This window comes from Notolepis coatsorum (assembly GCF_963971535.1).
Source record: "Notolepis coatsorum genome assembly, chromosome: 12".
NCBI classification, from domain to species: Eukaryota; Metazoa; Chordata; class Actinopteri; order Aulopiformes; family Paralepididae; genus Notolepis; species Notolepis coatsorum.
In genome coordinates, this window is record NC_140176.1 from 78,259,624 (window position 1) to 78,331,712 (window position 72,089).

General features: G+C 44.7%; 1 protein-coding gene across 1 annotated transcript; it reads right to left on the reverse strand.

Annotated features, from left to right (window-relative positions):
* Nucleotides 1-13,778: 13,778 nt before the first annotated feature.
* Nucleotides 13,779-35,721, reverse strand: pomp (proteasome maturation protein). The gene is made up of 6 exons (XM_084326572.1): nt 35,646-35,721; nt 35,245-35,345; nt 28,129-28,189; nt 19,089-19,190; nt 16,013-16,106; nt 13,779-14,441 (listed from the first exon to the last, which is right to left on the reverse strand). The coding sequence occupies exons 1-6, from the start codon at nt 35,649-35,651 to the stop codon at nt 14,374-14,376; spliced, it is 432 nt and encodes a 143-aa protein (XP_084182698.1). The 5' UTR covers nt 35,652-35,721; the 3' UTR covers nt 13,779-14,373.
* Between the last annotated feature and the right edge of the window lie 36,368 nt (nt 35,722-72,089).

Here is a 72,089-nt window from a genome sequence, read left to right on the forward strand (position 1 = left end):
CTGCAGACCCAGAGGATGTCCTGTTCCAACCTGCAGACCCAGAGGCCAGGATGTCCTGTTCCAACCTGCAGACCCAGAGGATGTCCTGTTCCAACCTGCAGACTCAGAGGATGTCCTGTTCCAACCTGCAGACCCAGAGGATGTCCTGTTCCAACCTGCAGACCCAGAGGATGTCCTGTTCCAACCTGCAGACCCAGAGGCCGGGACGTCCTGTTCCAACCTGCAGACCCAGAGGCCGGGACGTCCTGTTCCAACCTGCAGACCCAGAGGCCGGGACGTCCTGTTCCAACCTGCAGACCCAGAGGCCGGGACGTCCTGTTCCAACCTGCAGACCCAGAGGCCGGGACGTCCTGTTCCAACCTGCAGACCCAGAGGCCGGAATGTCCTGTTCCAACCTGCAGACCCAGAGGATGTCCTGTTCCAACCTGCAGACCCAGAGGTCGGAATGTCCTGTTCCAACCTGCAGACCCAGAGGATGCCCTGTTCCAACCTGCAGACTCAGAGGATGTCCTGTTCCAACCTGCAGACCCAGAGGATGTCCTGTTCCAACGTGCAGACCCAGAGGATGTCCTGTTCCAACCTGCAGACCCAGAGGCCGGGACGTCTGTTCCAAACTGTGGTTCAGCAGAGCATCTGGTCAACAGGAGTCCCTCCTGGTGAAGCACAGCCCTTTAGCTTCAGAGACCAGGACCAATATCCGGTTATGGTAAGGGTCAGTGACGAATAACTGTTTAATGTAAGGGTCAGTGACGAATAACTGCTTAAGGTAAGGGCCAATGACCAATAACCGGTTAATGTAAGGGTCAGTGACGAATAACTGCTTAAGGTAAGGGTCAGTGACGAATAACTGGTTATGGTAAGTCACAGTGACGAATAACTGCTTATGGTAAGGTAAGGTAAGTGACGAATAACTGGTTATGGTAAAAGCAGTGACGAATAACTGGTTATGGTAAGTGCAATTAAGATTAAGATTAAGTTCTGCATGTTTTTCCATTGGGTTTAACTCTTTTTCTGGAGGGGAAACCCTTGCGAGCACGGGGAGAACATGCAAACTCCACACAGAAAGGCCTGGGAGATACCCCACAAGGGTAACTGGCAATGCGGCAACCTGGTCCCCAAGCGGGAATCGAACCCTGGACGTTCTAGCTGTGAGGCGACAGTGTTAACCACTAACCCACTGTGCTGCCGCAATGACAAATAACTGGTTATGGTAAGGGTCAATGAACAATAACCAGTTAAGATAAGGGTCAGTGACCAAACTGGTTATGGTAAGGGTCAATGACCAATAACTGATTACTGTAAAGGTCAATGACCTTTGGTCACAGTCATTCAGAGAGAGAACCAAATTAGTTGTGTTAGTAATGGCCTAATTTCTACACTTGAGAGAACATGTAAATATCTGCACTCTCCAAACTTCTCAGTAGGTGAAAAAAGGGGTAAACACAAATACTAGGTAAACATACTAATTCTTGTACTGGACACTTTCATTTGCCAGCGATGCCAAAATGTTTGCAGAAAAAAGGAGTGCATGGAAATATTTGGGGAACACAAAACCGCCAAACGCAACAAAAGTCTGGATTATGGAAACCACGGCTCCCAAGGGGAGGCGATATTATTGATAAGTTACTGCAAAGGGAAGCCTTCTGGATTCATACTCTCAATGCAGCCGCTTCTGGGGGACTAAATGATCAACTGAGCCTCACTTGCTTCCTCTAATTATCCATAGTCGCTCTTTCTTATTTTTTGTTTAGGTACTGTGGTTGCCAATATCTAGAACATGTACATTTGGTAAATAACGATATGGATGAATCATGCAATATTCCCAAGGATACTTTGTAGATGGGATGTAAGGGTCACAATTTAACTAGGTAATTGGTATAGACCCAACTCCTGTAGGAATACTTAGGCCACCCACCCGGCCTATAGGGAAATATTATCTATAGTATGTTGATTGATATTATGAGATTGATATCTCTACAATATTTACTAATTGTGATAAGTGGCATTATTTATTTGAGATTTTTCTTTCTCTAGGCTGTCTAATTATTATGTATTACTATCTAATTATGTGAGGTTATATATACCTATATATATATATACCCCCTTTTATTTGTTCCGCTGTTGACCCTGAGGAAGACTCTTGTCGGAATGTCGTCTGGTAATCGGAAGGTTTCCCGCTCCTTCCGTGCAGTGTGTCAAAGTGTCCTAGAGCAACACACTTAACCCCTAACTGCTCCCGATTAGCAGGTTGGCACCTTGCATGGTTGCCTCCGCCATCGGTGTGTGAATGTGTGATGAATGGGTGAATGTGAGGAACAAAGTTGTAAAGCGCTTTGGATAAAAGCGCTATATAAATGCACCATTTACCATTTACTCTGGGTAGTCTATTTTGAAGTGCTCTGGTGAAAGGGTAGCGTGCATGGAAATATGTTTGTGCTTAGCCCAGACTGAATCATGTCCAGCTGCTCTCTGGTTGTATGGTAAATCTAAGCTTACGCCCGCAGGCCGCAGCTGACATTTGGTCACGTGTTTCAAGTTTCAAGTTTATCGACCTTTGCACTATAAATATTACATTGGACCTGTTTCTTCCCTTGTATTGAACTGTTTTTTGTGGGTGTATTGCACAACAGATTTTACATTAATTTCCCGCCCTGCCTGGCTACCCTACACCCAAAAAGAAAAGAAAAAAAGGAAAATACTTTTACAAACTGGAACTGGCAGTGTTCCTTTCTCCACAAAGCACAGCTAATTGATTAATCAAAGTTAAAATAGCTTGTCCCTATGTCTTGGTTTCATTATCACAAATGGCAATTATTCCGAACACCTTGATTAAAGGCTTGTTGATCTGATGACATCAAACCTTGGCCAAACAACAATGAGTATCTGTGTCATTTCCCCCCAGCACCTAAATACCATTTCAGATTGCCAAAGCCAAACATAGGCAAAACCCCAGGGCACTGGCTAGCTAAAGCTAGCAGGTCCATGAAGCCTAAAGTTAATGGAGCTGCTAATTTAATGCTAAACAAACTCTGTGATACACCATACATAAATGCTGTATGTATTTAGACAGTAACCTATAGAGCAGCCCAAACTTTAGGGGGAAAAGTCTTACTTTCTTGCCCCTTTTTGTGCATTTTGATTGATTGATTGATCTGTTACACATAACCATCTGGGAAGTCGTCCTTTAAAACTGTTTGTAACGTTCATAACTTGCCGCCATCACACTTAAACAACACCCGTAGCTGCCAGTAGTTCCTTTAAAAACGCCAATTGGAAGCGCATAACCTGAAGACTGACCAGATGGATTATTGTGTGATCTTGCAATGCCAGCTTCTGTGCAAGGTTAGTGAACATCCTTAAATATGGGGAGATGTACTTGTTTTACTTCTGCCTCAATTTTCCTTGTTGGAATATTTGTAAATATTTGGCTCACCCTATGTTCTTGCCGTGCCCCGGGACAGTGCAGACAGCACACGTCACTCTCTCCTGAAGCTAAAGATTAGAGAGAACACTTGGTGATGTCACTGGCATGTAAACTCTGGGGCTGCTCCATAGACAATGAATGGGTCTCTGACTTTATGAGGCGATAAAATGTTTGCGAGAGCCCAAATGAGGTTTATGAACAGTCTGAACGAGAATTAAAACATCTCTCTCTCTCTCACACACACACACCATGAAAGCCGTGGAGCAATAAAAGCTGAAGACATAATCCCACATGTACTGTATGATGTTGTCTAACAAGTTGTTTAGCCTATAAAACTGGCTGATTGTTAAACCAGTCAAGAGGGGTTTCCATGTAGACTGGATGTGCAGCTCCCCCGTTTGGCGCCTGGCGGTATTACACAGACACAAAAGCACTTGATAGGCACTGCAGCATTCAATGTTAAACAAAAATATCCTTGCATAAAATATGCCTTTGACATTTAATTTTTTTTGTACATGAAATTGTTACAGTCCAACAGTACATATAGTTCACTTAATATGCTCCACTAATTAATATTAATATAACATTAATATTCTATTTGTGGGACACTTTTTCTTTTTACTTTCCTCACAATGAAAATGGCAAAGTGATTCTTCGAAAAAGAACCAGAGACAATGACAGAACTTCCCTGGTGTGCAATATCTCCCAGCGTGCATTGCGGTGAGAAAAAAGTAAGTGCAGCAGTAGACTTACGTTTCTGATTGATTGGTTGATTGAAAACTTTATTAACAGATTGCAGAATGGGTTTTTGATTGAATTGATTGATTGAAAACTTTATTAACAGATTGCAGAATGGGTACAATACAGTACAACTCAATACACACAATTGTTAAGGGGATGCAGACCAGAGAAAGACTTTCGTCTTGTTTACATCAGGGTCCCCCATTTTCAATTCATCAGGACATATATGACATACAGATAGACAGTACTGCTACATCTATACATTTATGACATACCAGATTTGCAAATACAGTACTGTTTGTGATACAAAAAGAGTCAAGAAAAGGGAGTATATACATTTGACGTAGAAACTGTACATTGTTTAAATCAGGGTCGCCCATTTTCAATTCATCATGACATACACAAAAGAGATTCAATGGACTTTTCATTGTAATAACAATACAGGGACATGTACATGAGTTATAATGGCGTATGTCTTGTTTTTCTTTGTAACCCTTACCCATTGACCATTTTTGGGAGAGGAAAAACATTCTAAAATATTCTGAAAATACAATATAAAAATTGCCGGTACGCTCACTAGATATATGTACTTTAGATATGGTACAATATGGTACAATATATATTCTGACAAAGTTTTGGGAATAAACATACAACATTTCTAAATTATTTCCAACCTGACTTTCAACCAATTCGGTAGAATGGCCCATATGTGTAAATGGAAACCTATATATATCCTGAGTATGGGACTCAATTAAAAAATATATCAAATTCATTCGAGACTTTATAGTTAATCTAAATTAATCACGTTTATTTTTTTATTTATTTCACACCATTTCAGCAAAACAGTAAAAACATGACCATGACAGAAAGTGTATAAAGGTGCTGAGTAGAGGCAAAAGACCCAGATGGGCCTTTACGGGGCCACAACTCACTAAATCATTGGATTAAAAAAAACAATCATATCAATATTTGATGCGAAAAGCAAAAAATGTCAATTCAAATGAATTTTGGTATACGAGTGAATCAATGAATATACATTATACATACGTTTAAAGGTCAACCTCCACGTTGTATTTTTGTTCAATAAACAATGTGGACTAGGCCAACAGTGACTTTCATGAAGAATTGGAAAAAAAAGTATTGAAATTGACCCAGTTTTAGCGTTTTTATCAAAACATTTTGTCTGCCCAACACAATCAACATGCACATGCATATTTTAATCAATGGTTTATAACGTGCACGTGTAATGTCGTCACAACAGGTATTGGTCACCAGGGGGCGCTGAGAGTCACACAGCTAGTGGCAGGCAGAGAGCCTTGCTACCATAGATATATGCTTGCTACTACTAGCCGAATGGAAATGTATCTGTTTCACCTCACTATTGCTCCGTGATTATAGCCATCCATCCATCTCTAAAGCTAACCACTATTTGTAAAAGCCACAACCACGTTACCATATTTGTAATAATGTAAATCATTGTGTCGTCGTTGTACACATATTGTGTTTATAACGTTAGTAGATAACATAGCTTAGCTTGGTAGCTATTGTGCTAACAACATATCCCGACATCCGGCTCGCTGGCCGGCATGAACGGCCGACCCAAAATGGTTCTCTCCTCTCTGTACACCCCGACCCGTCCCCACGGGTGCCCTGCCGGGGGGCCCATGGACGCGACGGCGGCGGCAGGGCGCCCGAGCCCGCAAAGGCTAGTGTTACACGATAGCTATGAGCTAACTAGCGCTGCGGGCTCGCTGTTGTCGAGTCCACAAGCTTCACTCGGTGCATCAGTCACGAAAGGGGCTATGATGAGCTTGGCAAGCCAGAGTAAAACACAGTTTTCATTCAATCAATCAATAACAACATTAACCAGACTCTCGTTGTGTCTATTATGCTAACGCTAACGTTACCTCATTGTGTCTATTCTACACAGATAGCCTCTCGTGTCTATCTGCTAACGTTAGCATTAGGCTAACTAACGTTACGTCCCTAACCCCCAACAACAAGCGTAACTAATCAGCGATCTTTTTGTCAGACTAAACTCTCCGCTCGGTGGCAAATTGTGTTGATGTCGGTTTTGTTTCATCAATAAATGAGGCAGAATACACAGTGACTGTATCCTTTTTTATTGCACTTGTTTCTTGCTGCAAACATACAAAAGACATCCTACGCGAGACATTAAAGATGGCGGCGTTCTGTTTTCGTTCAGACTCTCCAAACAGTGACGTCACGCGTCTCTCTTCTGACCAATCAGTGGTCTGCAGTTTTTCACGTGTCATTTCTGGAGCTCTCATGCTGATCATCAGCAGCCCTGCCTCCCCACACGGAGACAAACTGAGTACTTTATTTTAGTGGAAAAGCAACATTAGATTCGGCTCATTAATATGCAAGCCACACCTGTTGTGACGTCGGCGTTTGATAAGCTTTTTTGATTCGCGCGTGCATGTTATTCGTGCGTGGACCTTTTTAACTCTTTCAGAGTGGCATTTCCGGTGTCAAATGGAAAAAAATAAATAATTAAATTATATACCAATGATGTAAACTACCCATAATTGATCAGTAGGGTTTAACCTAGAGGTTGGGCTTTAAGCAGCAAAATCCTGTTTTAGCTATACTACACAGACCAACAGATCAATGCAATTTTTAACAAAGTGCAGCAATTTTAAGAATAATATATCTATAGCGTAAAGGACCTTTTGTAAACTCAAGCACTTTCGAGGTAAAAGTAAAATGCAGTACTTTCAAGTACATTCCAGAACAGTTGACCATTGAAAAAAAAACTCTTGATTGATCTCAATTTCTCTTATTTAAATTTTTTTTATGAACAAACCAGACTAAGAAAAAAGTTATTTGTGATTTATTATACTTTATACTAGCACATGCATGAGTCTGGTCTCCTTTGAAAGGTAACATTCTTAGACAATAAAGAAAAATCATCATGCGATTAAATGCATACATATTTTTTTTACTTTTAATTCTTTCTGTAGTTAATTCATCGAAATTAATGCGATAAAGTCCCAGCCCTAATCCTGAGCCTTCCTTTTGCTGCTGGCTAGTCAGAAAGCGGTGAGACTCAAATTGATTGCTTTGCCAGTTATTGAACAGACTTCTCGTCTCTTCTCTCCTCCCTCACTGCTGGCCATGACTAGCTTTTGTTTCTTGCCGAGGAATAACATGTATTGATAAAAAATACCATCACTACACTGAAGTTTGACATATTAGGATTTAATTAATTATCCTCCCATAAGAGTTTGTAAAATTAGCAATTGCTAAACTGGTCCTGGACTATTGGAGAACAAGAACACTTCACTTTAACTGGTCTCTTGCTAAATTAATTTAAATAATGATGTATTTGCAAGCTAACAGCTATTAAGTTTAAATGAGTTAATCAGCCACACTAGTTTGTAAGATTAGCAATTCTATGTTAAACTGGTCCTGGATTTGGAGAACTAATGGAACGCACACACATACAGAAAACATAATGTCATCTCAGCATCATTCACATATCTTGCGCAATCATTTCCACAGATTTGTTTCAGACCAATGTAACAAGTGTCAATTGAACATTGTTTATTATTACTATTAAGGTTTGAAATGTCACCAAATCCTGTTTACAAATGTCTACAAGTGGTTACTATTGTTTATTATTTTATTAACACTTTGGTTGCCTAAGGTTAAATTAATGATATACCATAGATTGCCAGCGCTATTTGTCTATGGAGAAAGTCCCCTTCTTTGCAGGGCTATAACTTTTTAAATTCTATTGCTACATTGCCATTATTAGGGCCCATTCAAAGTCCTATATGTATTGTTCATTGTGTAGCAACGTTAAACTTTTTCATTCACATATTCATAGTAAAGTATGGTCTAATGTATAAGTATGTTTTCATCTCTTTCTGCAGCTTTCTCCAGAACGTGATATATAGCCCCAAATGCATTATATTGATGATGAAATACAGTTTGATGGCAATCGGGGCGATATAAAAAATTCCAACTAGACGTACTTCTAGAAGTTACTACACGTCATCTGATGTTGACCGGATGGGCGAGGGGGCGTTTATAATTCCGTGGGCAGCGTTATACCAATCATCTAATGTGGGTCAAATGTTCATCATAGCAGTTAGTGTCGAACACGGTAATATTACACGCTAAAACTCACCCCAGTCTCCGCGGGCCGTTGGGCGATCAGCGTGGGGTAGACAGTTTTCCATTATGGGATGTTGAAATAGTCGGTCCATTTCCAGGTTGTATAATAATATATACGTCCAAATCATGTTGTTTTTTCGAGTTATTTGCAGCGATCGATGTTCACTGTGTGAAGACGGAGTCTCTCTAACATTAGCGAGTGCCCGGACCCCATATGGAGTGAGTCCTACCGGGTTAAAGGTTGACATCCGGTTTCGATCTGCCGATCGGCCACCAGATGGCGGTCTTGAACCGCTAGAGGATTGAGAGGAGATCACACTTGTGTCTCAGGCCAGCGGAGGGACATTATGGATCAGATCGCAGATTTTTGAAATATTGATATAAAGACGACGTAAAGCGTCCCCCGGCAACTTTAGCATCGCCAGCAAAGACGTCTAAAGACGCCCCCTGGCAGTCAAAGTGTTAAGGATTGAAATGTTATCAAATCCTGTTTACAATTGTTTACAAGTGGTTATTATTATTTATTATTTCTTTATACCAAAGGCACTTTTATCTGAACGTAACTTGGAAAGTTCACGTTCAAGAGTTTAGCACTTCCGGGTCAAATATTTGCACGTGTTAGAAGCAACCTTCCGGTTTGAGTTCAGTTTGCAACGAGAACTCAACGTGAGAGACTTGACGAGTGAACATTGTGTGACGCTGTTTCTTTGTGGCAATTCCACCACTCGTTCCATGCAGGTGGCCTCTATTGCAGACCATTCAATAAATGATTGAACAGTGTCCACGTGTGCCGACTCGTCCCTAAGCATCACACCAGAACACAACGCAGCAGGATTCACGGGCAGCACGTCCGTTACATTGGTGCCGTGACCCGGATAAAGATCAAAGAAAGGAGAACGTTATCAAATCGTTCACCGGGGAGCTGCAGTCTCCACAGTCAACCAACACAGCCTCGTCAGTGGTGAGACGCTGCCATCTAGTGGCCGGTGAAAAGAACTTTTCACCCTACGTGGTTCCAGTACAGTGCAAGGTATGTCACAATAGACAGTGAATGGCCCTGGAGAGGTGGACAGGCCACTGTTTTGTAAATTGTGAATAAAGACAATTAAAGAGGACAATGAACTTGTGAAGAAGAAAAAAGACATGAAGATGATGCCAGTGAATGTGTAGAAGACATTTAGGTATTAATTTAATTGGTTAATCTCTTATGTAATTTCATTCCTATTCATTTTTTTTTCTACTACAGTAATTAGAAGCTGAACAGGTTATTTCATTTTTTTCTGTTAAGCCAAAGCACCTAAGGGTGAAAGTAGGACAATGGCAGAAGGTGGGAATACAGATGTGGTAGTAGAGATGGCCTTGGATGCGGGGGGGGATTTTACAACCGGCTCTCAGACGGAAGCAACAGGACCAGATCCAGTAACATTTGACACTCCACAGCTTACCTTCACAAAGTATGTGGACCGTGCCAGGCCAGGTCTACCACCAGTTAGTGGGCGGCTAACAGGTGAACAGTTGGGGTTAAGTGCACTCATCACACAGCTGGCAGAGGTGATTGGTGAGTCCATCACGGCTAAGCTACAGTCTAGCAGGAGCACAGACCGTATTAGGTCTCTTGAGGGTTAGGAGCATGGCAGAGGGGACATTGGTGACGGTGACATTGCAGGTTAATTTATAATGATGGATTCAATTTGTACAGCATTATACATTCGTGATACATTTTTTTGAGCCAGTGGGTGTTGGTAATGGGTTTCTAGTTCTTCTCGTTATACTCGGATGCTAAAGATCTCCTGTACAGGAGTGATAGCTCAGAGACGAGTGAGGGATTGAGCTAGAGACCGGGCCTAGAGACCCAGTATATAATTTTTTTTTTGGAGCCAATGGGTGTTAGTGGGGGATTTCTGTTTTTTTCTCGATACACTCAGCTGCTAGAGACCTTCTATTACGGGAGTGATAGCTCAGGAACGAGTGTGAGGGATGGAGCTAGAGCCTGGAGCACTAGGGACCCGGTTAGATTTTTTTCTTAGTAGATGTCTATCGTTTCTTTAATAAGTGCCAAGAATGGTGTGGCGTATCAGGCGTCGTGCTGGTCTAAGGGAATTCTGAGACTTGATCAATCTTTTTTATTCTCTGAACCTCTTATGGGGGGTGACTTTTGAGTCGACTGGGGGACTAGGTCCTTGTCTCTTGTGCCAGTTTAGGTTGGTGGTAGACTGTCTACTTTTATTTTTTTTCTCTTCTTTATTTCTCTCTTGCTCTGCTGACACAGGATGTTGGTGAAATTTCAGGAGGGGTGAATGTAACAAGTGTCAATTGAACATTGTTTATTATTACTATTAAGGTTTGAAATGTCACCAAATCCTGTTTACAATTGTTTACAAGTGGTTATTATTATTTATTATTTCTTTATACCAAAGGCACTTTTATCTGAACGTAACTTGGCAAAGTTCACGTTCAAGAGTTTAGCACTTCCGGGTCAAATATTTGCGCGTGTTAGAAGCAACCTTCCGGTTTGAGTTCAGTTTGCAACGAGAACTCAACGTGAGAGACTTGACGAGTGAACATTGTGTGACGCTGTTTCTTTGTGGCAATTCCACCACTCGTTCCATGCAGGTGGCCTCCATTGCAGACCATTCAATAAATGATTGAACAGTGTCCACGTGTGCCGACTCGTCCCTAAGCATCACACCAGAACACAACGCAGCAGGATTCACGGGCAGCATGTCCGTTACACCAAGACAAAACTAAATCTCTACTATATCAATTCCTGGTTGTTTTACCTGTCTCGAACCATCTGGACACGGAAATCAATGGCGGGAACAAAATGACGTCACACTAGCCACCCCTATTAAAGGTCCCATACATTATAAATGGCCTTTTCAAGTGTTTAGCATTGTTTTCCCACAATTCGCTCAACAGAGCAGTGGATTACTTCCTCAAACGGGTTGCACGGGTGCCGAGAGGGACACGGAGCAACGGGAGCATTTTCAACTGTGTGTGTGTGTGTTTTCGGGACGCATCTCTCCTCTCTCTCTCTTACGTCTCATGCTGTGTGGGTGACTGTCACTCAAAGCTAGGGATGGGTACCGAATTGGGTACTTTTGAGGTACCGAACCGAAACACGTCGGTACTACCGAGTATCGATTCAAGTGAGATACAGAGAGAGAAAAAAAATTACTTTTTTTTTTACCTTTTTTTCTTTTCATGTCAACGTTCACACGCACAATATATGCTTACCTAGGATTTGACTTGATTCAACAACAAAGCAGTCGGAGCAATGGCAAGCCGAAAACTGTCAAAATTGTAGTTATTTGAAGTTTGGATTATTTTTTCACGACTGAGGTAGGTAAATTAAATTTCTTGAGACTAAAGTACAGAAAAAAGGTACCGTTGGGTACCGGTATCGATTCACAGGTACCGGTACCGTATCGGTTCAAATGTGAAAGGTACCCATCCCTACTCAAAGCGCTTATGGGCGGAGCCCAGCCAAATCAGCCTGAAATCTTGAGGTCGAAAAATGATGCTTTGGAGTACTTGATTAAAAATATAAAACTATGCATTTTTTGAAAAAAACTTTACAGGTGTTCCATAGAATCACAGGAATTGTGTAAAGTTGCCCAAATAGTGAAAGGAATAGCAATGCATGTCCAGAAACGTTTGAAACCCATGACTTCAAAGCATGTAGTTCACACTTATCACACATGCATCCATTAGTACAGGTATTTTTAGAATGAGGGTAGTTTCAATTCCACCATTAAAACTTGAATTATCTTTACCAAAGATTATAGTAATAGTATTCTCATGAAATATCATGCATTTCCACACCACAACAATGACCTACTGTTTGCCTAAAAAGATGTCCGACTCTGTGGTGGTGATGTAATCAAATACTATTAACTCATTCCCGGCCATTGGAATTCCCCGGCCTGTTTAGCCACGGCCAGCTTGCCAGCCACGGCCAGCATTACACACTTTCACTGTGCGTCACTTTGTTTGTAGAGCTAAATCTATATTTTATATTATAGCTATGGATACAATATCATGGTCATTTGACAGCAAGAACCTTCCGTTCAAGATGCAAAAAAGAAATAATAGTTCCATCCATATGTTCCCGTTTTATACTGTGGTGAATATGAGTGTTATTTCAGAATTATCAGGGCTCATTCCTGGGAGGCTGTTTATAAGCCGCAACGTGTATTATACCAAATCCATTGGCGTTTAATCCCTACAGACGCTACAATTAAAAAATCAAATGCATATGATAGGTATTATGTTTGATCATGAATGCATGAAGGGGGGGGGGGGGGTCTTTTAAGATTAATTGATTGCAAATAACGGCATTCGTTATTATCACAACATACGCTGATCAGGGGGATGGCTATGAACCTTGCACGAAGCTGAAATTAACATCAAATTGTTCTTACCTGTGGGATTCCAAAAAGAATATTCAAATTATTTGATCGCTATCTGGTAGATCGTATGTCCATTTGGTCGATGACATAACTAGGGATGTCCGATATTATCGGCCGACCGATATTATCGGCCGATATCGGCAGTAAAATGTGATATCGGAAAATATCGGTATCGGAAAGAAATTTTTTTTTTTTTTTACATTTATTTAACCTTTATTTACCCAGGCAAGCAAGTAAGAACCAATTCTTATTTTATTTGTCAAAAGTATGCATGTTGGTTTAATTCAACAACAAGAGATATGTAATGTTAATTTTTACTTTTTTAATTATCATATTTTGCACAGATAATGCTTACATTTAGAAAGCCTTTTGAATGCATCCAGTGAAATTATTAATTACCTGAAATTATTCAGTTTTTTTGGGGGGAAACCCTGCATATATCGGTATCGGTTGATATCGGTATCGGAATTAAGAGTTGGACAATATCGGAATATTGGTATCGGTAAAAAAGCCAATATCGAGCATCCCTAGACATAACCCATCACAGCATAATGAATCGGGGGTCCCGAAAACTATTCAATGCGATCGGGTGAAGCCCTAGGTTCAGGTTAGTAGAAATGAGCGCCCGGAGCGTTTTCAGTGTGGCACCCGGTCTGGAACAGGGGTTACTGCATTCTCGATACAGCGCTGTACTAGCAGGATCTGGCCGGTACTGCATCTTCCGAGTCCCAGTATGGCTGCCTTTTACAGGCAAAATACAGCTCCCTGACATTGAATAGGGTATTACAATAGAATAAAAGGGAAAACAATCTAAAACGTATATATATATTTTTTTGGCCGTTAACCGTTGGCGCCCAATAGCGTATATATACATGGTTGGCCCTGAAAGTGTTAATACTAATAATTGTTTCAATGCCTTTCTGGTGATTACATTTAATAATCATTCATGAGATTTGTATTGCTGAGAAATTACCAGTATACTGAACAATGCCAGAATACCGGCAAAACAACAATAATCAATACCATCATCACCTTTTATGTCAAATGAATGCACGCCGTTATGATTGTGTAAGGAAGTTTATTAGAAATACTAAGGGGAATCCAGCCATATAAAAAGTAGTGACTGCCTTCTGTCACATAGGAGTTGCTGAAATTTCAAATGACTGCAGATCATCCATGCCAAAATAACTGACAAGCCAGTAACTGAGATCCTTGGGAGCCAAGATGGGGCGAGGCCTATGCAAGATTACCACCACATACAATTACAAAGTCCAAAGACAACTAAATAGTGAATTCTTGATTTTCCATTTATTCCCAATTAACAGCCTGGTTGTACGTCAAAGGCTAATGTCTAAAATTAGCCCATAAGACTGCTGAGACCGACAGCCGGTGTCAAATATGACATCATGAAGTTGGATACGTTCAAGTCTACCACAAGTGCCTATGTTCTTTTGGGGGCCAGGCTTTGTCTAGGTCTATAGAAACATCCAGGCTTTGTCTAGGTTTATAGTATAAACGATCAAGCATGTTAGAATTCTCAAAGACCTGGGGTTACAGACTCTTTTGTTTTAACTAATCATATATCAGAGCAGATAAACAACCTGAATGTGTGTATGTAGGTGTGTGTAGATGTATGCGTGTGTGTGTTCGCATTCACAGCAGCCCAAGCTTGTATTCCATCATCATATGGGGCTCGCCCATCATCTCGCTCAGGGCTGGATCTACAAAAGTGAATAAAACAAACAATTGCACAACATGGGTGAGTCAGTTTCAGGACAGGGTGAAACTAGCCAGTGTTCTGTCTTCTACTCAAAGACCTCTTGTATCATCAACACCACAATTGAAGAAACATGACTGCAGTGTCAATGCCAGGAGAACAGGAAGGAAATTCCCACATGGAGACATGACATGGCAGGTAATACTCATTTATATACCTGTATAGAACACATATAGCTCTGTAGGATAGCATGTCCAATAATGTTGCACTGTGTGTGTATATATATTAAGGCTGTCAAAGTTAACGCGGTATTAACGCACGATTCTATTAACGCCACTTTTTTACTAGACTTCACTCAGGTGTATTATTGATACTATGTTTGTTTCTGACTCAGTGTGTGTGTGAGAGTGAGTGAGTGAGTGAGTGAGTGAGTGAGTGAGTGAGTGAGTGAGTGAGTGAGTGAGTGAGTGAGTGAGTGAGTGAGTGAGTGAGTGAGTGAGTGAGTGAGTGAGAGAGAGAGAGAGAGAGAGAGATGAGGAAGGGGCAAGAGAGAAAGAGAGCTGGGAGAGTGTGTGTGTGTGTGAGTGAGAGGGGGGGGTGGTGAGTACTCAGCCCTTGTGGGTGAATGTAACAAGTTCCTAACGTTTTCTTTCCCCTATTATTTCATGCACACTTTATTCATTGTTTTAAATTATTATTTCCTTTTAAGTTATTTTGTGCATCACTCTGTTTAGAATTTGATGCAAATTTGCAATGCATGTGTTGGATGCCTTTTATGTTAAATGGCTGCATAAAGCAAGCATTTGTTGACTCTCATGTTGATAAAAGTATTAAAACTTGAAAAATATCCGTTTAAGGTAGATAAAAGAAAAAAAAAGAAAATGTGATTAATTTGCGATTAATCGTGAGTTAACTATGGACAATCATGCAATTAATCAGATTAAATATTTTAATCGATTGACAGCACTAATATATATTTATCCACATCTGTCAAATACCTGCATATAATCCTTTTTACATACCTGTAGTAATACTATATCTATACATAGCCCTTACCTACTCTTAATAGTTATACCACTGGTCAGTAGGGTCTTTATACCTGTATCATTGTACATAATAATACTAAAACACTGTACATACATCTGATTATTAACATTATTACTCTGTAGTACTAATTTATATATACTCTAGTTTAATCACCTGTACATTGTATATTGCACTTTAATGTTACATTTGAACTGTAGTTAGATGCCAAACTTCTTTCCGTTGCACTGTACAAATAAATATGAACCTAAATCTACAGTCGGAGTACATGAGATCACATGTTGGGAAGCACTGATATATACTGCCAGTCGATCGATATCGGCCCATATGGCCTTTAAAAAGCACAAGTGGTATTGTCCCGGTATTATTTTTACAGCCGCACCAAATGTGCCATTTCATTTCCAAACGTATCGCACCAAAGAAGTAAGACACACTCTGGAATGCCTTTTCATTGGACCCTTAAGTCACATTATTGGCCTAATAAACAAGAGTCAAGCAACAGTCTTGTTATCGCGCGACCAGTCGCCTCACCGTTGAGGATGTCCTCGAAGCCGATGACCTCGTCGTTGCCTTGGAGCGTGTCCAGGGCCACGTTGGAGCTCTGCAGGCACGGCAGCCGCTGGATCTGGGAGAGGGGGAGAGGTGATGAGGAGGCATGAGGGAAAATAAAAGAACATATGATTTAAGGAGGAAAAGGAGGGGGGGGGGGGGAAAGAGAAAGGACTCGGGCGTCTTGGTGACAAAAGGTGAATTTCACCGTATGACGACATGAACAATAGGACCTCACACATGACGCACAATAGACCCGTTTGCTGTTTACAAACATACTGTGTCCGACTGTCCGAGCCAATCAGCAATACCAACTGTGTCACGTGACTAAGTTACCCGTAACCCCGGACCTGCGCAAGCTGGTGTGCTAAAAGAATACGACGGGGCTCTATGGAGAAAGCATGGCACTCCCCTGACTAAAAGTTGTTTCACACGAAAACGGCTGGAAGTAATTTAGCCAAATCAGCATGGCTGAGAGTGTCTTTCACCTTTTACATATCTAGCTTTGGCATAGATTGATTGTTTAGATCGCTAGCATGGCTAACAAATGCAAATATATTGTAGTCTGCCCTGTTGTTCTGACCAGGATTACGTTCCTTTCTGCCCCGGTGATGTGCGCACACAGAGTCTGACGTATACGGCGAACAGGTCTATAGACTAGCGATAGATAGAAGGCGATTTGTGTATACGGCGAACAGGTCTAAAGACTAACGATAGATAGAAGGCGATTTGTGTCATTCTCCATATGTTCAGCTCTATGGGTACATCTTGTCTCACCACTATACAGTCGGAGTAAGAACAGGAGCGGATTCGAGAAAACAAGAACATTTTTGGACGGGCAGTCGGGGATGTGGAGCAAGGTGCAGGTGGTTGAGGAAATTCACAGGAAAATAAACTGAATATGTAAATATATTATGTAAATCCTATCAAAAAAGGAGGTTGACCCTTTCAGCTCCCCTGAACCCTGTACTGGGGTCAATAGTGCAAGTACTGCAGCGCAGAACCGGCAGCTCCCCTGAACCCTGTACTGGGGTCAATAGTGCAAGTACTGCAGCGCAGAACCGGCAGCTCCTCTGAACCCTGTACTGGGGTCAATAGTGCAAGTACTGCAGCGCAGAACCGGCTTTGCCAACATCTACAGAGATCCCAAGGTTTGTGATGGTGTCAAATACGCTGTGCCGGCGAACAGGGACATGTCAATAAGTGACTCATGACATTCCTCGTAATATAACGACACTTGCCGGACAAGATTGTCATCTCAGACAATAGACAGTCTCCTCCCCACCGCATGTATATATTCCCTCCCTGCCGTATGTATATTTCCCTCCCACCCACCCACCCCCTCCTAATGTACAGTCCCCCCTCCCCATCATATGTATATACTCTGTCAGGATCTAGGGGTAACAGTACTGTATATTTGAATACCGCTTATGTCACAAATGTATCAGTACTAAATACCTATATGTCCCTATGCCATAAATGTCATGTATGTTGTGTATGTCATAAATGTCTATATGAATTGAAAATGGGGGACCCTGATGGAAACAAGACAAACGTCTTTCTCAGGTCTGCATCCCCTTAACAATTGTATGTATTGAGCCGTACTGTATTGTACCCATTCTGCAATCTGTTAAATAAAGTTTTCATTCATTCATTCAGGTATGCCGCCCATTACAGGCCAAATTAAGTGATTGAATCACGGCACTGACATCAGAAAATATTTTGCTCACCTTTAAATCTGCTTAAATGGACAAATAAATGTTTTACTACTTTTCTTTGGATTAGCTTGGGTTTTATCTCTCATCATTTAGTTGTGCGTGTGTATTCTTATTTACCTCTTTCTGCATATCGGTCCCATCATTGCTGTGTGGCGCTGGCGACAACAATACAACCCCCCTCCCCCATCCTAGTTCTCATCTTATTGTATCCCATCCTAAAACATTAAGTTAAAGACCTCCTTCAGATGCATGTAAACCCTTCAAAAATGTCTATTGAATAACAATTTGTATAAATAAATATGGCTTCCCCCCCAAATTGTTCAATAAACTACTGAAAATGGCTCAGCAGCCTCTCTACCCTCATTGAGAATGCAAGGATCTATGAATATGCAAATTAATAACAAGCACCCATCGATATTTACCAGGAAGATTATCTTCTTTCAGGACATGTCAACACATACTCACTCAGCATGCCGTGTATATGGACACTAAAGGGTGTTAAGTTACCACATATTAGACCATGATAGGCGACATCTATTAGTTACATCACACACGCAACTCAGATTTCAAGGAGGTACAGAGAGTCTCTCCCTCTCCAGGGAAAGAATGTGAAAAAAGGTGCCTGGTGACACATTCGGCACCAATAACAATCTGTATAGTCAAAACCATGCCCCCAAGAGGAGTTAACCATACAAAAAACATGTTTTTTTTTTAGTAGAGGGGATCTTTAAGCGGGAGTTTAAAAGGGGTTCCAGTTTAGATTATTTATTGTCCTTCAAGGAGGTTTTTTGCCAGTCTGTACAGAGCCTTATATAAATACTAGGGGTGTAACGATGCATCGATTAATTTAAATGCATCGATTTCAATATGTTAGAATAGATTATAATCAAAATTATGTGTATATTGTTTTTATTGACCTATAGTCCATTCATGCTGAGTGAATCAGTTCCCCCAGCCACATTTGTATATTCAACATTTTTGGGGGAATTAACTGATAGAAAATGTATCGAATCGTGGTCAAATGAAGAGATTTCATGATGCATTGAATCGTTGCCTGAATAATCGTAATCGAAATTAATCGGTGTGAGGTTGCATCGTTACACCCCTAATAAATACAGTATACATAGACAACATATCAACATGAAGGACATCAATACAGGATACAGACATTTATACACACGTACATATATCAATACATCCGCATTTATGCACATACCCATTAGCAATACATCCGCATTTATACACACATACCTATATAAACACAGCACATATACACATGACAGGTACCAGGGTATTTTGTTTAGCAATGCTATGGTAGAGGGGACACTTGCGAGTGTTACCTGTCTGGCTGCTCTGAACTCAATCTGCAGTTTGAGGGGAGCGTGGAGACCCTGGATGTTTCGAAGAGTGGAGAAGTTCATCCTGTCCTGGTTCAGCTGGAACTGCAGATCAAACAAAAAAACAAGACATATTTTGTAAGAATTCCATTGTCATTGCCATATGCCATTGTCATACGTTACATTTTAAGTTTCAATGAGATTCATGATCATTCTGCCAGGAATTGACAGGCCCAGACACATGAAAAGCAGACATTAAAAATAGTGAATGTAGTAGAAGCAGTGTAGAAGGATTATAGCGAAAGTATACAATGGATTACAGAACTTTAAGAGGTTAAACCGACAGACTCAGTATATATTATATAACAAGGAGAAATGGGAATGGGAAGTGAATTTGTCCCGCCCCCCCGTGCAGCGTGTCGATGTGTCCTTGCGAAAGACACTTAACCCCTAATTGCTCCTGATGAGCAGGTTGGCACCTTGCATGGTTGCCTCCGCCGTCGGTGTGTGAATGTGTGAGTGAATGGGTAAAATGTGAGGAACAAATGGTAAAGCGCTTTGGATAAAAGCGCTATATAAAAATGCAGCCATTTAAACAACAATGGAAAACAACAAGATATCATCCACCAAGGGGCGCCCAAGTGGCAAACCATGTAACGCGCTGCGTCGTGGCACGGCCGACCCGGGTTCGATTCCCGGACCCGGCGTCATTTGCCAAATGTCTTCCCCCCTGCTCTGTCTCCCGTTCTTCCTCTCTCTCTACTGGACTGCCCAGTAGTAAAAAGCGATAAACGCTAAAAAATAAATCTTTAAAAAAAAATATATCATCCACAATCATATTTTCTTTAGATTGTTCATCCATTCTCCCTCTAATTACACAAGTACATGGGAAAATACTAAAAGTAGAAATACCATTAAAATTCAAAGTGATGTATTTGGGGAAAATAGATTTTGATATAAGGGACAATGACGATAAGTATATATTTTTCAACATTAAGGGTGGCAACCAAAAAGACTCTTACAAGGAAGTGGATGAGTCAGGTGTTGCAGACGGAGGGAGAATGGATGGACGTGATCCATGAGATCTATGTGATGGAAAGGTTGACATATGTATTGAGACTACTGTAGGAAAGGTTTGAGGAGAGGTGGGGGAAATGGTGCGAGTTGCACATGACCGCAGCAGACTGCAGAAAGTGGCTTGATCAGCCGAACGCACAATTTTACACCAGGTGTTGCAGAGCCACGGCTAAGAGAATAGTCAAAGACTCTAGCCACCCAAACAACTGCGGCCAGGCAAGTGCTACAGGAGTCTCATGGCCAGCATAGAGACTCAAAAGGAGCTTCCATCCCCAGGCCATCAGGATGCTCAATGTGGACTCCATACAACACTAATAGGCGAGTCAATATATGGTTTAACCCCAAAAAAATTGATACAAAAGGTTTTTCAATGGATTCTGGTAGTATTGGGCGTGCTAAATAACATACTAAAAGTCGACCAAAATCGACCCCTCCGAAAGCCGTCATTTCCAAGATGGCGTCCCAGATGGCGCCGGGGCGATTAAAATGGCTATATCTCAAATTAAGAAAATGGTGCAAAGGATTTCTCAACTGATTCTGGTACCTCTGGGCATGCTCACTAACATACTAAAAGTCTAGGAAAATACACCTTCCAGAAAGGCTTCATTTCCAAGATGGCGTCCAAAATTGCGGCTGGCCAAGCTTAAAATGGCTATATATATGTCAATATAAAAATTATATAAATGATTTTGTCATTTGATTCTGGTACCCCAAGTACCCCTAGACATACTCAGGAACATACTAAAGTTTTAGGGAAATACACCTTCCGAAGAGGCTTAATTTTCAAAATGGTGTCCAAAATGACGACTGGGAGCTTAGAATGCCTGTATCTCAAATGGGAAAACATTTCTAAAGGATTTATAAACTGATTCTGGCACCTCTATACATTAATAACGAGCAAAATATCTAGCTAAATATATCTGCTAGGAATGCATCATCAAAATGGCTGCCTGTAGCTTATTTTGGCTAAAATTAAAATTGGTTATATTCAACCTAGAAAGCTGGCTTTGGTGTTGAACACAAAATAAATGACCCACTTATTGTGGTCTTTAGGCCTACTCATCATCAGGATCCTCTGGGAGAAACTTGTTATGTGGATTGTCACATTCATGAAGTTGACATGGTCCACAGACAGTAGTACAAGGTAGTCCATATTTTCTGCATGAGCAGCGAAGTGTCTTGCAGGCAGTGGTACAGTTACTGTTACAAAGGATCAGATTAAACCGAATATATATATTTATTGATTGATATATATTGCATAATATTTGTATATCGTTTGATATCCCTTGTATATTCCTTGTACATATACACGGAATATGCCTTTAGCCTAGTACAGACCATAATATTTCATTCTCCTATTGGACAGCGGTCCACAGGCGCCAAGGCCATGCCTCCAAAGTCAGGTTCAAAGTCACCGCCGGGGACATGCCTGGACATGAATGGTATTGCGCAAGGATATGAGACAGGAATAAAGCTGGTACTAGTTTATTCATCTAAGCGTATAAATACGGCGCAGGTGAATACAGAAGTATGTTACCCAATAAGTTGAAGCCTCACCCACGATACTACGTGCGGTGAAGTATGGCCTGTTTGGCCCCAAATAGAGCATTGAGACCGTGTGCGAATTAATAACTGAAGTGTCAGAGTTTGGCGCTATACCGTCGAGTGCGACATATTCTATTAAGTCAGTAATAGTCTAATTGTGTATAGTGTATCGTGCGGCTAAAGTTCTACAGTGACCAGCATCACCAACGTTTTCCTCGTATCAGCTAGAGTGCTTATCCAGGCTGGGCTGCTTTCATGGCGCTTTCACCCGAGGAGCCCTAGACGAGGACCGTGTGGACATGTACACTGGATTATCTACCCGACGACTGCATAGCCCTTTACGGCTGGATTATATTTGCTTTTGGTCCTGTGATTAATGGAGCGGAGAATCGCCGACGCCCACACGTGTGTGGGATTTACCCTGTGAGGAGCCACGTCGAGTCTGCCCCTCAGAAGCCTGAGGCAGGCTAGCTTTCTTCCCTGTGGAGCTACAGGCTATGGAGAACAGCTGTATTCGTCTGTGGATCAAGATCTTATTGCACCGTCTCCCGTACTCGGAGTCTCCTTATCATCGTTGACCCAGACTCTATTACCGACAGATCCTCTACCCTTGCTGGCTTACAACCGGGGGGACCCTTCCAGTATCTCCCGCTATATTACTAGTGTACCATAGATATAATTCCCTAAGATTCAAGTTGTATAATTACCTCCTGCGTAACCAGAGAATGGACATTCGTTATTGATTTGCCTATGCACATTCCTTTGCCTTATAAGCGCATTCAAAGTGAAATAGAGAAGTATATTATGTACCTTTTGCTGCAATAAATACTTAATTACAACTTTGTGTGGAACCGATTTCATTGTGGGAAGTGTTCATCATTATATATATCATGTACTGTATGGCCAGTAATTAAAGTGCATAAGACGGTAGTGGTTTAATGATACCATACTTATCAATACAGTCAGGGAATTGTACCCCTCAGTTACAGTTACAATGAATGACCTTCAAGAGACTGTCTGGAGCAGCATTCATTGTTGACATGAGTGGGACAAATCTATTGTCCTGCAGGTTCCAGCCCCAGTCTAGAGCATCTATACCATCATCTGTTCCCATCCAGACCATGACCTGGTAGTATGCTCTACGACAGTGGAATTTGGTAGCAGATTCAGTTGGTGGTAGACGTTCAGGCGTTACCGTTGATGAAGCTGAGACAACCTTCTTGCTGAAAATGTTATATCTCATTTTTGCAAGCGAATCTGTGCACTTTCCACCAAAAAAGACAGCCATTGCGTGGCACCCAAGGTCATCGATCACCTCTGTTGTCTGGTTTGGTACAGTGAATGCATTGGCACAAGCCTGAAGGACAGGATCCCCTTTTACAAGTTTTTGGAATGCTGTCTTTTTGCCAACTCCGAAGATCCGGGAAGTTGTGTCACAGCCAGTCACAGCATGGATGAACAGCAACTGAGAACACACATCCTGTCCGAGTACTTCTTTCAAATGGTTTATGGCGTACACTTTAAAACTGCCATCAGCTTTCGACTTGTCTGATCTGAAATAAAGGCCCTTGCTATCTCTCTGTGCATAGTAAAGAAGTAAGACGAGGAGATCAGTATCTTCTCCAATCAGCGTCGTGGTGTGAAGAAGAGATGATCCCACTGCGGCCCTTACTATGTCTACATCAGCATCTCCAAGTGAATTGACCACAGTGCAATCCCGTTCTTTCAGTTCATCACTTATCATGTGGATCAGTTTCTGTTTATTCAGATCTCTTGACAGGAACTCCTCCTTCTTACCTGAGAACTCCGTCTCAGCAGTGAAGTTGACAATGGGATGAATATTGTTGTTTGATGTGTGTTGTCTTTAATGGATGGCCCATCCTCATAGCCATCAAACACAATGGTTGTAGCTGAGCCATAATGTTGGATGGTGAAGTCTGCATATGACTGTGCAATTTTACCATAGCTTTGTCCGTGCTTCCATTATATTCGGTGAAGGAGTGAACCACCATCAAGAACATAATGCTCCATTTCTGGTACAGAATCTAGGATTGCATCACTTGCATGATCACAGATCACGTGCGCTAGTTGTGGTTTATCAGCTTTGCGGAAGACGTTTCCGGCTTCAAAGAGGGCAGGAGGGAAAGGACTGAGTTCGTAACGCATAACCTCCTCCAATGACAGCTCTCCAGTTTGGGAGACAATAAGGAAACGTTGAAAAAGAAGTGCAGAATCAATGATTCGATCAGGAGCAACCTTGATAGACGATTTTTGTCCAAGGGTTATGGCTTTATCCTTTCTACTAAATGAAAATGTGAATGCCGGCTGTCCGATCATTTTGTGCATGATGTTGCGTCCAACAGAGTCATAATCATGCACGTTCACTCCATCCTCAGCGACAACACCTGTAACAACATTCCTTAAAGAAGAGTCTGGAGAGAAAGGTGAACATATAGCAAGTTTTGAAGTGATCTTCTCCAGGTCAGCAGCATCCCTTTTCATCCTTGCCTCTGTTGAATCCTTGTGCTGTTCTGATGTTGTGTATGTCTGGTTTGAGAACTCCTGCATTGCGGTGTTATACTCTGATGTTATGCCCTTTGACATTGTCCAAAGGGATCTCTGATTGTCGGTCATTCCACTTCCATGTGTCATCCCTCCTGTAGTCTTCAATGACCTCATCAATGTTGTTTCGATTACAAGATCTGAGCTGAGGCCTGCCCATGATTGGCTGCTGCGACGGATAACATGAAAACCCTTTTCAAATTGTCTGAAGACATCTGGGTGGTTGATGTGAAGCTGACTCATCTCTTGGACATAAAAGTGTGCCGATTTCAAGTAATTGTAATGCCCAGCCGCAGCGAATATCGGCATGCATTCAGAAACAGCGCGTAGGTGCAAAAGCCATGAACCTGTGCGATCTGCTGTTATCAGTGACCTAGCAACTTCTAACATGCGTTGGTAATTTAGCCACAACTGACTAGTTTTGGATCTAGCACACAGTTCCATCTTCCTTTTTCCCAGCTCTTCATTTATTGTAATGAGGGTCTCTGATGTGAACACTGTTTCCAATGGCATTTCACCCTTAACTATTGAGGTATACATTGCTTCAGACTGTTCAACCATTGCTGCAAATTCATGACTATCATCTACCATTTCTGATATTATCATGCGGTTAAGACATTTGTCAACCAGAAGATGGCCACGGAATGCTCTCTGAACTGATTTGCCTGTCATCATATGGGCTACTGAGTTCTCCCCATAGACTACCCCTAGAATGTCCTTAAGTCCTGTACCGTCCATCAGTGTACCAATTGCTCCTAGCAAATTCATAAATGTGTGAAATCCTCCTAGGAGCAGGACAAAGGACTTGAGGTGACTGCACTGTGGTGAATCTAGGATTATCTCTGCTGCTTTCCAATATAGGGGTTGGTCAAATGTAACTACTGGGGCAAGGTGGTGTTTGGATGCCAGACCACAAATGAACTCCAGTGTTGACAGAATGCATGTTTTGTCTCCGGAGTACATGTCTATCATTGGTAAGTATCTCACTGAAGACTGCCCTGGATGTTCATCTCCCTTATGAATAATGTGCATCATCCCCTGCCAACCAGGTGCAGGCTGTTTGAAATTGAACGATAACTCCCAAAGCAGATCAACCATCTTGTTACATTCTGCGAGTCTTGGAAGTTCTTTAAATGTGGTGTCTCTGCAAAAGTGTTTGGCAAAGTGATAATCTATTATCACAACTTTTGACCTCTGCACAAGATTCAGTTCATTAATTCTGAACCTCGGAATCCTTTGGTCTGTCTTCTGTCCTGGTGTCAAGGCAGCTATCATGCCCATCCCATGAAATGTCCCTTTCCCATCAATTGTTAGAATATTATGATCTACATTGTCTGCAGCAAATAAGACGGTCGTGTTCAACACATCAATATCCTTACCAAGCATGTTTGGTGCAGTACAATTTGCAGCATTCATTTCAAACCTCTGCAGTTCAGAATAGGAAGAGCAGACTCCCATTTTATTCAGCATATCTACAATGAACCGAGACCGGTTTAAGTGGTGCATTTGCACTGCTAGGCCAATTTGCAAAGGGGCAAGGACAGCTCGTGGTCGGACTGCCTGTATGATTGCGTGGCCAATACTAGCAATTTTCTGCTCTGTCTCTTTACCGACAAACAAAGCTTTTAACACAATGTGGAGTGATTGTGGAATATAATCAAGGGCATTCTGTAGTTTTAGTGTCTCTGTAGTCGGGTACTCATTAACAAGTGGAACATTAGTCATTATGTCACTTTTTATGAGTTTTGCAGCTGTTTCAAGTAAGTGTCTCTTCTCAGACTCTTCATCACTGTTTTGTTTTGTGTTGTTATAGTAGGATCTGAGTATGTCTGATGTTTTCTCTCTTATTGTAACAATACAATCCAAGCCATCTCCTTCTGCAATAAATATGCTATTTGCATATCGTTGCATCAGCAATGTTTTTAGGTATTGATTACTATATGGGATGGAATCGGCCTTAGACAAATACTCTTGCATTTTACACCTAAGTGCAGAAACAGTCAGCTGTCCATCATCATTCGTTTCAAAGTAAGCACACATTTTTGAGAAGGCTTGTTCTTGGTCCTCATTCTTTGGCCTTCCAGACTTTCTCCGCTTTGGATTACAATCAGGCTGAAATTCCATGGGAACATCATGGTCACACCGGAAATGTGTGCTACAAGCATTATGATACACACAGTCTGCAGCATGTAGATCACTATTATAGTATTCAATTCTACCTTTGACTTTGAATGACCACTCATCATTTCGTTTATCACAGCTTTGCAATATAGACTTTGCAAAGTTGTCTGTTTTCACGTAACTGTAGTCGGCACGTCCTTCATGAACATTTGTAATTGTGCTGCAGAAAAGGCAATCAGTTTGGCTATTGAATAGAGCTTCAGACTGCCTAGTACTAGTCCTTTTATTAGTGGTACTTGATTCACCGCTCTGTTTCCTCTGTAAATGTAAATCAATATCTCGGCTATGTATGTACATTTTGCGGCATTCTGAATGTACTTTCATGCCAGCAGTCACATGAACAGTGTCACCTCTTTTAACACTAGCTTTATTGATCCCATCAGCACCTTTCTGACGAATCTCAACAAAATCACTTCCATCTTCCAATTTACAAATGGGACAGATCTGGGCACTGAATTCACTCATCACTTTAGAAATCAGATAATGGTCAAAAAGAAGGATTCAACTATTCTAGCTTGAGAGCTGAGAGTGCAAACACCTCTGTCAAAGACTAGAATGAAACTGGGGCTTAAATAACACTGCCAGGTCAGACACGCCCAGACATGCCCAAACACAGGACTAGGTCAGAAAAAGAAAGAAAGAAACTGATTCAGAAAAAGAAGGCTTCAACGATGGTAGTTTGGGAGCTGGAGAGTGCAAACACCTCTAACTATAACGGTCAAAAAGAAGGCTTCAACTATGCTAGCTTGAGAGCTGGAGAGTGCAAACACCTTTTTTAGTAAGCTATTTGTATTTGTATAGTCCTGGGCGCCAGTTTGGACGCCATCTTGAAAATGATGCCTTTCCGGAAGGTGTATTTTCCTAGATTTTTAGTATGTTCACAAGCATGTCTAGAGGTACCAGAATCAAGTGAAAAATCATAGTTATATATTTTTTTCTATTGAGATATATAGCCATTTTAAGCTTGGTCTGCCGCCATTTTGGACGCCATCTTGAAAATTAAGCCTTTCTGGAAGGTGTATTTTCCTAGATTTTTATTATGTTAGTGAACATGCCCAGAGGTACCAGAATCAGTTGAGAAATCCTTTGCACCATATTCTCAATTTGAGATATAGCCATTTTAATATCTCCACCGCCATCTGGGACGCCATCTTGGAAATGGCGGCTTTCGGGGGGGGGGGTCGATTTTGGTCGACTTTTAGTATGTTATTTAGCACGCCCAATACTATCGGAATCCATCGAAAAACCTTTTGTATAAATTTTTTTTGGGTTAAGTGCTTTTTTTTCATAGATTGACTCGCCTATAACCCATCCATTCTACATTCATTGCAGCAATGTTATTGTCTCGGTTTGCTCAAGTAGATCTGCAGTGCACATATTTTTCATATCATCTACCAAGTGACTAATGTTAGAGAGGCGATTCTGTCCCACAAATCCACTATTATCTCTCATTAAACACTGTGCCAATTTAGCTTGGTGTATTGAAGCAGACGCATACACAGAGGGAAAGAAAATAAGAAAATAAATGTGTCTGCAGACATTTTGTTATTTATCGGCCGATGCCAGTAAAATATGTAAAATATCGGCCCAATTTGATGAATCTGCCTATCACTAATCATAACCAGTCATTCAACATTCATACTGAGATGTCAGTGTGACCCATATTCAGTTTACTCACATTCTTCTCCGACAGCTCCAGCGGGTGACTCGGAAGCAGCTCATTCTTCACACTGGTGAAGCTGTGTGGAAGAACAGAGAAAGAGAGAGAAAAAAACACAAATGTGGAAATAAGTTTAAATGTAGAGGTAATTTGGTTCTAAAGATGACCACAGACTGAACGGTGGGGACAGCAATCCAATATTTGTCCAAATACATCAAAATACTTCCCTAAGGTCAGTGAATAACACGACCACAACACCAGAGGGAGTTCCACAAATCATGTTCAACCCAGATTCGGTTCAAACAAGGGACTAAACACGTTTCGCAAATTATGCCACAATAATGTGGAACGCCCTACCCACAGCCGTAAAATAATGTGAATCCCTACCCTCCTTCAAAACCGCCCTCAAAGAGCACCTACAGGTGGCAGTGGCTGCAATTAGAAACTGGCCCCGGTAAATGTCCAAATCCCCGCCTGCAATGTAGTTTCATCCCCTTCGGATGTATATATATTTTTTATGATCTCTTTTTCTTACACAGTACTGTATATTTGTATGTCATAAATGTCTTGATGAATTGAAAATGGAGGACCCTGATGTAAACAAGACGAAAGTATTTTTCTTGGTCTTCATCCACTTAGCATTGTAATGATGTCTCCTCAATGTTCAATGTTCAATGCAATGTTCAATGCAAGTAAAGCACTTTAAACTTTAAGTATGGCTAAATGCTTTCTTGACTATATATATATATAGTAACTGTTCCAAAATGCATAGATTTATATGTATTTTAGATGTTTGGGGGGCTAGCTTTTTTTAATATAAATGTCAGATTGTTTTATTTATTTCATAGATTTCTATGCATTTCAGGAGTTTGGGGGGCTGGCTCCCCAAAATAATTAAATAACATAACCCTAACCTACAGTAACCCTAAAACCGAATTAAACCGAACGTCAATCTCCACCGTTGGTGTCACAGCGCATGCGCAAACCGAAAGTCACGAAAGGGGCTAATCCAGAACCTGAGCTACGGAAAGCAAACAGCAACTGGTGCCGCTATTAGGCTGCCTGGTGCGCATGCGCTGTGACACCAACGCCGGAGATGGACGTTCGGTCTGTAAATACCACTCGTCGAGTAACAATGTTTTAAAACTGTTTATTAGCAACTCCGAGCTTCCAGACCCCACCGTAAAGCTGTGTTAAACCCATATTGTACGCTGGGTATCTTTGAAATTCATATCTGATATATCTTTGACACAACGTGATCCACACATTCACGCTTGGTTGATATTTTCTGAAGTGGTGGCCACGGATAAATAAGTGACTGCGGTCACAAGCTTGCAAACCGAAAGTCACGAAAGGGGCTATGATGGTCTATGACAGCAGCTACACAGGCTATAGCTCATCCTACCCTATTACACAGCAGTGGAAGACCACAGCTAAGGTAGAGCCATATGAAATCCGTTTTATTTTTTTCCAAATTCCATTTTATTTTTTTCCAAATTCCGTTTTAATATTTCAGAATTCTGTATTTTGCTTTGTACGCTAATTTTACCATCAGAAATAGTGTCTAAGAGTGGGAATGAATAAATGTCCACAATTTAATAAGATATAACAGTCCATTTAATAGGACTGTCTTAAATACTTCGAAGCTTCGTTCGATGGGCATGGGATTCGAATATGAAAATAAAATTCGATTATATAAAAAAAAAAAAAAATTATATATTTTTGCAAAATCAACTCTGCCTCTCTTTGTTAACTACAACAAGCAATGCTGTTTGTTATTTAAGATGAGGTCGGACTCGGCACTGACAGATTTGTGTTCATTGTGCTGCTTTTATAAAGCCTCAAATGACGGCTTACAATATTTCATGAAAGCAAAGTGTTTTGTTTGTCTAAGATTTAAAAAGGTTTAAACTTTACAGCACTGACAAAGTGCTGTACAAGTCCCACAACATTAAAAAAAAAAAATATATATATAGTTGATTCCACTTTTATTGCTCAATTCCGCGATTCTGTCCGCGATTCCGTGATCGCAGATTCCATATGGCTCTAGCTAAGGTTACTTCTGAGTTTCCGTTCTCCGTACTCTAGTATAGTATAATACTATAGTATAATAATGCCAAGGTGAAGGTTGTGAAAGTGTCAGAACTCAAGATCTGGGTTCTTTGATGGCAGAGACTCAGATCAAAAAAGTGGACACGAAGACAGAAGTTGCTTTGTTAGCAAGAAGATGTGCTCGTTTATCTGGGTTCTGAAGGTTGCATGAAAAAATACAGACAGATCGATCTGGACTCAATAGTGACAGTATCAAGCTCTTCGCAGAGTAGCAAGGATATCAGAATGAGTGAACAAGTCTGGTTTCTGGCTTGTATACATCAGCAGGTTGTCCTACCAGAGTTTTGGTAACACATGGTACGACAGGTCTGATCATTTAAAGGCATGGTTTCACCCTGGTGATATTCGAGGACATGCTGGGCCGTCTGGTACTTTAGTGGTTTTCTGCTGAGTCAGAGATTAAATATAATGGCAGACTAGAGGGTTCTTGTAATAAAAGATTATTTGTAATATAAAGTAGCAGAGTTTGAGATAGATTCTATTTCTCAGGTCTAAGTGTTAACAGGCCAGTTGGTCTATTCTTATGTCGCTTTCACACAGGAGCTGTTTGGTCCGGACTATCGGACAAGAATTCGATAGTCTGCTTTTTTGGGTTTGTGTGAATGCGCATCGAACTCGGTCCGCGGACCAAACACGCAAACTCTGGTCCGACCAAAAACATAGGTCTCGGTTCGCTTCATCGGACCAAACGCGGACCAAACGTAGGAAGTCACCTGATAAACTATGCATCTTGGGTATATTATTATTATTACCGCGGCGCGGCATTCACTGCAAAACAAGCACACTGCATCCATCTATCTATCTACTGTGCATCTTGGGGTAGAAGGAAGAAAGAAAACAGAGCTGCTTATTATTATTATTACCTAGGGCTGTCTTAAATACTTCGAAGCTTTGTTCGATGTCACAAGCTTCGAACATTAAAAAAAAATCGAAGTTAAAAAAAAGAAGACAAAAATATTAATTTTTTCTCGCTTTTTTATTTTACTTCGGTGTGTGTGTGCGCATGGGGCCATTGGGTGGGGCCGGGGGACAAATACACTGGAGGAAAGTAACCCAGCTCAGCACTGCCCAAATTATATCATCACTATTGCCTGTTTGAAGGATATCATCCTCAAACACATATACACCACCTACACGCCTATTCTCAGTCCTTGCCCCACAATGGTGGAATGAACTACCCACTAAGGCTGAACCCGAACGTTCGAACGTTCGTTCGTTAAGCTGACATTCGGACTTTAATTAATGGGTTCGAACGTTCGGTGAAAAAAAATAAAGCAGGCGCAACTACGGTGAGGCGATGTGAAGCGGCGCGTCCCCCGAGTCGCTCGGCTCAACCAGTATGGTCTCTGCCGGGCTGTTGCTGGATACTCAACCAGAGCTCTCGTCTCAACCAATGCAATAGAACAATTTTGATTGAATGACAGGCGATTCTGCCAATTACGTCACACCGCTTGCACCCGCTTCTGCTGTTACCACCAATCGGCAAGCGTTTATTATTTTTTTTTTACTTCCGGCAATGCCGCCATTGATCTGCTTGAGAGAAGCTTAACGTAGCGTTAGCTCCCCGCCGAGGAAGTAAAAGTCGTAACAAGGTTTCCATAGATGAACCTGCGGAAGGCTCATTAATGAATACCAGCCTTTTTCGGCCACGGAGTGTGAGCTTCATGGCGGGAGGTGGTTGCGTTGGAAACAACTCTGGCCAAGGCGGCAGGCGTGTTGGGAGCCCGGCGGGACCCCCGCGCCGGTGTCTCTCTGTCTCTCTGCCGTCCCCCGTTCCTATACGTCACACCGCTTGCACCCGCTTCTGCTGTTACCACCAATCGGCAAGCGTTTATTATTTTTTTTTTACTTCCGGCAATGCCGCCATTGATCTGCTTGAGAGAAGCTTAACGTAGCGTTAGCTCCCCGCCGAGGAAGTAAAAGTCGTAACAAGGTTTCCATAGATGAACCTGCGGAAGGCTCATTAATGAATACCAGCCTTTTTCGGCCACGGAGTGTGAGCTTCATGGCGGGAGGTGGTTGCGTTGGAAACAACTCTGGCCAAGGCGGCAGGCGTGTTGGGAGCCCGGCGGGACCCCCGCGCCGGTGTCTCTCTGTCTCTCTGCCGTCCCCCGTTCCTAGGTAGACTGTGGAAGGAGCCGAGGCGCGCGCCTCTCTCCTTCCCGTCGACCAAGAGTGAATACCTGTTATTGAACGTGTAACACTAACTATATAACGTTAATGCCACAAAACGAAAAAAAGATATAAAAAAAAAATGTAATAAAAAATGTATTACAAAAAACGAACGTTCGAACGTTCGTTCGATAAACCCTGGCGAACGTTCGAACCCTAAAAACAGGGTTCGGGCTCAGCCTTACTACCCACCCCACGCAGTCGACTAAAGACGCACTTCTTCAACCATTATCTGAAATAAAATTAAAATAAAATTAAAAAAATCTAACCCTAACTAACCTTACCGTCATGCACTTGTCCTAATAAACTAACCTACACTGTAACACGCAACACTTTGATGAATATTGTTACTCAGCTGATAGTTGTATTCTTCCTGATGACCTGTCGTACAGAACTTGTAAGTCGCTTTGGATAAAAGCGTCAGCTAAATGACTAAATGTAAATGTGAATGTAAATGCCTTGTAGAATTCCACACATAAGAAAGAAAGATACTGGGATGAATAAACAAAATAGGAAATAAAATGTAGAAATGCATGCAATACATAAATAAATATGAATCTCCATATATGAAATAGAACATTTAGATAAGGTGCTACCGAGATGTTTTGGTGAGTTCTTTGTTTTTTTGTGGAAGTAGCCCTTCTTACAAATGCATGAACATTCACTGATAATTGGTCTGTAGTGGAGTCTACAAGGTCTACATTGCCGGACCTTGTAGACTGACATAATTCTGTGCATAGTTTAGTCTACACAGGCCATATTTCAAATAATCTAAATCTTACTTCATTCATCTTAAACATTCTTGATTTGGGGGATTGGTAGTTCCCATGAAATCTGAAGTTGTTCAAACGACAACAGCGATCCACCTTGAATTAAATCACACAGCCGTGTTGTGTCACAGTCACGAAAGGGGCTACTTAATTCATTAATCCAATCCACTTTATTTATAGAGCACATTTAAAGTGGAGATGAAGCAGTGAGCAATGTGATCCTAGTTTGTTTGTTGTGTACCTTGTGTAAGACAGGGTTCTATAATCAAATGTGAAATCTATCTTATTTGTCTGAAAAATATAATATAATATCCCTGTTTTCAACATGGGATGGCCATTTTGTTGCTGACGTCATGGCTGACGTCATACCGTGGCTTGGGTGTATACACTCTGGTTAGCTGCCTATATTGAATGGGTCAGTCAGCAGATAAAATGTTGCCTACAAAACAACGGGACCGCGGTGGTTCTGTTTGTATTGCTCCTGGCTGTTCAAACTAATTTTACCATGTGAGAGAGAGGAAAGTTGGTTAATTTCCACAAACTACCAGTGAAAAAAACAGTGTTGTTGACATGTTGGCTCGGGCTGCCTGCACCCAGACGGCGCGACCAGCCTGTTGGACAGGGAAGGAGGATCTGCAGCGAACACTTCATTGCCTCGGATTATGTTGTTGGGGTGGGATGTTTGTCCAGAAGACCACTAATCAGCTGAAGCCGGACGCGGTTCCCTCGGTCTTCGACAGACAGACCGGCGTTAGCTCTCGCTAGCTAGCGTTAGCAACCGGAGCGTCGCGGAGCATTCAGCCGTACAAGCTGTGTAGCCAGCAGGCTGAATGCTCCGCGACGCTGGTTGAAGTGGGTCTAGGTAGCCAGCAGGCTGAATGCTCCGCGACGCTGGTTGAAGTGGGTCTAGGTAGCCAGCAGGCTGAATGCTCCGCGACGCTCCGGTTGCTAACGCTAGCTAGCGAGAGCTAACGCCTGGCCCCGGCTGGTGCCAACTAGCTAGCGATCGCTCCCGAGAGCTAACGCCGGTCTGTCTGTCGAAGACCGAGGGAACCGCGTCCGGCTTCAGCTGATTAGTGGTCTTCTGGACAAACATCCCACCCCAACAACATAATCCGAGGCAATGAAGTGTTCGCTGCAGATCCTCCTTCCCTGTCCAACAGGCTGGTCGCGCCGTCTGGGTGCAGGCAGCCCGAGCCAACATGTCAACAACACTGTTTTTTTCACTGGTAGTTTGTGGAAATTAACCAACTTTCCTCTCTCTCACATGGTAAAATTAGTTTGAACAGCCAGGAGCAATACAAACAGAACCACCGCGGTCCCGTTGTTTTGTAGGCAACATTTTATTTGCTGACTGACCCATTCAATATAGGCAGCTAACCAGAGTGTATACACCCAAGCCACGGTATGACGTCAGCAACAAAATGGCCGCGCCCATAATGCTAAATGCTTCAGAAATGTACACAACAAATCGTTTTTTCTTAGAAACTGCTTATTTTTATAACGTGACTTCTTCTGTGGCTTATCTAAATACTAATGTGATGCTATGAATATGTATTTATCGCACTGCTTCATCTTCCCTTTAAAAACAACAAAGTTTACCAAAGTGCTGTACAAGTCCCACAACATAAGATAAAAAAATATATAAAAAAAACAAAAAAAACATGATATAATATGGAGTAATCTATGGGGCAAATCTATGTGTCAAATCTAAACTGTAATGTGTATATTTTTAGGGAATGACAACTCCTCAGTGGTCAAGATCTATTTGTATTCTGGTCCCAGGACCCATAGGGCCCAGAGTGATTTTAGATAGCAGAGCAGAGCTAGCTTTAGATAGAAGATCCTAGATCCTAAAAGATACTAGATATAAATCCATCAGTTGCACTGTTAGGTCCTGTAAGTCGTGTAGGTCATATGTGTTATGATGAATTGAAAATGGGGGACCCTGATGTAAACAAGACGAAAGTCTTTCTCTGGTCTGCATCCCCTTAACAATTGTATGTATTGAGCTGTACTGTACCCATTCTGCAATATGTTAATGAAGTGTTCAATCAATCAATCAAACCGATTGTCTCACCCGGTTCGAAGAGTGTCCTGCACGCTATCATAAGCCCCTTGTGGACAGAAACCCGCCACGGGAATGCTGTCTTTTAGCTGGGAGCGGAGTCCTCTGGTATTCTAGGAAAACACAAAAAGTAACATCTCAACAGCCTGTTCGTGAATTAGCACATTATTATTCTGGTATCCATTCATTCCCGATGACAAATGAATCGCGCTGGCTAGCTGCGTTAGCTTCGACTCGAGTGACTAATCAAATTGAAAACAACCCGAATGCAGAGAGCTGCAGAGCAGAACAGAAAATAAGAATGTTTGGTCGAAAAACATGACACACAACTGTAAAACAATATCACAAAATGACAATCTCCGTAATTACGATAGGACACGGTGTTATTTATCTGCTGTAAATTCCTAACTTACCAGCATTGTCGCGCTGTTGTGTTTCTTCCACTTTGGCAACTCGCTGTGTAATAACTTCCGGTCCGGTCGCGTACATGTGACGTCACGTCCGACGGCGCTGCCCTGCGTCAAAGAGATGTTCCTTTGTTTCAGCCTTACGTTGTCTTTGTTTTCTCCAACACGGGGAAACACACGCAATACTTGTTTAATGATTTATTTAATAATAGGAAAACTAGCTATATGTTAGCATTACTTGATCGTCATTGTACAAATCATAATGTAATTGTTGATATTTGTGTGTGTGTTATCAACGATGTGTTGTATGTCGGGGGTATAGCTCAGTGGTAGAGCATTTGACTGCAGATCAAGAGGTCCCCGGTTCAAATCCGGGTGCCCCCTCATTTTCTCCCCATTTTCTCCCTAGCAAAGGCTTATCCAATTGTCACTGCAACTGCCCAATAAAATACGTTTTTTGAACTCAGAAAGCCCATTTCCAATTATAATAGACTCAAGTGTGTAAAACGTTACATTAAAAAAGAACCACAGCATTTACTAGCATTTGCAAAAAAAAGGCTAGATTTTGGATGCAGATCACTTTTAGTTTGCTTTATTTGTTTCGACAAGTAAACCCTCGATTGTTTTGTAGGCTATTCCATGTCCCAGTCACTGTCACCGGACTGCCAGTCCCTGCGGGGAAATAAAATACTATTCGATTTTTTTTTTTAAATCACAAACTTCTTATAAAATGATTTTCCTAGAAATTGGGAGAAGGTAACCATTCGTTCGGGGGGAGATGTAGGAAAAGAATGCGAGGGTTATTAAAATGTGCCAGAGTGGAAAGGGAAAATAGAACATCTTCATGGTAAATCATTTTTACATAATCTAAACGTTGTCCTCTGCATTTCACCCATCCTAACTAACTAGTTGGGAGCAGCCACAGTCCGACGCCCGGGGGGAAAATGCCACTCCTTCGAACCGGATTTGAACCAGTGACCTAGGGATTGCTATATTAGCCACTACAGTCCCCCGCTCTACCAACTGAGCTATCGAAGGGCTATGTTAACATGCTCAACACCAAACGAGTCAACTCTTGAGAATAGACAGTGATAGGAAATACTGGGATTGATTGACTTCACTAAAGACAACTGTCCAGGGAAGCCCAGACCATGAGCAACATCTGGTTGAGAATCCAGACCCGAGTATTTGAGAGAGATGAAATCTGTTACATAGCATAGGTAGCATATCTGCAGGTTGTCCTGATAGCCAGCAGGTGGCAGTATCCCCTAGTGTTCATAAATGAATCACCTTTGGGTGTGTTGAATGAATGAAAACCTTATTTAACAGATTGCAGAATGGGTACAATACAGTACGGCTCAATACACACAATTGTTAAGGGGATGCAGACCTGAGAAAGACGTTTGTCTTGTTTACATCAGGGTCCCCCATACATGACATTTATGGCATATGGACATAATTATAGGTATTTAGTACTGATACATTTGTGACATAAACGGTATTCAAATATACAGTACTGTTACCCCTAGATCCTGACAGAGTATATACATATGATGGGGAGGGGACTGTGCATTAGGAGGGGGTGGGTGGGTGGGTGGGAGAGAAATATACATACGGCGGGGAGGGAATATATACATGGGGAGGAGACTATTAGGAGGTGGTGGGGGTTTTGGGCATTTACGGTGGCCAGTTTAGAATTGCAGCCTCCCGTAGGTGCTCTTTAAGAGCGGTTTTGAATGTGGGTAGGTTGATTGTTTGATTGATTGATTGATTGAAAACTTTATTAACAGATTGCAAAATGGATACAGTACAGTACAGCTCAATACATACAATTGTTAAGGGGATGCAGACCAGAGAAAGACTTTCGTCTTGTTTACATCAGGGTCCCCCATTTTCAATTCATCATAACATATATGATACACATGACATACAGATAGACAGTACTGCTACATCTATACATTTATGACATACCAGATTTGCAAATACAGTACTGTTTGTGATACAAAAAGTGTCCAGAAAAGAGTGTATATACATTTGACATAGAAACTGTATGTAGCAGGGTGGATTATCCCTGCTTTATGGGAGTGGTTGTACACGGCCACCTGGTAGCGGGACGCAGCAGAACTGGGTCTAGCTGGATCCCCAACTTTAGGCTCCAATGTACAGTCATTTACCTAGTATGGTTTTGTCAATAGTCCAATGTACAATTTTGTTTGTTTGTACAGAGTCTCCCCCCCCCCTCAATGTACAGTTTTGCTTGTTTATACAGTGTGCCCCCCCCCCCCCCCCCCCCCCCCACCTCCAATGTAAATTACCCAGTATGGTTGTCAATATCCCAGTGTACCCAACCCCCCCCACCCAACCTCCTCCAATGTACAGTTTCTACGTCAAATGTATATACTCCCTTTTCTTGACTCCTTCTGTATCACAAACAGTACTGTATTTGCAAATCTGGTATGTCATAAATGTATAGATGTAGCAGTACTGACTATCTGTATGTCATGTATGTCATATATGTCCTGATGAATTGAAAATGGGGGACCCTGGTGGAAACAAGACGAAAGTCTTTCTCTGGTCTGCATCCCCTTAACAATTGTGTGTATTGAGCTGTACTGTATTGTACCCATTCTGCAATCTGTTAATAAAGTTTTCAATCAATCAATCAATCAGGCCAGGAATGTCAAAGTGGGGGTCGAACAGCAGGAGCGGATGGGGCCTAGGATTCACTGACCTAGGGATGGTACTCTGGTCCTTCTGGCCCTCCAGGGCGATCAGCAGTAGTTCCCCACACACCCCCACTTCCCCCAATACTTCCTGCGCCCTCCCACACCTGATGGCAGTAAGATGGATAATGTTTTCGCTCCCCAAAGCAGTACCCTTCCTTAATGACCTGTAGAGACCTTTAACCATGAACTAGAGACAGGGGTGGGGAAGGGTTAAATAATGATGAGCATTACCCGGACAGAAAATGGTTAAGACAACAGACTCAGTAACAGACACACACACAGTGCTCCCATTCAGTATTTGTTTAGTGGAGCATTTGGTTCTCAACACAACTACAACCATTACATTGTTATCAAAAGGCACCATGAGCAAAGCTCTTATCGCTTACACCACCATGAGCAAAGCTCTTCCCGCTACACAACCCTGAGCAAAGCTCTTCCCGCTTACACAACCCTGCGCAAAGCTCTTCTCACACTAGGCTAGACACAGTAACAAGACCTTCCCTTTAAGGGTTTATATATACTGTTCCACTACTCCATAGGTGGGGAGAGAGGGGAGGAAAAGGGAAGGGATAAAAGGGGTTACTGAATGGGAATTTTATATAAGAACACACATATTATTACACTCAAAAGAAATTAACAGTGGGCCCACAGTTAGCAAATAAAACCTATCTAGAGCCGGCTTGAAATGTTTGGGGCGCCCCTCTTACACTGCTCTCCAGTGTGCATTCAAAGCACCATTTATCTTCACTCTCATAGAGCTCACTCCCCACAGTAGACTGTCTACCGAACACGTTTCAACACTCAGCGCACCTCTGATACTTATCCAAGATGGGGCCCAATCCTAGCACCACTAGTCCGGATGCTAAGATGGCAGACGGAGATCCCGCGATAACAGCCGGCGGGGCGGGGTAGGCACTGGGGCAGGTGCTGCGGTCAACGGCTTGAAGAGGCTGGAGCAACGTGCAGTGTAATGGCGTCCTCTGCTGGGCTGAAGAGGTGGGCCGTCACGCATGCTAAACTGGGGTACTGTCCTAAACACAACTAAACTGCGGGTCGTATTGCACCCTCCTACTATGACGCCTATATACACAGCTACCGCGAGGTGACCAATGTCTATCACCTGGTCTTCGGCTCCCCTCGCCGGGTGAAGCCTTCACAGTGTCTCTGGCACACGAACCACACGCTAAGCTACCGCAGATATTTCTGGAATAACCCGTTTTGTAGCAGAGCCTATTCCTTTATCCGGCGCATTAATCAACCGCTCAACTACCGCATGTATTTCTGGAATAACCCGTTTGGTAGCAGAGTATATTCCTTGCACGCTCGCTTCTCTGGTGCTCTCCGGTGTTGACGTCTGTCCTCGTCTGTGTCCCACGAGAAAGAGAAAGAGAAAGCCACTCCCCGTTGCACCTTGCAATGAATCATTTTCTTCCTCTCTTGATATCCTTCCTGTCCAGCGACCACCACCACCGCCGCTGTACATTGGAATACTGACAAAGCCATACTTGGTAATTTACTGTACAACTGGGTTAGGACATTTGTGGGGCCCAGTTTCGAATTGCAGTCCCCCGGAGGTGTTCTTTGAGAGTGTTTTTGAAAGTGGGTAGTGATTCACATTCCTTTACAGCTTTGGGTAGGGCGTTCCACATTGATGTGGCATAATTGCTAAACGTGTTTAGTCCCTTGTTTGAGCCGAATCTGGGTTTAACATGATTTGTGGAGCTCCCTCTGGTGTTTCACCTTCCGACAAACACAAGAATGACAAACCGTCAGCTGTGTGTGTGAATTGATTGATTGATTGATTGAAAACTTTATTAACAGATAGCAGAATGGGTACAATACAGTACAGCTCAATACACACAATTGTTAAGGGGATGCAGACCAGGGCCCTATTCCCCGTACCTGGTTCAACTAAGTCGATCAAAAGTCCCATTATCCAGATTAAATTAACCCGATGTTTGAATCCGCGCTTTCCATGTTCCTCGAACGTTGATTCAGTCTCGTTAATTCAAACCAGACTTGATACTCAGGATAATTGCGCATGGCCGCCTCAGTTGAAAAGACAGCAGGTGTCCATTGCAGAAATCCTGATTTTCTAAAGGCATTGATTGATTGATTGATTGATTTAAAACTTTATTAACAGATTGCAGAATGGGTACAATACAGTACGGCTAAAAAGCCTCGCTGACAAGTTAAATGCATATAGGCTAATTTTAAGTCCCTCATTACCCCAATCAATCAGATTATATTTCTTTAAATGTGCCTGCTGGCAGTAGGCTTAATGGAATGAATAATCAAATGAGATCTTGCTAGCGAAAATAATTTGTTCAACTCTTTCAGAATAAGGATAAAAACAAGCCCAAATAGTATATCTAATTGATACGAATTATATTATGAGGATATCTGTACTGTATGTGCTTAGGTATTATGTACTATATAAATACATGGTTCCCAAAGAGAGGCTTGGAGGGAGGCTTGCAGTTACACTATTAATCAGGTTTTAATCTGTTCATCCATACATGCATTGAATTGATTAACCTTTGGTTTATACCAGTGACACCTCATGTTCATCATCAGATAACAGTGCTTGAAAAGATAAATGCATTTTCTCAAATTCATTCATCAAAAACGTCAAAGGCTCATTCAATTGATCAAGTCACGTCACATCATCAAATCCATCAAACAGCGCATCTCCACATATATTTTAAACCCAGTTACAATATCACAATAACGTGTGACACTGTCACAGTGACAGTGATACAATTAAACAATCCACAGATTCAGATTCCTCATAATTCATATCCACAATCCACGCATAGACGCTTCAGCTTGAATGAAACACAATCCGGGCTCTCCGTTAAGCAAATACACAGCGAAGAATATTAAACTAATCAGAGCCAAACGCCGATAGGTTTCATTCATTAAAAATATCCTGCGGGATTCACATTTGCAATGATCCGTTTAGTCCGTTATTAAAATAACTGTGTGTCGCGATCGTGAGCGCCGCCCGTATCCGTATAACTATGACATGCATTATATAGGACAAAGTAAATTCATAGGCTGAATATGATTTATTATCAGCATTTTAGGTAGACCTATTATTTTTCATTTCAAACGAAGCACAAAAACTTAATTCAGAATGGTATAATGGGATCTACACTGTGAGAAATATTTCAGGAAGCAAGCTGCATTTCTTTGCGGGGCGTGGCCATGCAGGTTATCCAGCTAACTGAACTTAACCCTGCCCTGGACCAGGTTCAAACTTTCTGATCTGTTACCATGGCGATTTAGACAATCCGACGTCGGGGAACGGAAATGTCTGGCTTAAGTCAAGCTATGCTGAAAATGATCCAGCTAACTCAGTTAGCCAGGTACGTTTTGATAGTTAGTTTTTCGTTTCAAACGGAAATAGGAAAAATCGGAAAAAAAACTGAAATACGAGGTGTTTTCCTATTTCCGTTTGAAACCAAAATAGAAAAAAACGGGGAAAAACTGAAATACAGAGCTGTTTTTCGTATTTTGGTGTCAGAATCAAATGAAAAAGAAGGAGTAAATAATGGGCCGATTTTGGTCCATACGTTTTGATAGTTCGTTTTTAGTTTTTGATGTGAAGAATGGAGAACGGAACCACGTGACAAGTACGTTTTTCAATGTAAAAGCCATGCCCGATCTAACGTTAACACATTGGTCGCCAAAAACGGCGTAAGTCGTTAATTGCCCGCCATGTGTTGAACGCCAACAACGGCGTAAATCGTTTTTGGGATCAATATTTCATTTTTTCGCCATGGCATTCATAATTCATCCAGCCAACCTCCGGACTCCAGCGGGACCCTGTATGAGATTGCAACGCCTCAATACCGCCGCCTGGTGGATGGTCGGGCAAGTTACACTCTCGCCAAAACCGGAAGTGCCGATCGGTGCGTCGAGGAAATCCCTCCGACAGTCACATCTTGTTACGGGACTCCAGACAAACACTATAGTGATTGATTGATTGATTGAATAGTTTATTGGTTTAGAATGGAAAATCACACATATACATTTGATCACAATATGAAACAGGTATACATTTCTCCATTTACCAATAAGATTTCATAAAACACAATAAAGCCATAGGCTTGTTTCCATTGTGGTCCTTCATCATTGGTGTCAGTGGATTTATGTACTGGTGTGTGGACGTGGGTGTTTGTAGTGTCTGTATGTCAGGATGTGTGGTATAAAAACAAAAAAATACATACAATAATATTCCATTTTATAGACAATAAAAGAATAAAAAGGGAACAACACATATTAAAAACCCTTTGTTCACTACTCCCAGCTTCTGCTACTTATGATCCACCTCTTTATAGCTAATTTAAAAGCGGAGAAGGGGCTTATGGTCTTCAACTCCATTGGTAGGCTATTCCATTGTACTGCTGCTGAATATATGAGTTTTGGCCTATTTTTCTATTGCATCTCACTGGTACGATGTCTGTAGGGCTTAACATGTGTCTGTGTAAGGTGAGTCCTGGGATGGAGTTTTAAAATCATTCTAACTAATTTGTTCTGAGCTGTCTGTAGCCTACCTTTCAGTGCTACTGTGATGCCAGTGTACCAGGAGGAGCATGCATAGTCATAATGACATTGGATCAGTGCCCCTGCCAGGACTTCCATTGCTGACCTGTTAATATAGGTGGACATTTTATTCTCTGATTGATCTTTGTGACCACCTTTTGTGCCATGCTCACCCCTGATAAGGTGTTGTCCAAAATACATCCTAAGTATGTGACTTCCTCCTTTGCTGTTACCTCGATATCTCCTACCACTACCTTGAACCCAGGAGACCTCTTAAGTCGTATGGCCGAGCCAAAAAGGATAGCTTCGGTTTTACCCAGGTGTAGGGATAACCTGTTTTCGACCAGCCAATGACTGATCTTGACAAGCTCTAGACTGAGTGACCTCTCTACTTCTCTTTTGTCCTGATGGGAGACCACGAGTGCAGCATCGTCCGCAAATAAAAACAGTTTACAATCACATGCAGTTTTCATGTCATTGACATATAAAAGAAATAAAAGTGGTCCTAAAATACTTCCTTGCGGCACCCCGCACGTCTGTTGGAGTGAGGAGGATATGGTCCCAATAATTTCCACTACTTGTTTCCTGCCTCTCAGATAAGACTCCATCCACCTTAAGGATATACTGTTAAAACCCATAGCCTTCAGTTTATATAAAAGTATGTTGTGGTTAACAGTGTCGAAGGCTTTTTGTAAGTCTATTAAAACCATCCCACAGAATTGACCTTTGTCCACCTCTGTTCTAATTTGGTCTGTCAGATATAATAAACATGTGTCTGTGGAATATGATGTTCTAAATCCAGACTGGAGCTCGTACAACAGGTTGTTTGTAGAGAGGTATTCGTTTATTTGATCATTAATGATCCTTTCTATGACTTTGGATATCGCACTAAGAATCGACACAGGCCTATAGTTCCCGGGGTCTAATTTATTGCCTTTTTTGTAAAGCGGAATTACTCTGGCTTGTTTGAGATCATAGGGAAACTGTCCTTGACCGATAGATAGATTTACAATGTGTGTTAAGCCGGAGGCGATGGACTCTGCTGCATCCCTAAGAAATCTAGCAGGTATCTTGTCCTGTCCTGTTGCCTTGTTAGGATTGAGCGCCCTCAGTTTTTTCAAAACTGTGTCCTCAGTCACACTCGCAAAGGAGAAGGAATCTGTCTGGATACCTTTCTGTTTGTAGTACTCCCCTACCTGTTTTTCATCATACATGTCAGTTGTACTGGGCAGTCTCTTAACTAGGGTATTCGCTATGGTGTTAAAAAACGTATTTAGACAATTAGCTATGTTCTTATTGCCTGTAATCACTGTGCCTCCTATGTCTAGAATCATGTTTTTAGCTTTTGTCCTGAGCTTGTTTCCATACCCTGTTTGCTTTAAGCACTTCCATAATTTTTGTGGATTTGATTTATTCTCTATAATTTTGTCATTAAAATATTCAGCCTTGGCTTTCTTGATCATTCCCGTGACCTCATTTATTTTCTTCTTGAACTCCTCATAAACCTGTTCAACCCTGTTTTTACTGAATTTCGAAAATGTGTCATGTCTGGACTTTATAGCTGCCAGGATCTCTGGGTTCATCCAGGGCTCTTGTCTGATTTACGTTCTCATTGTTTTTTCTGGTGCACTTTCATTAATTGCCGTCAGAAACAAAGATTTAAAATGACCCCGTATAACGTGCGTTTAGACAACACTATTTGGGACAGACCATATTAGGCTATTACTTCACATAAAATATCATGTCTAAATGAAATGCACAAAACTAAAAATGTGTGTATCATAACGTTACCCTGGTATAGATCTGTATGCATGTATTTATGCATTTGGATCGCTTTCTAAACTTAACACTTTGATTGCCATGGTTAAAATTCATAATTTACCATCCCTCGCCATCTCTATTTGTCTATTTTTTTTTTTTTCTTTTTTTTTAACCTTTATTTAACCAGGAAGTCCCATTGAGATACAAGATCTCTTTTGCAAGGGAGACCTGGCCAAGATGACAGCAATAACACCCGAAAACATCAGACAGCAATAAAATGTGCGGTACATCACACAAGAACATAATAAAAGTGCATGTACACAATACACAATACATCACACGTAAACATAAAAACACAAAACAGAACAGTCTACATAACAGTAAAAGTGTACGACAGTAAAATACAGGGCAATACAGTAACTCTGCAGTTTTGCAGCTGGGACCCGACTAGAGAAAGCAGCGACACTCTTCCTGTAGGAAGTTATGTAATACAGACCTAAACTCGCAGAGGGAGACCAGGGTATCTAAGTGGATATGGTCCTGTAGCCCATTCCATGCCGAAGGTGCGAAGCTTGAAAAAGCCGTTCTTCCTAATTCAGTGTTTATTCTCGTTTTTTTTTAAAGTAGCCATCTTGTGGACCTGGTATGGTAGCTGCTAGAGGCAAAGCTAATTATGAGCGTGGAACAGAATTTTTTCTATTATGGGATGGAGAAATGCCTGATCCATTTCCAGGTTGTATAATAGTATATACGTCCAAATCATGTTGTTTTTTCGAGTTATTTGCACCGATCGATGTTCACTGTGTCAAGACGGAGTCTCTCTAACGATAGCGAGTGCCCGGACGACATATGGATGAGCACTTCCGGTTCAAAGAGTCATTTCCTGTTTGCGATCTGCCGATCGGCCACCAGATGGCGCTCTTGAACCGCTAGAGAGTTGAGTGGAGCTTTGCAGTGTATCTCAGGGCTCCGGAGATTTTTTTTGAAATATTGATATCAAAGACGAGTTACGGCGTCTTCGGCAGAATGAGCATGGCTAGGAATGACGTCTAAACTCATCATCGGCGATTAAAGTGTTAATAAGCGATATGATTTCGGCATTTATTGCGCCACACAAACCGGAAATGGATGTAGGAGATCGGCGTCAAATAATTGGGATCTTTCTCCTCCAGTCTCATCGGCGAACGGTAAGAGGACAGTAACGTTATTTTCAGCCCGATTGTTTATTCATTTCACTGCAAACCATCTGCTCAATATATCAACCCATACTAAATAAAGCCGTTACTGATGATCAAGGAATTATAAACGACCCCCCCCCCTTTCCTTCACGCATGATGAAGCATAATGTATACCGATCATATACATTTGAATTTTTTAATATAGCGTGTATAGGAAAGAAACGCCAATCGATAATTTATATATGCTTCAGGGCCTATAACTACTGTTTTTGGAATTACAGCAGAAAAGATTAAAAACATACTTATATTCTCGACGCTAGTATCACAACAATGTATGAAAAAATATAACGTTCCCACATCCTGAACGATAGATAATCGATGTTGAATGGGCCATAGTAATGTCAATATAGCAATACAATTTTAAAAGTTATAGCCCTGCAAAGAAGGTAAACATCTCCATAGGCTTTCAACGGTGGCAGACTGGCTATATTGATGGATATAACCCATGGCGCCCAATGTGTTAACGAATATGTATAACATTATGAATAAAATACATAAATACATGCATACAGATCTATACCAGGGTAACGTTATGATACATACATTTTTAGTTTTGTGCATTTCATTTAGACATGATATTTTATGTGAAGTAATAGCCTAATATGGTCTGTCCCAAATAGTGTTGTCTAAACGCACGTTATACAGATATCCTAGTTATATAGCATACTGGCCTCGCGTCTCGCTCTTCGCCATACCGAGATATACCCCTATCTCCAGTACCTACTGTACTTCATTAACGAAAACAATGCACCCATGCACTTGACCAGGCCCTGCCCCAGTGTCCCCCTATAAGACACCGGACATGGTCATACTCGCCCTTCCTCTTTTTTTCGTTTCCATCATGGACGTTGCAGTGCACTCCATGAACTAATTGTTATGAAATGCAGAGAGAAATTGAACAATGTTGGGTTTTCGCCAGAGATTTGCCAGCCCCTAGAATCTTCTCGGCACGTTCTGACAGCGCATCGGGCCTGTTCTGGGGTTTCCTCGTCTTCTGACAGCGGATCAAGGGACGTCGCGCGGCGGCTAGCTGTCGTGGCTAGGTCGCGCCCAGGTAGGGCCTGCGTCACCAGGCATAACAATGCTGGCGTTAGTGATACTGCTCGTTGTCCCGTGAGACAACCGAGTTGTGTATTGGCGCAAGGGGCAGGATATCTGGGTAAACGTTGACGTTTTCCCGGCTATCCTGGAGCGCGCGGCTAATGCTATGCTACGATGCTGGGTTACTGTTCTTTTGATTCCCCGCTGAGGGCTGTCTTTTTAAAAAGGTCTTCCCTCCTCTTAACCATTCATGCTGATGGTCAATCGGTGTCTACTGTTGGGAGTTTTGACGGGGCTTGTTTACCTTTTTCATGGGTGAATGGGCTGAGGCCTAGGGCTGGTGTGCTTTTTGTGAATCTATGAATGGTGTGCGGGACCGTCAACAGGTGACCGCAAGGCCGACAGCCTTGGCGGCCGAGGGATTGGCTACATTAGATGAGCACGCCCTAAAAAACCGTCGCCGTCTAGCTGTGTGCAGCTCGCTCTCCGGTCACTCCCCCCCCCAACACCAGCGGGATAAGGGCTCTGATTTGTTTCCTTTGGTTGCGGGTTGCGTGTCTTCAATGAAGCACCCCACGTTTCGCTTATCATGGGGACAGGGGCTGACACCCAGTTGATGGCTGAAACTGGGTCTGTCCGTGAGAATGTTGTGCGCCCACGCCACACGTTCTGCGTCTGTGTTTGGTTGAGCCTGGTGTTACGTCTGTCAACTACAAAGGTTGTCAGCAGGGGGGCTCGAGACCTCTTGAGGCAAACAGTGCGGGTTCCCCCGACCTCGCCTTCGCCAGGCCGGGTATCACGTTAGTGCCTCCCATTCCCGGAAGACCGGCAGTGGTCTGGCAGGCGCGCGTGATTTGGGTGGTAGTAATATCACTGCAGGGCTACGGTGTGTAGGAACCCACCCTATCGGGCAGTGTGGGGGCCTCACACCTTGCATGTGCAGCTGTAGAACAATTGCTCAGCTGTTCATGCTGGAGGGGTGTTCAGTGGGGGAGCTTTTGTCACCTAGTATGATGTCAGCTTCTCCCGTATCAAACCGGCCCTTTCTGTCGGGGTCCCCCCTTGGGTGCGATTGCCTTGTGGGTAGTGTCAGGGTCCGATGTCCCGACTCCACGGAATGCTCTGCTCGTGCGGTTAGCGGGTCCAGGGTTGGCTACGCACAGCGGGCGGGACCGGGCCGCCTATCTACGGTTTCTGGCAGACCAGCGCCAAGTAGCGGCGGGTGCGCTTGGGATTATCATCACATATGGCTACGGCAGTGCCATATGTCGAGGTGGATGGAGAGAACGCTGAGGCGGGGACGTGTGTTTACACAACCCCACCCGTTTTCAGGTTTGGTACAGACCCTATTGTCAGGGTCACCAGCAGTGACAGCTCTGGCCAACGAGATCCAATCTCTGTGGGCGAAGCAAGCCATCGTCGTGGTCCCAAAGGAGGACGCGATGCGTGGTGTTTCCTCCCGGTATTCTCTGGTGCCGAAGAAATCGGGAGGGGGGGTGTCAGACCCATGCTGGACCTGTCCCATGGAAGCGTTCATTTGAACGCTGTCAGGTGGGGGCCTGGTTCTCCTCCATAGACCTGTAGGATGCGTATTCGCATCCCCGATCTTCCATCCTAGGGCTTACCTACGCTTCCTTTGCAGGGTTTAGCGTATGAGTACCAGAGGCTGCCGTTCGGCTATTCTCTGGCTCCCCGCATCTTCACCAAGTGCGTGGAGAGACCGCACTGGGGCCTCTGCGTCGTCGGGGGTTACGAAGTGTATTCTGCCCTGGACGACGTTCTGGTCCTTGGCGGTCAGGGTCAGGTCTCATACCAGGCAGGTGGTGGAATTCCTCACCAGCCTGGGTTTTGCTGTAGACTGGAAGTAGAGTACTCCTCTTCCCAGTCAACGGGTGGAGTACTTGGGCTTATTCTAAGCTCAAGGTCTATATGGACATCCCTCTCGGAGCGGCGGCGAGTGGGTGTTCTCGGCACGCTCGGGAGGTTCCGTCCTAGGACGGTTACGGCGCTGTCTGTGATGCGCCTGCTCGGTATGATGGCATCTACTCATTCTGTGGTCCCTCTTGGCCTCCTCTTCACCTCACGAGGAGGATACAGAGGTGGTTTTCCAGTATGGAAATAGACTCGGTGAGAGACAAGTGGAAGCGGCTAAGGTTCCCTTGTCAGTACTGGGGGACCTCGCCCTCTGGAGAGGGCCTGGGGCCCTCACCAGCGGGGTCCCCATGGGCAGCAGGCTGTCACACGTCACGGTCTTCACCGACGCCTCCCTCACTGGGGGGGGGGACGCGTCGGGCCAACGCAGTAGGGGGCAGCTGGCAAGACCATGCTGCCCGGTCTACGCTACATTCAATGTGTTGGAATTGAAGGCAGTCCTTCTGGTCCTCAAACGGTGTTTTGATCAGGATGGACAACACGCCATCAGCGTTGTATATCGACAGACAGGGAGGAGTACGCTCCCCCATCTGCACCGGGCGCCGGTCGGCTGGCTATGGGCGTTTTTCCATCTGCGCAGCCTGAGGGCTCTCCACATCCCCGGCAGGGTGAATGTGGGTGCAGGTGTGATGTCGCGGGGCGGTCCTCACCCTGACGAGTGGGGATTACATCCGGACATAGTCGGGCAGGTCTGGGACCGATTCCGTGGCCGTCCGGGATTCTGTACGCTTTCCCCCCCCTTACACCTGATAGCTCAGCTGTTGGGGCGGGTACGTCGGGAGCGCGGGACTTGGTCCTGGTCGTGCCGGGCCGGGGCTCAGCTGTTTGGTCCCCGGCCCTGATTCAGCTCTGTGTGGCCCTGCCGTGGCCTGTTCCGTGGTCACCGCGGGCCCTCTCTCAGGCACGCGGAACTCTGTTCTACCTTCCTGTTCTGGGGCAGCCTCTAAGCTTGGCTGCTGTCAATGTGAATCTGGTGGGGATGCGTCTTGGCTATTCTGTGGTTAACGCTATCCGGCACACGCGCGCTCCGTCCTCTACCACGGCTTACGCGGGTAGGTGGCGTATTTCCAAGAGTGGTGTAGAGTGGGGGGCTTGGACCCGGTGTCCTGCCCCCTGGACGCTGTCCTTTCCTTCCATCAGTCTATTTTGGGTCGGCTTCGACGGTGAGGGTATATGCCGCGGCTATATCCTCTTATCATGTGGGGTTTGAGGGCGTTACGTTGTTCAGCCACCCTCTTGTGAAGCGTTTCCTGCTTGGCGCTCGGCGTCTTAAGCCGATGGAACGTTCTCTGTCTCCGAGTTGGGACCTCCAACTGGTCCTCGGCCGGTTGTCTGAGGCCCCGTTTGAGCCTCTTGAGCAGGCGTCTTTGGAACAGCTGTCTTCAAGACTGCATTCCTGCCGGCCATCACCTCTGCTGAGCGCGTGGGTGAGCTGTGTGCTCTCTTGGTGCGGCCTGAGTGCTTGTCTATTTGTGTCAATAGCGGTGCGACTCTGAGGCCTAATCCAGTCTTCGTGCCAAAAAATATCCGGAGCTCTTTTCGCTCCAGGGATATTGTAGTTCAGGCATTTCATCCGCCTCCTCACGCTGGTGAGTTAGAGGCGAGCCTTCACCTGTCGTGTCCCGTCCGGGCTTTGGGGGTTTACCTCAGTCGGACTCAGGACTTCAGGGCTACCGATCAGCTCTTTGTTTGTTACGGTGGCTCTCGCGCTGGTAAGGCACTGTCCAAACAGCGCCTGTCACATTGGTTGTGCAAGGGCATTGCCCTTTGCTACACGTTGGCTGGACTGGCCCCCCTGGGGGTGTCAGGGCGCACTCCACTCGTGGAGTGGCGGCCTCTGCCGCCTTGTTAGGGGGGCCCCGGGTCCCTTCGTTAGGTTTTACCTCATGGACATGACTGGGGGTTCTGTCTCCCAGGCGGTTCTGAGGTCTGGGACCTCCCCTGCGTCCCGCCCTTCGGTGGGTTAGCAGGGGTTTGTGGGTGTGTGCCACGGGGTGATGTGTCACACGTGGTCCCGCCTGTGCTGTGCGTTTTTAGGGTTCTCTAGTTCCCTCTTTTTTCGCACTTTGGTGGAGTTGACTGCCGCCCCCTCTTCACTAGGAAGGGCGGGTGGACGGGACTCCCCTCCCCCCTGGTGGTAGGGCTTGCGGGTCCTCAGGGGGTACATTTGTCGGGCCACGTGTCTGCTCTGCCCCATATCTCGGTATGGCGAAGAGCGAGACGCGAGGCCAGTACGCTATATAACGAAAGGTTATGACTATAACCTAGTTATATGAGTACTGGCTGAGCGTCTCGCTCTTAGCGCGCCCTGAGGTCCCTTGGTTGGGTTTTCTATGATGGAAACTTTTTCCAGAGGAAGGGCGAGTATGACCATGTCCGGTGTCTTATAGGGGCACACTGGGGCGGGGCCTGGTCAAGTGCATGGGTGCATTGTTTTCGTTAATGAAGTACAGTAGGTACTGGAGATAGGGGTATATCTCGGTATGGCGAAGAGCGAGACGCTCAGCCAGTACTCATATAACTAGGTTATAGTCATAACCTTTCGTTCGGTGGTCGGCAATAGGCGGCTCGCAGGCTGAAATAGGTCCGCCAGCAATAATATCTGCCCATCAGATTATTTTGAGAATATGATTTGTGATGAAGATTCGCTTTATTGTATCGCAATTGGGAGACTTAGGTAAAGTTAGAAAGATATTCACAGATTCAAATTTCCGTGGTCAATAAGTCTTAAGCGAAATGTTTTTAAAACACAAAGGACACCTGTTTAGACTATGGCTAATTTAAATACCTTGATTTGGATTAATATTCATCATAAACGCACATGCGTATTAACATGGATGAAAAGACAACAGGTTGATGTGGCTCTTTTAAGTGAAACGCATCTTTTAATGGCTGACAATACAAAGCTGGCGGATAAAGTCTATCATAACATAAGCTCCTCTTCCTTTGGCACCAAGGCCCATGGTGTAGCTATAGTAGCTAAACGGAAGTTGAATGTTAAACTATTAGACATATGGTCTGATGCAGATGGTCGAATTACTATTGCCAAGATAGATTACTTTAACAGGAAAATTGCTCTGGTAGCGGCTTACGCCCCTAATGTTTATGACGCTAACTTCTATGCTATACTCACTGCAGCGATGCTGGATCTCCCTGAGTATTCATTTATAGTGGGTGCGGATTCTAATGCCATCTGGGTTCCCTTGATTGATAAATCCAATCACACCACAACCAATGACCAGAGACAGGCCTCCACTGCCCTACAGGCCTGGTCCAAGGACACAGGGGTAATTGATTTGTGGCGGTCGCTCAATCCAACTGTGCGAGATTTTCCCTTTTTCTCAGCAAGACACAAAACCTTTTCTAGAATAGATTATGTTTTGCGTCCCCTAGACTATTTGATAGCTTTGACGTTGAATTGGGGCCCACTGCATTGTCAGACCACAAATATTCACTCAGTAGAATGACATCCCGGGCCCCTAGATGGCGCTTTAACTCGACACTGTTGAAGAACAAGGAATTCAACCTGCAATTTAAAGAAAAACTTGTTGAATTCCTGCAGTTTAATGCTGGATCGGTACAAGACCCCAGAATTTTATGGAACTCGGTTAAGGGTTTTATCAGGAGTAACACTACTCTCTTTGCCTCTAACCTCCGTAAGGAACGTCTCTCCAAATTGGTAGAACTGGAAGGGCTTCACTCCACGTTGTTCTCCTCTTTGCAGCACAACTACTCTGGTCAACTGGAGTTTCAAATTAAAATGATGAAAAAGGAGATTAACTCCATCTTAAGACAACAATCTGAATTTCAAATGCACAGAACAAGACAACATTATTACTTTCATGGCTCTAAACCTAGTCACCTACTAGCTATGAAGATACGGGCCAGTGAACAATTTGCGGATATCCCTGCCATCAAGGACCAACACGGGAAGGTTACCACCGACCCCAAAAAAATCAACAAGACTTTTAGTTTATTTTATTCCAACCTGTACGAATCAGAAGTGATCTTCGATCATAATAAGCTGGAGGAATTTCTTGATCAAATTAACTTACCACAACTCTCAGAGGATGACGCTAAACGGTTAGATGCACCTATTACACTAGAGGAACTTAGGGAGGCGATTGCTGACTTGCAAAGTGGTAAAGCCCCTGGCTGGGACGGTATTCCGCCCGAACTGTACCTCTCATTCTGGGATGTACTTGGACCCCTATTACTTGATATGCTTAACCGAAAGGTCTTCACCCCAACTCAAACCGTCTCACTCAGACGCAACCTGCCCTCCCTATCCCCCTCCACCCTCTCCTCTGACATACTATCCACTCTACCTTTGAGTGACACCTTCTCTGCTCTCTCCACAGAGATGGCAACCTCCACCCTCCTCTCAGCCCTTGCAACCTCCTTCGACAAGCTCTGTCCCCTCGTTGAGAAACCTGCCCGCCGTTCCCCACCCAGTCCATGGCTGACAGATCCAGTGAGAGAACAAAGACAGGTCCTGAGAGCAGCTGAAAGGAAGTATAGAAAGTCACGCCTCACTGCTGACATCGACACATATCACAACCTCTTGTTAACATTCTCCAAAACCATTACTAATGCCAAAGCTTCTTTCTTTCACCATAGGATCGAGGCCTCTGCCAAGAATCTTCGCAAACTGCATGCTACCATGTCCTCCCTCCTCACTCCCCCCCCACCCCCCCCTCCCTCATCTTTCTCTGCCGAAGACTTTGCGATCTTCTTTGAGGAAAAAGTGGAGAACATCCGCAGCTCCTTCTCCCAACCCCCACCCATTCCAAATGCTGAATCGAGAACCTCATCCTTCACTCTGTCATCTTTCTCTCCCATTACAGAAGCCGAGACCCTGACACTGGTAACGTCGAACCGTCCGACTACATGCCAGCTGGACCGGCTACCTTCCCCACTCCTCCAGTCCATAGCACCAGACATCCTCCCATTCCTAACTGCAACCATCAACTCCTCACTCAACTCGGGGGTGGTCCCCACCTCCCTAAAACAAGCCAGAGTCACGCCCCTCATAAAAAAACCATCCCTGAACCCTACCGTCATAGGCAACTACCGTCCTGTCTCTCTTCTCTCCTTCCTTTCTAAAACACTTGAACGTGCTGTATCCAACCAACTTACTGCTTATCTCTTACAGAATGACCTCCTAGACCCTAATCAGTCAGGCTTCAGGACTGGTCACTCCACAGAGACAGCCCTCATTGCGGTCACAGAGGCACTTCACTTAGCAAAAGCGAAAGGCCTCTCCTCTGTCCTGATTCTCCTAGATCTATCTGCAGCCTTCGACACAGTCAACCACCAGATCCTCCTCGCGGCCCTCGCAGGAATGGGAGTGGCTGGCTCTGCGCTGACATGGTTGTCATCATACCTCAATGACCGCTCCTACCAAGTGTCATGGAGAGGGACCCTGTCGGCCACCCGCCCCCTGCGGACGGGTGTCCCCCAGGGCTCGGTTTTAGGACCCCTTCTCTTCTCCCTCTACACTAAATCACTGGGTAACATTATCACGTCTCATGGCTTCTCCTACCACTGTTATGCCGACGATACTCAACTCTTCCTCTCCTTCCCTCCCTCAGATATCCACGTCTCTGAGCGGATCTCTGCCTGTCTGTCCGACATCTCCGCCTGGATGACGACCAACCACCTCAAACTGAACCTAAGCAAAACAGAATTGCTCCACCTGCCGGCCAAATCCTCCCCCCTGACCGACCTTTCCATCACAGTCGAGAATGCAGCTGTGACCGCGTCCCCGACCGCCAAGAACCTTGGTGTTGTCCTCGACGACCAGTTGAACTTCTCTGCTCACATCGCAGCGACAACCAGAACCTGCCGATTCCTCCTGAGCAACGTCAGAAGGATACGCCCCTTCCTGACAAAAGAAGCCACCCAACTCCTCGTCCAATCAACAGTCATCTCCCGCCTCGACTACTGCAACGCACTGCTCGCTGGCCTCCCGGCCACTGCCACTAAGCCTCTTCAACTCATTCAGAACGCAGCGGCCCGCCTGATCTCAAACCTACCGAAGTCGGCCCATGTCACCCCACTTCTTAGGGACCTGCACTGGCTCCCCATTGCTGCACGAATCCGCTTCAAGGCCCTTGACCTAGCATACCGTGCGGCAAAGGGAACTGCTCCCGCCTACCTCCGGTCAATGGTCTCTAACTACACACCCTCAAGACCCCTACGCTCTGCATCTTCTGGCCGCCTCAGACCTACTCCTATCCAAGCTCCGGGAGGGTCATCAAAGAGAAGTCGCCTATTCTCAGTCCTTGCCCCACAATGGTGGAATGAACTACCCACCCCAGTTAGGACAGCCGAAACACGTCCAATCTTTCGCCGTCGACTAAAGACTCACTTCTTCAACCATTATCTGAATTAAAAAAAAAAAAGAAATCTAACCCTAACTAACCATACTGTCATGCACTTGTCCTAATAAACTAACCTACACTGTAGCACTCAACACTTTGATGAACATTGTTACTCAGCTGATAGAGTTGTGCTCTTCCTGATGGCTTGTCGTACAGAACTTGTAAGTCGCTTTGGATAAAAGCGTCAGCTAAATGACTAAATGTAAAATGTAAATGTATATGATTTTACACTCAATCAAAGAGGGAAACTTTTCCAGGGATGTCAATATGGCACTCATATCTGTCCTACTTAAGAAAGATAAGGACCCCACCGAATGCGGCAGCTATAGACCCTTAAGCCTCCTCGGAACCGATCTCAAGCTGTACGCTAAGGTGCTAGCCATCCGACTTCAAAAGCATATGACATCTCTAGTTCACCCTGATCTGACAGGCTTCATGAGAGGCCGCCTGATCACGGATAATATTAGACGGTTACTGCATGTGATCAATGCTAGCAAGGATACCGCGACCCCTACGGCCTCAGGGCAGCTCTGGCTGCAATTGTAGCTTACCACCACCAGTATGACTGTGTATGAACGAATAATGGACTCTGTAAGCGCTCTGGGGTCACTGGGGTGTCATGAAGAGCACTATATAAATCCAATCCATTATTATTATTATATCCTTAGACGCGATGAAGGCCTTTGACAGATTGGAGTGGTCTTATTTATGGGCAGTACTTAGAAGGATGGGGTTAGGTGAAGGTTTCATCCATATGATCAAAGTGCTATATACAGGTCCATCGGCCATGATTTTAACAGGTAAACTTTGCTCGCCACTCTTCCCTGTATCGCACTCGTCCAGACAGGGTTGTCCTCTTAGTCCCGGACTATTTGCTCTATCCCTCGAACCTTTAGCTCAGTACATAAGACAATCCCAGACCATATCACCGGTCTCAATTAAGGGCACACAGCATCACATCAGCTTATATGCAGATGATGTACTCTTGTTCATGCAGAACCCCTGCCACCTCCCTACCTCATCTTCTCAAAGTAATAGATGATTTTGGCAGTCTATCGGGATTTAAGATCAACTGGCCAAAATCGGCCTTCCATCCTCCCAGCAAATATACTCATGGTAGAACACTTTAAATGTCTTGGAGTTGAAATATTCCCCACTATAGGCCAGACGGTGAAGTATAATTACTCCGGCTTGCGAGACAGGATCACAGATGACTTCAGCAGGTGGTCAAAAAAAATAAACTCATTACAGGCCCGAGCGTCGATAGTTAAGATGAATGTTTTGCCCAGAATTAACTTCATCAGCTCCATGTTGCCGTTACCCCCCCCCCCCCCCCCCCCCCCCTGTTGGGTACTGGCAAAAAATGCACTCTGCTGCATATAAATTCATTTGGAACAACAAACGCCCACGATTAAAAAGATCCACTGCACAGAGAAATAAATCCGACAGGGGTTTAGCCTTTCCAGACTTCAAATATTACTTTCAAGCGTTCTCTTTAAGACCACTGATCACCTGGTTTGATTCTCAAGCAGCGGTATCCTGGAGACCATTGGAGGAGAAGACTCCAGGATATAGTATACACCAACATATCAATTAAGCAATGCAACTTAAGATTTGGCCCTCTTATTACACATGTGATCCGGATTTGGCGTGACACACAGAAAACGTGTACTAATCATCCCCTATTTAATAACAATTTACTCCTTATTGGACAACAACCTATCAGACACCTATTCCCCCCCCTACCCCAACCCCCCCCCCCCCCCCCCCCCCCCCAATGTACAGCCCCCACCCACCAACCCCACCCCACCAACCCAACCTCCTCCAATGTACAGTTTCTACGTCAAATGTATATACACTCTTTTTCTGGACACTTTTTGTATCACAAACAGTACTGTATTTGCAAATCTGATATGTCATAAATGTATAGATGTAGCAGTACTGTCTATCTGTATGTCATGTATGTCATATATGTTATGATGAATTGAAAATGGGGGACCCTGATGTAAACAAGACGAAAGTCTTTCTCTGGTCTGCATCCCCTTAACAATTGTATGTATTGAGCTGTACTGTACTGTACCCATTCTGCAATCTGTTAATAAACTTTTCAATCAATCAATCAATCAAACCCTGGTTGGGAAAAGAAAGGCATACACACATTGGGGGATATCTTCGATGACTCTGGTCTCCGCTGTTTTCAAGATATATCCAACCAATTTGACCTCCCCAGATCCTCCTTTTTCTTCTATTTACAAATAAGAGCAGCTCTGAAGGCTCACGGCGTCCCATGGGATGCTCCACTTGAGCACCACAGGTTTCACAAATTATTTTATGACAAGGAGACGTCGAGAGGCTTCGTCTCTGACTTTTATCGCCACTTACTTACGTCCTCATATAAGGTCCTTCCCCTAGACACGGTTTGGAGGAAGGATATCCCAGAGATGGAGGTAGATTTTGATTGGGATGCAGTCTGGGAAAATGTTCGGCCATCATCACGCAACCCAGATCACCAACAGATTAATCTTAACTTTGTTCATAGGACTTACCTGACCCCTAGACCCCTTACCTGACCCTCAGACCTGACTCTCGATGCTCCTTGTGTTCAAACGGTGCTATTGGTACATATATGCATATGTATTGGGAATGCCCTCCTGTTGAGACCTTCTGGGAAAATGTTACCACTCAATTATCAGAGATTTTCTCTCTGACCATACCGACACTGCCTTCTGTACTGTTGTTGAATGATGTTTCTCAGTTATCAACCTCTGTACATGTAAAGAGACTCATTTTGGTGGGTTCTACAGCTGCCAAAAAGTTGATAGTGTTACGCTGGATTCAACCGGATAAAATGTGCCCGAAGGTATGGATTCTCACCTATCTCGATGTGATTTATCTAGAGATATCTACTGCGCGGGTTTTAGGTGTTAATGAAGCCAGCATCGCATATAAATGTGTAGTTTTCTGGTGTTGAATGAAGTAGTGGATGTATAGCCCACGTTGGGGTCCTGAGAAGGGGGGGGGGTGAGCGAGCGAGTGTCCATGTATTGTATTTATTATTTTTATGTCTTTTAGTCTATTTTCATTCTGATTTAATTACCGGACTGTCATTATTGTTATTATTATTTCTGTTATTGTCCTGTGAGTTATTGTTGATTATTACTGTTACTGTATTGTTTGTCTTGTTTCATGTAAAAAAAGAGAAAATAAAACATTTGATCAAAAGAAAAAAAAACACAAAGGACACCTCTTTCCTATCGTAGTAAGGTAGAGGTAGACAATGAGCTACAACCTTATTTTCACCTAAACGAGCCGTCCTCGGCGCTGTACATTTAATAATATTGATCTCTATGTGCAGTCGGCTGTGAGGCAAGTGCGCAGCCAGGGACCGTCTAAAAAGTGCAACACCGAAAAGAGACACTACAAAAAGATTCAATAACTTCACTGTCATACAAATAATATGGTCTGATATTAACATTGGGCCTCATGCATGAAGCGATATAAGAACACATTTCCTCGTACTTTGTTCTTACGTGGGATTCAGCAAAGTTTTCTTATTGTTGCTTTTTTCTCAGGCAAGAACAAATTATAAGAGTGGTCGAGAGCACTCTTACCGAAATAAGAAACTCTTACCCAAAATTTAAATAAAATTAAAAAAAAAGCATACCATTGGTTAATTTCCCCCAAATACGACTTTAGCAATACAGAACTTTTCAATAATAATAATTATTATTATTATAACTTATTGCGTGCTTTCTGTCTGAAATGGATTATATATTACTGTTAGAACAGTAATGCTCTGGCCGCCCAGGCCATTGATTGATTGAAGATTTTATTAACAGATTGCAGAATGGGTACAATACAGTACAGCTCAATACACACAATTGTTAAGGGGATGCAGACCAGAGAAAGACTTTCGTCTTGTTTACATCAGGGTCCCCCATTTTCAATTCATAATGACATTTATGACATACACAACATACAGATATACAGATATATATCATGACATTTATGACATGACATACAGATATGCAGTACTGTATACGTAGCATAGAACGCATATTTAGAGATCGTCTATATCAGTGGTTCCCAAACTTCTGTTTTATGCGGACCACTAGATTGTTATCAAGAACATTTGCGGACCACCTCGTATGCAAACAGTAAAACATAAATAAATAAACAACTGACTTAAACCCAGTAATACACAAGACCCTCTTCTTGGACCAAGTAAGGTTTAGTTGATAATCCAATGTACGGTTACCCCCACCCCGCCTACCCATCCCCCCACACCCCACCCCACCTACCCAACCCCCCCCCCCCCCCACCTCCTCCAATGTACAGTTTCTTCGTCAAATGTATATACTCTCTTTTTTTTCTTTTTACTCTTTTTGGATCACAAACAGTACTGTATTTGTAAATCTGGTATGTCATAAATGTATAGATGTAGCAGTACTGTCTATCTGTATGTCATGTATGTCATATGTTATGATGAATTGAAAATGGGGGACCCTGATGTAAACAAGACGAAAGTCTTTCTCTGGTCTGCATCCCCTTAACAATTGTGTGTATTGAGCTGTACTGTATTGTACCCATTCTGCAATCTGTTAATACAATTTTCAATCAATCAATCAATCAATCAATCAAGACCCGCGTCGCGGGCACTGCATTCCGTTCTCTGAATGGATTTGAGAGAGAGAGAGAGAGAGAGAGAGAGAGAGAGAGAGAGAGAGAGAGAGAGAGAGAGAGAGAGAGAGAGAGAGAGATCATCAGCAGGACTCTAGATCTATTTGCAGAGCCAGATGAGATGAGGCAACCTGTGCGATTGGCTCTTGACAATGCACAGTCGTTCAGTATATTGACAAAGCCTACAGTACTTTGCTGGAACGATTCATTTTGCACGTACTGTATACAGTATGTGTGTATGCGCACACTGCAGGAGGTGGCCAGAAGCGTGCAACTAGCCAACTACTATTATATTACTATTAATACAGTCTATTCTAAATATAGCTATAGGTTGTCGTGGATTTTGACTAGTCATCATTGGTTAATGAATGCAGAATAACACAGGACAGGTCTTATGAGCGCATCTAAATGTACAGACCAGCAAACAGTAACATGGTCAGACAAGAATCAAGTAATCAAATGAAGCAAGGAGATAAGGCTCTGAATACTCACGTTGGTTTATTTGAACAAAAAACGGTTTGCATCCATGAAAGGACTCTCAGTTTGGCAGAACGTATATCAAAGAACATGAACACAGGTTTGCCAGAGCGAAAGCAAAGAAAAGCTAAGTGTATATGTTTATAAACACACGGAATAGAGATTTATCATTGGTACGTTTAGAAATTGGGAGGATCGTTCTGATTGGGTCAAGTTTTATATGGCCATCCGGAAGACAGAAGAGATATGCTTTTGAACAGGTGCAAACGGGGCCCCTCGCAGGAACACGCTGACCTTCGACTGTATCAATCCTTATCAAGCCTGATGAATGGGTGCAGTGTTTTGCAGAAAGCCATAAGCCTGACTCACAACTGAGGAGAAATGTGAAATTACACTCACATTTCCCCCCTTTGTGCCATTCTTGGCACACACCTTGGTCATTTCAAACATCAACATCACCAAACTACAGTCTCAAGTACTAGGTAGAACAATAAATCAATCATCAATACATCATAATCACATACTTGGCAGAAAGTAGCACGATAATTCTAAGCATTAATATCACTAAACCACAGTCTTAAAGGGGAACTCCAAAATTTTGGGAAATGAGCTTATTTAACATCTTCCCTGGATTTAGACAAGAAGATACATACCTTTTTTGTCTCTGTGCGTGCATTTTAGCTTTGGGAATAGACGCTCCGTTAGCATAGCTTAGCTTCATCACTGGAAGTGAGGCAGGGCTGTAGCCTTACAGTGCCTTACAGTGTATTGCAAGGTCTGACATTGACCAAATTTGATATGCATGACCTTGGTGGGCTCTAGGTCAACTCCTGAAAAGGGGGTCAATGTCAGACCTTGCAATCAAAAGTTAGGGGGCGCACTGAAATTATGGCAAGGGTTATTAGCCCCCTAACTTTTGATTGCAAAGTCTGACATTGACCCCCTTTTCAGGAGTTGACCTAGAGCCCACCAAGGTCATGCATATCAAGTTTGGTCAATGTCAGACCTTGCAATACACTGTAAGGCACTGTAAGGCTACAGCCCTGCCTCACTTCCAGTGATGAAGCTAAGCTATGCTAACGGAGCGTCTATTCCCAAAGCTAAAATGCACGCACAGAGACAAAAAAGGTATGTATCTTCTTGTCTAACTCCAGGGAAGATGTTAAATAAGCTAAGCTTTGTTGGAGTTCCCCTTTAAGACACTATCCACATATGCAGGTAATTGTAAAATGTCATATTCTTAGGTAGAATAAAAGGAACAATCATAATAAAATAATAATAATAAAAAAAAAAAAGAAAATCATGAAAGCAAATGAAAAAACGCGGTACTGTTAGCGTTGTTATCCTCCGGACAGTCGATCACCCCTTAGATGACGTAGGGGCGCCGGCATGCCACTTGTCGGAGAGAGGCGCTGATCTCACCCTCATCTCATCTTGATCATTTTGACGTTCGTGTCTCTTTGCAAATGTTCAATGTATCTTATGTGTGGTGAGAAGACTTACACACAATCCTCAGAATCAGACCATGGATTCTATACTACCAGATGACAGGTGCCCCTAGTTGACAGGTGACTGTCTCTGGTGGTCGATGGATTCAGAATAAGTGTCCAGGTCTGGGTGGTCAAAGGTGGATTCATACACAGTGTCCAGGTGGAAACATATTTCTCCAAGCTCTTCACCAGGCTGGAAAGATAGAATCACAAAACACAAAAACCAGTATCTTGCAGAAAAATCATGTCCTTCATGATTCAAAACAAACACATTTTACATGTGACATGTGACAAAACAAACGTGAAGCTTGGTACATGTGACAAAACAAAACAAAACATGACGCTTGGCTGCTATAGGCCTCCCCGACACCACATTCCAATCCATCATAGTGATCAACACAAAACAAAATCATCCCAATACCCCTCAATACTCAATTTGCAAAACCATCTTCATTCTGACAGTAATAGACTCCAAACAAAGTTCAGTATATATATTGTCTGTAGTGTGTGTTTCAACTTGCCTTATCATTTGTAGAATCTCAGGTGGCAGGTCCCCCTCCCCTCCGCCATCCAATACCCCCGGGCCAGTCCAGTCCGATGGTTCTCTCGGTCGTCCCAGTTGGTCTTCTTCTTTCGCATTGTCCTTGGTTCGTTTCACAACTGAAACAGGTTAACGATAGGTTATGTAGATAACCTAGTTATATTAGTATTGGCTAAGCGTCCCGCTCTGAGCCTTACGAGATACTCTATATCTCCTGTGATACCTAATGTATCTCCCACGAACAAAAACACATGCACCCCACCTGTATGGGGCCCCGCCCCTTATGGTGGTACCACCCATATAATCATGACTCTGGTCATGAAACACCCTTCCTCGCCAAAAACCCGTCCCAGGAAAAAATCCCTCAAGAGGGAACTCAGGGCGCGCAGAGCAGGACGCTTAGCCAATACTAATATAACTAGGTTATCTACATAACCTATCGTTATATTTCGTATATAGCATCGCGTCCCGCTCTGAGCCTTACGAGATAATGGGGAAGAGCGGGCGCGAGACCCGACAGATGTACCCCCTGAGGACCCGTAAGCCCACATCAAGGGGTGCGGGGAGCCCTGTCACCCCATCCTTCCTAACGAAGGGGGGGCGCAGTCAACTCCACCTGAATGCGAACAAGAGGGAGCCAGAACCCCTTGAACACACCGTACAGGCGGAACCACGTGTGACTCAACACACTGTGGCCCATACCCATACACTCCTGCTACCCGACCAAAGGACGGGAAGCAGGAAAGGCCACAGACCCCAGAACCGCCTGGGAGACAGAACCCCCGGTCATGTCCATGAGGTAAAACCTTACAAAGGGGCCCGGTGAGGACCATGAAGCTGCAGCACAGATGTCCTCCACCGAGGCCCCACCCAGGAGAGCGGCAGAGGCAGCCACCCCACGAGTGGAGTGCGCCCTGACGCCCCCAGGGGGATCCTGCCCAGCCAACGTGTAGCAGAGGGCAATACCCTCGCACAACCAATGGGACAGGCGCTGCTTCGACAGTGCCTTACCAGCACGAGCCCCACCGTAACAGACAAAAAGCTGGTCGGTAACCCTGAAGTCCTGAGTACGGCTGAGGTAAAACCCCAAAGCACGGACTGGACATGACAGGTGAAGGCCCGCATCTAACTCACTAGTGTGAGGAGGAGGACGAAAAGCCTGAACCACAATATCCCGGGAGCGGAAGGAACTCCGGATATTCTTAGGCACGAAAGCAGGATTAGGTCGCAGAGTGGCACCGCAATCGGTCCGAAAAGACAGGCACTCTGGACGTACCGAGAGAGCACAGAGCTCACCCACGCGTTTAGCGGAAGTGACAGCCAGTAGGAACGCGGTCTTGAAAGACAGCCGTCCCAATGGCGCCTGCTCGAGCGGCTCAAACGGGGCCAAGGACAACCGACCGAGGACCAATTGAAGATCCCAAGTCGGAGCCAAGGAGCGTTGCACCGGCTTAACGCGTCGAGCGCCAAGCAGGAAACGCTTCACAAGAGGGTGGCTGAACAAGACATCCCCCTCAAATCCCTCATGATAGGAGGATATAGCTGCTGCATATACCCTCACTGTCGAAGCCGACAGACTATCAAGGAGAGACTGGAGATAACCCAGAACAGCATCCAGGGGGCAGGAGGCTGGGTCCCAGCCCCCCCCCTTACACCATTCTTGGAACGCACGCCACCTGCCCGCGTAAACCGCGACAGTGGAGGGAGCATGCGCACACCGGATGGTATCAACCACTGCGGGATCCATCCTCTCCAGACTCACCCTCCCACCAGCCACACCACCAGGCGTTGACCCAACACCGGAGGCTGGACAAGCACTCCGTTGTGCTGCGAGAGGGCCGTCGCTGACCACGGAATGACCCAAGGAGGAGCGACCAGAAGCTGGATTAAGACCGGGAACCACACTGACGTGCCCCGGTCCGGCGCGACCAGGATCACCGTCCTGCGCTCCCTCCGTATCCGCTCCAACAGCTGACTCAACAGCTGTACAGGAGGGAAGGCGTACAGAAGACCGGGCGGCCACGGAAAGGTCGAGAAGGCATCCACCCCCAAGGGGGGATGATCCGCTCGACTGAGCGAGAACCACAAGGGGCACTTGTGAGAACGTCGGCACGCAAACAGATCTACCGAGGCCTCCCCGAACCGATCCCAGATCTGTCTGACTATGTCGGGGCGGAGTTCCCACTCGTTGCGACGAGGACCGCCCCGAGACATTATATCCGCCGCCACATTTTCCGTACCAGGAACGTGGAGCGCCCGCAGACTGCGCAGCCTGCGGGATGCCCATAGCAACAGTTCGCGCGCCACCCGGAGCAGGCGGGCGGAACGAGTCCCACCCTGCCTGTTGATATACGCCGCCGCCGTCACATTGTCCGTCCTGATCAAAACATGCCTGCCTACCACCAGGTGGCCGAGCCGTTTGAGGACCAGGAGGACCGCCTTCAACTCCAACACATTGATATGCAGGACAGCTGGGTCGGCATGACCCGTCCAGCTGCCCCCCACTGCGTGGGTCCGAAACGCCCCTCCCCAACCTGTGAGAGAGGCGTCGGTGAAAACCGTGACGTGGGAGCCACTGCTGCCCATGGGGACCCCAGCGGAGAGGATACCCAGCCTCCCCCAGTGGGCGAGATCCCCCCATATCGACAAAGGAACCGTCAACCGTCTCCCTTTGCCCCACACCGGATCTATTCTCAAAGAGAGAAACCACCTCTGTATCCGCCTCATAAAGAGGAGGCCAAGAGGAACCACCGTGTGGGCCGCCGACATAAGGCCCAGCAGACGCATCACCTGCAGCGCCGTAACCGTCCCTCCCAGACGGAAACCCCCGAGCGCGTGACGGAGATCCCCCCGACGCTGCTCCGAGAGGGTCGCAAGCATGGGCTTCGACCTCAATGTCAAGCCCAAGTACTCCACCTGTTGACTGGGAAGAGGGGTACTCTTCTTCCAATTCACAGCAAAACCCAGGCTGGTGAGGAATTCCACCACCAGTCGAGTATGAGACCTGGCAACCTCCTCTGAACGGCTGAGGAGCAGAATGTCGTCGAGATAGAACAGAACTCGTATCCCCCGACGACGTAAAGGCCCCAGAGCAGCCGCCACGCACTTGGTGAATGTGCGGGGAGCCAGAGAATAACCGAACGGCATTCTGTGGTACTCGTACGCTACGCCCTGAAACAGGAACCGTAGGAACTTCCTGTGAGGAGGGAAAATGGGTATGTGAAAATACGCATCCTTCAGGTCTATGGAGGTGAACCAGTCCCCCCTCCTGACAGCAAGCAGAAGGAGTCGGACGGTCAACATCCTGAATGGTCTCACTACAATCAACCGATTGAACATGGACAGATTCAGTATAGGTCTGACCCCCCCAGTTTTCTTGGGCACCAGAAAATAACGGGAGTAGACGCCTGACATTGCGTCCTCTCTCGGGACCACAACGACGGCCTGCTTCGCCAACAGAGATTGAATCTCGTCGGCCAGGGCTGTCACCGCGCCCGACCCTAACAATAGGGTCGGCACCAAACCTGAGAACGGAGGATGGGGCCGCGCAAACTGCAAAACCAGCCCCGCCTCTAACGTTCTCCTCATCCACCGATTCAAGGGACATTCCCGTCGCCATATGTGAATATAATCCCACAGCGCCCCCGCCGTCAACTGACGCTGGGCCGCAAGGAACAGCAGATAATTGGCCCGGTCCCCCCCGTCGTGCAAAGCACCCAAGGGGGGACCCCGACAGAAAGGGCCGGTTTGATACGGGAGGAGCGGTCATCAAACTTGTGGACACACACTCACCCCCTGAACACCCCTCCAGCACACGCTGAGGAGCCGTTCCGCAGCCAGACACGCAAGGCCTGAGGACCCCATGGGCTCCTACACGCCGAAGCCCTGCAGTGATATTGCTACCACTCAAATCACGCCAGCCTCTCCTTTGCAGACCACTGCCGGTTTGACGGGAGTGGGAGGCAACAGCGCGATACCCCGCCTGGCGAGGGCGAAGCCGGGGTAACCCCTGCTGAGCATTCAACAGAAGAGGCACCGAGTCCCCCTGCTGACCACTGAAGCTAGTGGCAGCTGCAACACCAGGTTCCACCCACCCACAACCTGCGGTGTAGGAACCACGCGACGACGGAACATTCTCACGGACAGACCCAGGCTCAGCCATCAACTGGGTGTCAGCCCCTGTCTCCATGAGAAGTGAAGAATGGGGCCGCATACGCTTCAAAGAAGGTTCGCGGCCCGCAGCCAAAGGAGAATGCTCAAAGCCCCGCTTCTGGGGATACCAGAGAGAGGACTGAACGGGGAGCGGGCTGCTCGTGGCAAAATGACGACGGGGTGGTTTACCAACCCCGAAATCACCCAAAATGGCCGATCCCTCGGCCGCCAAGACTGTCGGCCTTGCGAAACCCTGTCGATTCTCCAACCAGGGCACCACTGGCGGGGGAAACATGGCCGCCTGTCGAGGATCTCGCCACAGTCGTTGACGAGACCGTGCTCCCACCCCTGGCTGCACAGCGTGAGGCGGTGTAGGACCCGAATCAAAAACCGCCTGCGCCTCCACAGAACGCCCAAAAAGACTATCTGTGGAAAAAGGAGTCGTGAGGAGAGAAAACCTATCCTCTTCCCCAAGAGGAGACTGCTCCAACCAAAGATGCCTAACAACCAAAGTCGATAGCATCCGAATCCTCCCCGCAGTTATAGCTTGCGACTGAGTCAAGATCTCTATAACACCACAAACATGAATCACGTTCATAGTGTCGGTTGGACTCAAAGACCTACAACCCGACGCCATCTTGGATAGGAAAGTAGCCAGCTGAGCCACAACACTGGCCGCCGCTAAATGCCATCCTGCAGCAGTATACCACTCATCCGTCCATACTGCCACCCTCCGAGCCGACATGCTATCAAGCAACGGCCGGGCGGAACGTCGTTCATCCCCGCCTGGGCACAAAAAAGAAGCTACCTGGCTACTTAGCCAAGGTACCCCCGGGCTGCACCCCGTCGTCAGCCCCTTCACCCGTAAAAAAGGTAAATAGAGCTCAGCGAACCCCCCCACACCCACCACCGACTGACCTTCATCAATGAAGGTGGCAAGAGGAGGGAAAAGCGGAATCCCGCGGCGGGGATTATTAGACATTCCAGCGTCAACATCAGCGTTAGCAGAAGAAGCAGCAGTAGCATTAGCATTAGCAGTAGCAGTAGCATTAGCGTCAACAGCATGTTCCAGGATCGCCAAGACATCGCCCACTACAGTGGAACGATCGCCAAGCCGCCCCGGCCCTGGTGCCGAAACATACTCCACAGCACGACCAACACCGACATTGACGCCTACTGACACAGACCTCACCTTTGTACAAGCCGACCCGATAGCCAAACCTTGTGCGCTGCCCCTCGGTCCGTCGCCGTCAGCCGAGGAACCACCAGCATAGGTCTGCGTCGTCGAAACAAGCTCCGGAGAATCCAGGGAAACACAATCCTCCGGTAAGCCCTCAACATTATTAATCTTCCTTAATCTTTTCATTCCGCTAGCTCGCATGGTGCATAGCATCCAGTACGCTGGGACGAAAATAGAGGAAGGGTGTTTCATGACCAGAGTCATGATTATATGGGTGGTACCACCATAAGGGGCGGGGCCCCATACAGGTGGGGTGCATGTGTTTTTGTTCGTGGGAGATACATTAGGTATCACAGGAGATATAGAGTATCTCGTAAGGCTCAGAGCGGGACGCGATGCTATATACGAAATATAACTGTCTTTTCCTCTGATGAAGGAGGTTCGGTTAAAAGCCTGCTGGTGAATGGCAGCTTTGATTGCTAGAACTGTCTCTTAGATCTTTATCTTCTTTGGCTAGTGATAAGGTTGCTGTCCCATAGCTGGGTGGTGGTCAGTAGCTGCAGAGTGAAGCAGGCTGGTATGGTCTTTGCCTCCCAGTTCTGGAGCAGTACGGTCAGCTGGGGTATCTTCTTTGGTTAGTGATACGGTTGCTGTCCCATAGCTGAGTGGTGGTCAGTAGCTGCAGAGTGAAGCAGGCTGGTATGGTCTTTGCCTCCCAGTTCTGGAGCAGTACGGTCAGCTGGGGTCAGCTGCATCTGCTTCCCTCTGGAGCAGTGAGTCAGCTGGGCTCAGCTTCCTCTCTCTGGAGCAGTAGGGCCGGCGGGCATTGGTTTGGCACAGAGACGGAGGACCCCCCCTGAGAAACCACAAAGGAGAGGGGTACAGGTGTATGTGGGAGAGAGGGAGAGAGAGATGTTGTAGTGAGTGCCAGCTGAAAGACAGAAATCAGAAAGCTCTGTATATCACATTAAAAAAAATTATAATAATAATAATCATAATAAAAAGAAATAAAAGAAAATGGCAGTTTTAAATAAGTAATATTTTCAAAATCTCTGCATATGTACCCATATCTAAATCAAAATTTGACTTTCAATATGCACAATGGCTTCTGCAATCAGTGTGTGCATTGGTGTGTGTTGTTTAACTTCCCTTGTTGTTGAATAGAGTAGCAGTCGTCTTCTTGTAGTTGAATAGAGTAGCAGTCGTCTTCTTGTAGTTGAATAGAGTAGCAGTCGTCTTCTTGTAGTTGAATAGTCTTCGTGTTGTCGAATAGAGTAGCAGTCGTCTTCTCATTGTTGAATAGAGTAGCAGTCATCTTCTTGTTGTCGAATAGTCTTCTTGTAGTTGAATAGAGTAGCAGTCGTCTTCTTGTAGTTGAATAGAGTAGCAGTCATCTTCTTGTAGTTGAATAGAGTAGCGTAGCAGTCATCTTCTTGTTGTTGAATAGAGTAGCAGTCATCTTCTCGTTGTTGAATAGAGTAGCAATCATCTTCTTGTTGTTGAATAGAGTAGCAGTCATCTTCTCGTTGTTGAATAGAGTAGTAGTCATCTTCTTGTTGTTGAATAGAGTAGCAGTCGTCTTCTCGTTGTTGAATAGAGTAGCAGTCATCTTCTTGTAGTTGAATACAGTAGCAGTCATCTTCTTGTAGTTGAATACAGTAGCAGTCGTCTTCTTGTAGTTGAATAGAGTAGCAGTCGTCTTCTTGTAGTTGAATAGAGTAGCAGTCATCTTCTTGTAGTTGAATAGAGTAGCAGTCATCTTCTTGTAGTTGAATAGAGTAGCAGTCATCTTCTTGTAGTTGAATAGAGTAGCAGTCGTCTTCTTGTAGTTGAATAGAGTAGCAGTCGTCTTCTTGTAGTTGAATAGTCTTCTTGTTGTTGAATAGAGTAGCAGTCATCTTCTTGTTGTCGAATAGAGTAGCAGTCATCTTCTTGTAGTTGAATAGAGTAGCAGTCATCTTCTTGTAGTTGAATACAGTAGCAGTCGTCTTCTCATTGTTGAATAGAGTAGCAGTCGTCTTCTTGTTGTTGAATAGAGTAGCAGTCATCTTCTCACTCCTTCGCACACAGAACGACATATCTGTTGCAAGGAGGCCGGAAGCCGTTGAATAGAGTCTTGTCTACCAGGTGCAGGGAGTAGGGAGGTAGGATATTCGTAGCGGGTGTGGTTTGTACAGGCCGGGGGTCGTTGTTGGTGTGGTGGGGTAGGTCCTACTTATGCATAAGGGTTTGGGTCGTCGTCTATGGGTGGGCCCAAATCGTTGCTGGCGTTGAGGTGCAGGAATGGTATTTCCTCATTTAAGAGGATGTCATTGTCATGGTCGTTGTTACGGTCGTTGTTCCCGGCCCTCTTCCTTACCCGCTGCTCGTACTTGCGGGTCCTGTCGCTCTTTGGGGCCTGGCACTCAGAGGCTATGTGGCCTGCTTTATTACAGTTGAAACATTTACCATCATTCATGTTTTCCTTTCGTCGGGTCCCAGAGTTGGAGTGTTCTGATCTTCGTGGCAGGGCGAGGCTATCGTACAGGGAGCTTAGGTGGAGTTCCTGTCCCAGTTGCTCTCCCAGGGCCTCCACTGATCCCTGGGCCCCGCTTCCGTAGCTCCGGCCCTGCTGTGGTGTTGCCATATCATGCAAGATGTTGCGCGGGCGGTTCCTGTTGGACTCGGGACTGGGCCCGATTAGGTTGTCATGGATCATAGTCTGTCTAGCTGCGTCGTCCTCCGCGGGCTCATATGGGTATGGTCTTGCGGCCCTGTATGGCCGTGTTCCCGTTGTGTCTGGGGTTGTTGCGGGGTATAGTGGCTGGTGGGCCGGTGGAGATGGGGCCCCTAGGTGAGGTGGGGCCCCAGGGAAGGCGTGGCCCTGCTGTGGAGATGGGGCCCCCAGATGGGGTGGGGCCCAAAGGAAAGCGTGGCCCTGCTGTGGAGATGGGGCCCCCAGGTGGGGTGGGATAGCTCCCGGGGTCAGGTGGTGGGGTGGGTACGCGTGGTCCCGGGGTCCTGGGAAACGCATGTCTGGAGGGAAGGGAGGCCGTAGTCCCATGGGACCGCGGACACTGGGTGGTAGATGCATCGGCCCGTAAAGATGGGGCAGCGGGGGACGGAAGTGTGGAGGCGGTGGACCTCGGAGGTCCATACCGGGTCCGGGTCTGGGGCGGAACACTGGGGCAGAGGGAGGGCGTCTAGGACCCTCCATCATTGAAGGGGGAGATGGGGCACCCCCACTGACAGGTGAGGGCCCGTATGAGTCACCTTGACGGGGGGCCAGAGGTTGGCCATAGTTGGGTCTAAAGAGAGGCGCACGACGCTGATTTAGTTGTGAGGTGATTACAGCCAGTTTCTCACGTAGCTTTGATGTTTCGCCCTTCTCCTGGTTCAAAGCCCTCTCTGCATTTCGAGCATTCACCCAATTTGAATGAGTTTTATTCTCCTGTTCTTTTATCTGTTCTTTATAGACTCCCTCCGTCTTCTTCATCTGCTCCTCCATCTCGTTGATCTGCTGCCGCAGGACCTTGACCTGCTCCTCGGCCTCCACAGCTTTACCTCCCACCTCAGAGAGCATCGTCTCCTTGCTGCGGCGCTCCAGTTCCTCCTTGGTCAGTCTCTGCTGCAGGGCATTCTCCTTCTGCTGATACATCTCAGTCATGATTTCATTCTTCTGTTTGAGGATCGTGAATTGGTTGTCAACATGGTTCCTCTCACTTTTCAACTGTCCTAGCCTCGTCTTCTCATATCTATATTTCGCCTCTGTTAACCACACATTCAAACAATGAAGTGCATTCTTATGCAATTGTACTCTGTGTTTGTTATTCTTCTCTGCTTTGAGGACAACAGCGAGTATGCCCCCTATCTTACTTACTGACTTACTTAGTGCCTCCTTCTGGCCAATTGAAATGTTGGAGCTTTGCCAGGGGCACAATGACATATCCATGCTTCTCGTGCATTTCACGGTAAACCTGGCTTTGCGAGAGAGCGAGGGCCAATTCGGCCTGTTGAGCGCCCGTCGTGGTCCCCATATCTCCCTTGTTACAGTAGAATTTTAGAAATATCATATCCCATTAAAGTTATACCTTTGATATTTTAAATGTATTATTATTAAAGCCTTTTCTCTTAGCTTATCTTAACACAGATAGAGCAGTGATAAAAGTCCAACAGGGTTTGAACTCCTCGCAGTGTCACTAAATCCCTTTAAGCATTTATAGGTTGTCTTAACACAGATAGAGCAGTGACCAAAGTCCAACAGGGTTGACTTTCTCGCAGTGTCACTAAATCTCTTTAAGCATTTATAGGTTGTC

Excerpts from the sequence above, each read along its gene's own strand:
- pomp (XM_084326572.1), bottom strand. Across the intron at positions 19,191-28,128 it reads TGGAGCTGTCGGAGAAGAAT|TTCCAGCTGAACCAGGACAG; the intron begins GTGAGTAAACTG and ends TTTGATCTGCAG. Across the intron at positions 16,107-19,088 it reads AGTTCAGAGCAGCCAGACAG|ATCCAGCGGCTGCCGTGCCT; the intron begins GTAACACTCGCA and ends CCCCTCTCCCAG.